This window comes from Tamandua tetradactyla, chromosome 13 (assembly GCF_023851605.1).
Source record: "Tamandua tetradactyla isolate mTamTet1 chromosome 13, mTamTet1.pri, whole genome shotgun sequence".
Lineage (NCBI taxonomy): Eukaryota > Metazoa > Chordata > Mammalia > Pilosa > Myrmecophagidae > Tamandua > Tamandua tetradactyla.
Window position 1 is genome coordinate 16,815,751 of NC_135339.1, and position 71,730 is coordinate 16,887,480.

Consider the following 71,730-nt stretch of genomic DNA (forward strand, 5'->3'; position numbering starts at 1 on the left):
TGGTTCGTAAGTTTATCTTGTCTTAAAGCTGCATAATATTCCATCGTATGTATATACCACAGCTTGTTTAGCCACTCTTCTGTTGATGGAGATTTTGGCTGTTTCCATCTCTTTGCAATTGTAAATAACGCTGCTATAAACATTGGTGTGCAAATGTCCGTTTGTGTCTTTGCCCTTAAGTCCTTTGAGTAGATACCTAGCAATGGTATTGCTGGGTCGTATGGCAATTCTATATTCAGCTTTTTGAGGAACCGCCAAACTGCCTTCCACAGTGGTTGCACCCTTTGACATTCCCACCAACAGTGTATAAGTGTGCCTCTTTCTCCGCATCCTCTCCAGCACTTTCATTTTCTGTTTTGTTGATAATGGCCATTCTGGTGGGTGTTAGATGATATCTCATTGTGGTTTTGATTTGCATTTCTCTAATGGCCAGGGACATTGAGCATCTCTTCATGTGCCTCTTGGCCATCCGTATTTCTTCTTCTGGTAGGTGTCTGTTTAAGTCTTTTTCCCATTTTGTAATTGGGTTGGCTGTCTTTTTGTTGTTGAGTTGAACAATCTCTTTATAAATTCTGGATACTAGACCTTTATCTGATATGTCGTTTCCAAATATTGTCTCCCATTGTGTAGGCTGTCTTTCTACTTTCTTGATGAAGTTCTTTGATGCACAAAAGTGTTTAATTTTGAGGAGCTCCCATTTATTTATTTCCTTCTTCAGTGCTCTTGCTTTAGGTTTAAGGTCCATAAACCCACCTCCAGTTGTAAGATCCATAAGATATCTCCCTACATTTTCCTCTAACTGTTTTATGGTCTTAGACCTAATGTTTAGATCTTTGATCCATTTTGAGTTAACTTTTGTATAGGGTGTGGGAGATGGGTCTTCTTTCATTCTTTTGCATATGGATATCCAGTTCTCTAGGCACCATTTATTGAAGAGACTGTTCTGTCCCAGGTGAGTTGGCTTGACTGCCTTATCAAAGATCAAATGTCCATAGATGAGAGGGTCTATATCTGAGCACTCTATTCGATTCCATTGGTCGATATATCTATCTTTATGCCAATACCATGCTGTTTTGACCACTGTGGCTTCATAATATGCCTTAAAGTCCGGCATCGCTAGACCTCCAGCTTCGTTTTTTTTCCTCAAGATGTTTTTAGCAATTCGGGGCACCCTGCCCTTCCAGATAAATTTGCTTATTGGTTTTTCTATTTCTGAAAAATAAGTTGTTGGGATTTTGATTGGTATTGCATTGAATCTGTAAATCAATTTAGGTAGGATTGACATCTTGACTATATTTAGTCTTCCAATCCATGAACACGGTATGCCCTTCCATCTATTTAGGTCTTCTGTGATTTCTTTTAACAGTTTTTTGTAGTTTTCTTTATATAGGTTTTTTGTCTCTTTGGTTAAATTTATTCCTAGGTATTTTATTCTTTTAGTTGCGATTGTAAATGGGATTCGTTTCTTGATTTCCGCCTCAGCTTGTTCATTACTAGTGTATAGAAAAGCTACAGATTTTTGAATGTTGATCTTGTAGCCTGCTACTTTGCTGTACTCATTTATTAGCTCTAGTAATTTTGTTGTGGATTTTTCTGGGTTTTCTACATATAGTATCATATCATCTGCAAACAGTGATAGTTTTACTTCTTCCTTTCCAATTTTGATGCCTTGTATTTCTTTTTCTTGCCTAATTGCTCTGGCTAGAACTTCCAACACAATGTTGAATAATAGTGGTGATAGTGGACATCCTTGTCTTGTTCCTGATCTTAGGGGGAAAGTTTTCAATTTTTCCCCATTGAGGATGATATTAGCTGTGGGTTTTTCATATATTCCCTCTATCATTTTAAGGAAGTTCCCTTGTATTCCTATCTTTTGAAGTGTTTTCAGCAGGAAAGGATGTTGAATCTTGTCAAATGCCTTCTCTGCATCAATTGAGATGATCATGTGATTTTTCTGCTTTGATTTGTTGATATGGTGTATTACATTAATTGATTTTCTTATGTTGAACCATCCTTGCATACCTGGGATGAATCCTACTTGGTCATGATGTATAATTCTTTTAATGTGTTGTTGGATACGATTTGCTAGAATTTTATTGAGAATTTTTGCATCTGTATTCATTAGAGAGATTGGTCTGTAGTTTTCTTTTTTTGTAATATCTTTGCCTGGTTTTGGTATGAGGGTGATGTTGGCTTCATAGAATGAATTAGGTAGTTTTCCCTCCACTTCGATTATGTTGAACAGTTTGAGGAGAGTAGGTACTAATTCTTTCTGAAATGTTTGATAGAATTCACATGTGAAGCCGCAGACTATGTCTTTTGATTGGAGAGTTTAATCCATTAACATTCAGTGTTATTACTGCATGGGTAGTACTTTCTTCTACTATTTTGCCTTCTGGATTTTATATGTCATATCTAATTTTCCTTCTTTTTACCTTTACTCATAGTCTTCCTTTCTACACTGTTCTCCACACCTCTCTCTTCTGTCTTCATATCTGTCTCTAGTGTTCCCTTTAGTATTTCTTGCAGACCTGGTCTCTTGGTCACAAATTCTCTCAGTGATTTTTTGTCTGAAAATGTTTTAATTTCTCCCTCATTTTTGAAGGACAATTTTGCTGGATATAGAATTCTTGGTTGGCAGTTTTTCTCTTTTAATAATTTAAATATATTATCCCACTGTCTTCTCGCCTCCATGGTTTCTGCTGAGAAATCTGCGCATAGTCTTATTGGGCTTCCCTCGTATGTGATGGATTGCTTTTCTCTTGCTGCTTTCAAGAGCCTCTCTTTCTCTTTGACCTCTGACATTCTGATTATTAAATGTCTTGGAGTATATCTATTTGGATCTATTCTCTTTGGGGTACGCTGCACTTCTTGGATCTATAATTTTAAGTCTTTCATAAGAGTTGGGAAATTTTCAGTGATAATTTCCTCCGTTAGTTTTTCTCCTCCTTTTCCCTTCTCTTCTCCTTCTGGGACACCCACAACACATATATTCATGCGCTTCATATTGTCTTTCAATTCCCTGAGTCCCTGCTCATATTTTTCCATTTTTTTCCTATAGTTTCTGTTTCCTGTCGGATTTCAGATGTTCCATCCTCCAGTTTTGAAATCTTATGTTCTGTCTCTCGAAATCTACCATTGTAAGTTTCCATTGTTTTTTTCATCTCTTCTCCTGTGTCTTTCATTCCCATAAGTTCTGTGATTTGTTTTTTCAGACTTTCAGTTTCTTCTTTTTGTTCATTCCTTGCCTTCTTCATGTCCTCCCTCAATTCATTGATTTGGTTTTTGATGAGGTTTTCCATGTCTGTTCGTATATTCTGAATTAATTGTTTCAGCTCCTGTATGTCATTTGAATTGTTGGTTAGTTCCTTTGACTGGGCCATATCTTCAATTTTCTTAGTGTGATTTATTGTTTTTTGCTGGCGTCTAGGCATTTAATTACCTTAATTAGTTTATTCTGGAGATTGCTTTCACTTCTTTTATCTAGGGTTTTCTTGCTGGATGAATTTGTTGTCTATCTGTTCTTTGACATTCCGTTCAGCTTTATCTGGACCTTTAACTTAAGTTTTGTTTAACAGAGGAGAATTTTTCAGTTCTTGTTTTCTTGTTTCTTGCCCTGCTTGTGTGGTGCCTTTCCCCACACACACACTTAGGAGGGTCTACTTAGATATTATAGACCCCAGCCAGATTTTCCCAGACCAAACTGGCCTCCTATCAGGAGGAAAGAGTCACCTGCGTCGGTTTTCCCTGAGGGTGAGACCCAGCAGGTTGAAAGACTTTTCTGTGAAGTCTCTGGACTCTGTTTTTCTTATCCTGCCCAGTATGTGGTGCTTGTCTGACTGCAGGTCCCACCAGCATAAGATGATGCGGTACATTTAACTTTGGCTGGGGGGGTTGTTGGAGACAGAGGAGAGGTTGTAGGCTGGTTTTAATGGCTTCAAATTACCAAGCCCTGGGGTCTGAATTCCTTGATGGAGGGATTCCACCTGAGTTGGGCTTCACCCCTCCCCTGGGGAAGGCACAGGCTCCAGACAATCCCCCAAAAGAGCTCACTTCTGCCTATGCCTGGGGCAGTTGCAGCCTGAAAAGTCCTGCCGCTGTATCCAGAGGCAGTCAAGCCTTTGTAGATACACAGCCACAAAAACCTCCGTTTCCTTCTTTTTTTCCCCCCCCTTTTTCTGTCAGTCCTGCCTCCTTGGCGCTGGGGCAAAAATGAGCAACCTCCACTTTGATCAGGTTCACCTAAGCTGGGGGCCTATTTTTAGTAGTCAGAATTTGTTAATTAATTCCACAATTGGCGTTTGATTGTGCCCAGTCCCTGCTGCTGGTAAAGTACCTTTCTTTTCCCCTCTGGGAAGCGGCCTGTTGGGGAGGGGCACTGGCAGCCACAGCTTTGGGAATTCACGGTTCTGGGGGGTGCTCACAGCCTGTCCAGCTGGTCCAGACTGGGGTATGCTGTGTGTCTGGTCACTGACGTGGCCCCAGGAGCTGTTCTGTACTGTTTCTGGTTATTTAGTAGTTGTTCTGGAGGACAAACTAAAATGCGCATGTTGTTAAGCCGCTATCTTGACCTACCATGCTGTTTTGACCACTGTACCTTCATAATATGCCTTAAAGTCAGGTAGCGTGAGACCTCCGACTTCATTTTTTTTCTCAGGATATTTTTAGCTATTCGGGGCACCCTGCCCTTCCAGATAAATTTGGTTATTGGTTTTTCTATTTCTGAAAAGTAAGTTTTGGGATTTTAATTGGTATTGTATTGAATCTGTAAATCAATTTAGGTAGAACTGACATTGAAAAGGAGATTTAAAAAAACCTGTGTCACAGAGAAGACCATCCTTAAGAATATGTGTCGGGAAAGGAAGCTTTGTGCCCGATCTTGTTTCTTATGCTTGAATGGAAGAGGCTGAGTCCAGGTGGGGTTGGGATGAGAGCATCTGGGGCCAGGCAGCTCTGCGGGTGAGTTCTGGGTGGCCGGGTGGCTGCAGTGGGGACAGAGGTCAAGATGTCTAGGGTCCAGCCATCACTAGCTGTGTGGCCCTGGGCAAGTCACCCAACCTCTCAGAATTACATGTTCATCACCATTAAAATGGGCCACCATCTTCCTCCTCACCTCAAGTCCTGCCCACCTTCTAGGCAACTTTACATGTTTCCCATGGGCAACCCATTCAGTACTGAGACCTAGGAGAGACAAGAATTTTGTTCCTGGAGAGATCTGTGGCTTCAACCATGATATTGTCACTGTCTGTAGCGCCTTGATTTTGAAAGGCTAAAATTCCCGTGTCCCTTACCACTTGTCCCCGTTATTCCCATGACCTCATTTGGACTTCTGGTGCCTTCCTCCCCTCCCGTTCTCCCAATTTATAGGTCCCCTAATTAGCCTCCTTGCCTTCCTTATCCGAACTAGACTCTGGAACTCAGCCCCTTAATCCCTCGTGGTGGAATTCTCGAATCTTGGTTCTCCTGCTCTTCCAGCACCTGCTTCCTGAGGGAAAACCCCGTTCCACCCCACCCCATCTGCTTTAGCTAATCTACACTCAGATGCTGAGCTCCGCTAAGGAAGTTCCTCACTGAGGCCAGCTCATTCAGCAATGGCCTCTTGTACTCCTTCCCCCACTCTCTACTTCTCCTTCTTTTATTTATGCCCCCTCCTCCACTGGGAGCTGATAAATCAGCTCTTCAAAAAATACTCTGACCATAATTTCCATTTTAATGGCTTTATTTAGCAAACTACTCTCAAAATTCGTGAAAATTTAACAACTTGCTCCCCTTCTTTCTAACTCTAGGCTAATTTTCAGCAGATGGCCACCTTATTTTAGAGTGATAAGAAGCCATCGAGTGGGAACTCACTCAACTTTTGAGCCTTCTAACTAGGAACTTATCCGTACTCATTTTTGCTGCCTTCCTTTTCCGTTCCTTCCAGGTGATGCCACCATTTCTGGATTCCATTACTTCCCATCTCTATAGGGAGTACATTCTTTCAGTTCTACCTCTTTCCTGACTGGAAGCATATTTGTGTTTCTCCAAAGCTTAAAAAAAATCTACAACAATAAACACATTTCTAGACTCTGTGATCTGCTCTTTCTACCTTCATAGCCAAGCTTCAGGAAGTTTTCCAGGATCAATCCTGACCTCCTCTTCTCTTCACACTGCAATCTAATTTTCTTTGCCTCCACTGCTCCACTAAAAGTGCAGGGGTGGAATTTAGCAGTGACTTTAGGTCCTTATTTCGCTAGACCTCTCTACTACATTAGTCTATGCTGACCACTTCATCTTTAATAAAGCTCTTCTCTCAATTTCCATTACCTTCCTTCCAGAATGACTGCATTCTCCAAGGCTCCAGCCAACTCTGATGCTGGTAGGCATCTCAGAACCACCTACCCTGGAACCTGAGCTCTTTATCAGGCCTGTAAGACTTCTGTGTACTGGTAGGTGGTACTACCTGATGAGGAAGGAGGAAGCAATGTTGGGGTGAAATGACAAGTGTTTAAATTTGCCAATGCTGCTGGAATGCAATATACCAGAAATGGGGTGGCTTTAATAAAGGGGATTTATTAAGTCACAAGTTTATAGTCCTAAGACCATAAAAATGTCCAAACTAAGGCATCCAGAGAAAGATACCTTGACTCAAGAAAGGCCAATGATGTCTGGAACACCTCTGTCAGCTGGGAAGGCATGTGGCTGGCGTCTGCTGGTCTTTAGTTTCCGGTTTCAAACAGCTTCCCCAGGGGCATTTTTTCCCTGCATCTCCAAACATCTCTGTCTGTGTAGGTGCTGAGCTTTTCCCCAAATAGTTCCCTCTTAAAGGACTTCAGTAAGCAAATTAAGATCCACCTTAAAATGGGCAGAGAAACATTTCCATGTGTGCTGGTTTGAAAGGAAGTATGCCCCCTAAGAAAAGCCATGTTTTAATATAAATCTCATTTCTTAAAGGTAGAATAATCCCTATTCGATACTGTATATTTGAAACTGTAATGAGATCATCTCCCTGGTTGATGTGATTTAGTTAAGAATGGTTGTTAAACTGGATTAGGGGATGACATGTCTCCACCCATTTGAGTGGGTCTTGATTAGTTTCTGAAGTCCTATAAAAGAGGAAACATTTTGGAGATTCAGAGAGATTCAGAGAGAGCAACACTACAAAGCAGAGAGTCCACCAGTCAGCGACCTTTAGAGATGAAGAAGGAAGACACCTCCCGGGGAGCTTCATGAAATAGGAAGCCAGGAGACAAAGCTAGCAGATGATGCCATATTCGCCATGTGCCCTTCCAGCCGAGAGAGAAGCCCTGACTGTGTTCGCCATGTGCCGTCTCACTTGAGAGAGAAACCCTGAACTTCATCGGCCTTCTTGAACCAAGGTATCTTTTCCCTGGATGCCTTTGATTGGATATTTCTATAGACTTGTTTTAATTGGGACATTTTCTCGGCCTTAGAACTGTAAACTAGTAACTCATTAAATTCCCCTTGTTAAAAGCCATTCCGTTTCTGGTATATTGCATTCTGGCAGCTAGCTAACTAGAACACCATGGAAACCACTTAGTGGTCCCATCCAATTGTGGGATACATCTCCACAGAAACAACGTAAATAAAAATATTGCATGTGAATTCCTAATATTCTTGCAAGCAGTGGGGACGACCAATTCAGTATACTGAGCCCTTGATCTTGCAGTTAACCCCTGTGAAGTTTATTCCTGCAAAGGAAAAGCTAAACCTACTTATAATTAGGCCTAAAACTCACCCCCACAGAACCTTTTTTGTTGTTCAGAAGTGGCCTCTCTCTAAGCCAATTCAGCAGGTGAACTCGCTGCCCTCTCTACTACAAGGAACATGACTCCCAGGGGCAAAAACCTCCCTGACAATGTGGGACAGAAATCCCAGGACAAACCGGGACGTGGCATCATGGGATTGAGAAAGCCTTCTTGACCAAAAAGGAAAGAGAGAAATGAGACGCAATAAAGTTTCAGTGGCTTCGGAATTTCAAACGAATGGAGAAGTTATCCTGGAGGTTATTCTTACACATTGTGTAGCTATCCCTTTATAGTTTATGGTGTATTTGGAGTGGCTGGAGGAAGTACCTAACTGTAGAGCTGTGTTCCAATAGTATTGTTTCTTGAAGATGATTGTATAATGATACGGTTTTTACAATGTGACTGTGTGATTGTGAAAACCTTGTGTCTGATGCTCCTTTTAACTAGGGTATGGACAGATGAGCAAAAAATATGGATAAAAATAAACAAATAATGGGGGGGGACAAAGGTTAAAATAAATTGGGTAGGTGGAACTACTAGTGGTCAATGAGAGGGTGGGGTGAGGGGTACAGTATGTATGAGTTTTTTCTTTTTTCTTCTTTTTTTCTTTCTCTGGAGTGATGCACATGTTCTAAAAAATGATCATGGTGATGAATACACAAGTATGTGATGATATTTGTGTGTGTATGTGTGTGTGTGTTTGTGATGATATTGTGGGCCATTGATTGTACATCATGTTTGGAATGTATGTGTATGAAGATCTGTCAATAAAAATATTTTTAAAAAATTGGGATAAAAAATAAATAATAGGGGGATAAAGGGTAAAAAAACGGGTAGATTGAAAAATGGGTAGATAGTGGTCAATGAGAGGGAGGAGAAGGGGGTATGGGTGTATGTTTTCTTTTCTTTTTCTTTTTTTGGAGTGATGCAGATGTTCTAAAAAGGATTATGGTGATGAATACACAACTATGTAATGGTATTGTGAGCCACTGATTGTACACCATTTATGGACCCTGTGTGCGTGCAGATTTCTCAATAGACATTTTTTTTAAATAAAGGTCCTACCCTAAACAGTAGGTTTGCCCTCACAAGGCTGGATTTGGAAGAATATGGCTTTTCTGAGGTACATAATAGTTTCCAACCGACAAATCACACCAAGAGTTGAATAGGTTGAATCCCAGATCTACCATTTACTAGCTGTGTGACTTTGGACATTAATTTCCTTATGTGTAAACTGGGGCTAATAATAGGTTGTTGTGGAAGTTGAATGAATTAACACATATATGCTTAGCACACTACTTGATACATGGAAAACACTCATCAACTATCAGCTATTAGTAACTGGTCATCAGTGTCAGTGCTATTACCAAAGTATCTCCACTCTTTTCTTTTCTTCCTCTTTCTCTCTTTACCTATAATTACTGCCTCCATTCAGCCTTCATCACATCTTACCCTGATTATTGGAGTTATCTCCTGTCTTCAAAGACACATCCCTCCAATCCAGTCTCTGTATTTAAAACATTCCTATATGACTCTGTGACTCTTCTGTTAAGGCAAACTCCAAAACAAACTTCATAATTGGTTTACTAAGGCCTCTGGGATAAAGTTCAACCCTCTTAGCTTTGTATTTACCATGTTGCTACTTCTCCAGCCTCACCTTCCACCCCACACTGTAAGTTCCAGCCACACCAAGCCCCCGTGAGGCTTTGTACAATGAGCCATGCAATTTCATGCGTCTCTCTCTTCGCATGTGCGATTCTCCATGGCTGAGCACTGATAAGGGCTGATACACACAAATTCCCTCACTGATGCAGTTCTCCGTCTCCGCCTTCTCTTACTTGGCTCACCCTTACTACTTCATGAGCCTGTTCAGGCATCACTCCTTGAGGAAGCTCCCCTGTGACTCTAGGTGGCTGTGGCCTAAGAGAAAAGCGAGTGATTGGGGCAGTGACCCGCTGGCACTAGGGGTCACCACAAGCATTCCTGTGCCCCTCTTTGTAGCTGTCTCCAGAACCCACCTCATTTGAGCCCACATCTTCCAGGAATCTCTGGTGTTGCAGGAAAGCTGAGGGCCCCACTGTAATAAGATGTGTTTCTCTGCAGCCGATGAACCCTTCAGCACCTCCCGAGGAGACCCAGCCTGGAGCACAGGGTGTGACGGACACATGGCTGTCCAAGGCCGTTTAGATGTCCTGGAGGAGGTAATGAGGTGCCCTGGGGGTGAGGGTGGGGAGTTGGAGGGTCCACACCCACCTGCCAGGTGGGTGGCTTTAGGGCCCACACCCCACCTGGCTTTGGAAAGTCAGGAAATCCAAGCCAATCCTGCCCCGGCCACCGTGTGAGACACCTCCTCGCCCCACCTGGGCTGTGAGGCTGACCAGCCCCCAGCCGACCAGGCCTCCCCTGGGGCTTTGACAGGAAGGTGAAGATGGAGTGGCTGCTTTAGACAGCCATGGTTCTTAACCCGGGGTCCCTAACTCATGTGGGGGAAATTTGCATCTTTATTTTCATAAAATACAGCCTACCAACGGGGTCCATGGCACAAAAAATGTTGAGAAACCTGAATAGAGGGTTTCAAAATCTCAACCAGCTATTTAGCAGAGACGCCACCAGGGGGCGAGAAAGCAAAAGGAATGTGAGCTGGAGGCGCCAAGGCCATGAAAAGGAAAAAGGTATCCCAGAGACCCAGGCCAAACCTGGCACGGTAAACATGGGGTGCCAGAGCAGGCACAGCTTTAGTGAGTGAGCCCGTAGGATGTTGTCATCTGGGGAAACTGAGGCACAGGTAGGGCAGAGCCTGGACGAGCAGGAGCACCTGGCACCCAGGCTCCCCCCGCCCCGCCCCTTGTTGGGATGTGGCTGGCTAAGTGGAAGCGAGAGCTCGGTCTTGCGCCAAGGCCCTGGGTTAACTTGCCACCACTCTTGTCCCCCCCCCAACGTTGGTGTGTCAGACGGTGGAGAAGACCGTGGAGCACCTGGAGGCAGAGATGAAGAGCCTGCTGGGCCTGCTGGAGGAACTGGCCTGGAACCTGCCGGCCAGGCCCCTGAGCCCAGCCCCTGACCTCCTCGGAGACGGTGAGGCCGGGCAGTGGGACAGAAGCTGGGAGCACGTGCAGCCCAGCTGTGAGGTCGGGGCTCCTGGAAGAGCTGGCCCCTGACATTTGGGGCTCCTGGAAGAGCTGGCCCCTTACATTCGACTTCTGCTGTCAGGACACCCCTGACCTAGAAAAGCTGCCTCCCTCACTGGCCATTTTCATGCCTCAAAGCTCCTGGGCTTCTCTCACCTCCGTTCCAGTAGCCACAAAACCTTCTGGGGGGAAACCGACATTCCCACTGATGGAATGGGCAGTTTGCCACCCTGCCCCCTCCTTGAGTTCCTGGGGGCTGGCGGGGAGGGAAGGAAGCTGCAGCACGGGGGCACGGGGGCCCTTCAGCACCCACTTTGTTCACTCCGAGCCGTCCCCCTCCACCCCAGATCCCTTCTGAACACAGGAGCTGGCGGAGCTTGCTGGACAGCCCGCCGAGCGCAGAGCCGTGTCTTCTCGCCTTTCTCTTCCAGCTTCGTGGGAAATGAAGCTGACTCCTCCAGTGCCCTCTGCCTCTGCTCACGCAAGGACTCCCATGCCACAGCCACTCCCCCTACTCGGGATCCCCGAGGTCCGCACACACCCCGCAGGCCCAGCCCTGGGAGTCCCCAGCAGTCTCTGCTTCAGCCCTCGTGTACAGCAGCAGACCGGGGGTGGGGGCAGTGCAGGGGCGAGGGACCAGCCCAGAATCCCGATGGGACACAAGAAGGCCTTTCCGGAACTTTGCTACTCAGGAGCCGGGCATCAGCTGAGGGCCTGAGGCAGAGCCCAGGGTCAGGAATCAGAATTTACATTTTAACAAGACCCCCCAGGGCATCTGTGTACATATTAAAGGATTGGCTTTTTTTAAACAAAATTTGCATATTATAAAATTCACCATTTTAACTATTTTAAACTAGAAATCAGTGTTTCCCACTACATTCCCAATGTTGTACAATTATCACTAGTATCTAATTCCAGAACTTTTTCATCCCTCCCAACACAAACTCTGACCATCGACCGGTCACGTTCCCTCCCACCAGCCCCAGGGAAACAAATCTGTTTTCCACTGGCATTTGCCTATTCTGGTTAAAATGCCATCGCATATGTGTCTGTTTTTTTGGGGGGGAGGGGGGTCTGGATTCCTTCACTTGTAATGTTTTCAAGATTCATCTATGTTGTAGTATGTAGCAATACTTTTAATTTGCATGCCTAATTTTTTGTTGAAAACTAAATTTTGAATATTGTATGTAATGCGGCAACTGTGGAATTCAGGTTCTCCCCTTCCAAGGTTGGCTGTTACTGTTTGTTGTATTTGTTGTCTGTTTGGTGACTTTTCTAAACTAATCTTGTTAAGTCTGTATTCTTTGTTGTGTGTGGTCACTGAAGTTTTTGTTCAGTCTGCTTCAGTGTTTCAAGGGAGGTTCTTAAATGCCTGGAACCCAAAATCAAATGAAAAAAAAAAATCCACTCCCAGTCCTGCCAGATGGGCTGTGTGCATACCTGGGCATGCTTTCAACACTCACCTGGGCAGGTCACACTTCCGCCTTCGCCTTCCTGCTTACACACAGCCTGCAGGTGAGGAGTGAGGGCCTTCCAGATCCCAGGAACACTGGGGGAGCTTTTCAACACTCCATCTCCCCCAAAGCATCTCATTCCCCTAAAGTTCCCAGTTAGGGAAAATAAAAGCTTTGAGGCAGTCCCTGAGGGAGCTACCAAACAGGTCAAAACAGCCACAGATTTTTAGAGATTAAAGTCCATTCCAGTATTGGGAACTTACAGTGGGAGTGTGGGCACTTGTCCTCAAGGCCACCACTGAGCTGAGGAGCAGGTGAGACCAGGGTTAAAGCACCACAAAGCTCTAACCGAGATTGGCTGTTATTTTTATCATAAGCATTTGCCTGTTTGCTCTAAACTTTTGATTAGTTTCCAGAGTTTACGTTGATTCTGACAGTGTTTACCAGTTTTATCTACTGCTTTTGTGGAGGGATAGGCTGCTGGAGTTCCCTACTCCACCATTTGTGCCGACCCCATTAAAGTTTAAGAAGCTCTGCCCTAACCTACCCCTCATTTTACCAAGGGGTAACAGAAACCCAGAGAGGGGAAGTGACTTATGCAGGGTCACACAGCAAATCAGTGTCTGAGCTGAGATCAGAATACAGAGATGACTGTCCCCCAGACCAGGGCTCTTTCTGGCTCAGGATGACATCAGCTCTCACTGTGGGGAATGACCCTGGCTCAGGGTGGACTCTAGGATAAGGTCAAGGGGCTGCTTGCCAAGAGGCTCAGGGTAAGACCCCCTCGTAGAGCTGGGGGTGGGGGAGACCAACTGATCCCTTTACTGAGAATTTCATTTGGGAACAAATGAGGGACTAAGTAATGATGCCGCATCCTTTAGAGGAGCACAAGTAAAGACAGCTTCAGGGTTTGGTGGTGTGAACCACCAAGTTACTTGCCTAGAAAGAAATTCCTATTTCTAGGCCCAACTCCACTCTGGAGCCCTATCAGCTGGGGCAGTAAACAGCTGACAGCAGAGCTGAGGGGCCAAAGCCTAGGCTGGGCTTGGAGAACAGCTGCCAGGGCTGAAAGGAAAGGCAGCGCGATCAGTCAGCTGCTGCTGACAGAGGTACTGGCCAAGTCCACCTTTCAGCCCCGCCTCCCAAACCTGGTCCCTCTCCTCTCACTTGACCGAACTCCAAATCCACCCTGCCCTCTGCATGCACACCTCTAGTCTCAGGGAGCTCTCTGCCTCAGCAGAGGGGCATTGAGACAAGCATCAGCATCATGTGGCTGGCTGGTTACAGACGCCGTTTCCCAAGCGCCACTTCTGGACAAGGATGGGGAGGGCGGGGCCCAGGGGCCTCCATCTGTAACAGGTGCCCCAGGCAACCATGATGAACGCGAGGGTTTGGGACGCACCACTTAGGGCCCATATACACACCCACAAAGGGAGCGCTCTCAGGTTCCTCTCTTAAAATTTTGCACCCAAGTCCTGGTGCTGCCCCTTACAGCATGCTGATGCCCCCACACTTGCTAAAAATTTATTCAGAACTGAATTAATCTCATGCCTCGTTCCCTAGTTGCAATTTTGGAGGTGAGATTAGTTGGGAGCCACGGACTAGCTTCGATTAATACCTCGAGGAAGCAGAAAGAGACCCAGTGTAATTCTTTCTCAGAAAGGAGACCTGTAAGGCCACATCCCTTCATCCCCATCTTTTTCGCCCTTAGCAAAATCAGCTGGGGTTTGACCCCCACCTCCCACTGACCTTGGAGAGAGCAGGTGCCTCTAAGGAGATCTCAGTGAGCAGCCCGTTCAGTCCTCTCGCCCAAACTCGCCATGGCCCGAACCCAGCTGGCAAGGCCAAGAGAGGACAAGACGACAGAACCAGGACTGAGATTAACCCAGGTACTCCCTAAATGTATAGACCAGGTGCTCAAAGGCCTGCAGGGGCCAGATCAGTAACTTGGGCTTGGTGCAGTACAATAGGGAATGGCGGGGCCTATGGCAAAATGGAAAGGGGGCAGGTGGAACCCAGCTCCAGTAGTCCTTGGCATGCAGGCCTAGAGACGCCAGAATTTCTGGGTTTTGAAGAGAAGCCAGAATTCCAAAATTTTTAAAATATAAAATTATTCAATGTTTAAATCTAGGCAACAAATTCAAATTTCTGAAAAGACCAAAGTAAACACATCTTCAGACTAGAGGCTGCCTACTGGGCACCAGACTACAAGGCTGAGACTTCTGGTGTCGACAACAGGGTCATATCAAGCAGGCTGGATCTAGGCCCTGGCCCAATGTATTTGCCAGGGGCAGCGTCAGCATTGCCAAGCAATGCATCCACTGGGCAGGTCCGTGGTAAGGGGCCAAGAGCAAGGGGCCTGCTGTATGGGAGGGGGTTCTCAGAAGACCAGTTTTTTCGGGGGGAAGGAGGGGGTTCAGCCTGCCAGGGTCTTGGCCATGACTACTCCTGCTCAAGAGGCTGCAGGAGTGGAAACTGAGGCTGAGCTGAAGGAGGGAGGACGAGGCTCTGTAAGCAGAGGTGAGCCAGACCTGCTGTCGAGTCCAGTGTCCATGTGAGCCTTCTGTGACTCGGAAGGCAGGTCTAGGTTGAGCAGGATGGTGACTGGCTCAAAGCTCCTCCCTTCTTCTGGGTGTCGGCCCTTTCTCGCTGCACTTGGGAGGCAGGTGTCAGCAAGCAGACATCTACTACAGACAAGCCACTCCTAGGGCCCCTGCCAGGTCCCAGCAGCAAGAGCTCCCAACCCTTGTCACTTTGGATTCTCCCCACTTTTCAAACAAGCCTTGGACAGACCAGTAGGGAGTAAGTGGAGACATGTGACCAGAGAGGAAAGCTCTGGGCTTCTGGACATGGCAATGGATACCAGAAACTCTCTTCTGGATTCCCCCTTGCAAAGACCACCAACCAAGGGGCAGAGGTCAGCCTTCTTCCAGGCTAAGCTCCCAGTGGGTGCGCACTGCTCCTGTGCTCCTCTGGCCCAATCTGTAAGGCCTACCCGGGAGCAAGGTCCACCCCAACAACCCCCTTCTTTAGGATACCATTCCTACCGTATCCTCATGCTGTACCTGCCTGGGACCAAGAACCCTGCAGCTTTCGGCGTCTGGGCACCCAGCATGCACTTCAGGAGCCTCCCTTCCATGTCCTCACCGCCAGGCCCCTGTGGGTTAGCTGATGCCCAGGGCTCCTGGCCCCTTAGCTGATGCCCAGGGCTCCTGAGCACACATTTCTACTTAAGGTTATGTGAGTTTTCACTGGCTAATCGGCTGGAACCCCTAAGCCACAGGGCAGAATCACGAAGGAGAAGAAAACAAGCTGGCACCAGGAAAACGTTTCCAGAATGTTCCAAAGCTGGCTGGCTTTAATTTGGAAACAGCTTTTGGCTACAGACATTCAGGTTTAAGGCACATTCCAAAGTACATGGAGCCCTGTCACTGGCAGGGACTGGCTTTGTTCTGGTTTTGCAAGGAAGATGGAATAGATGACTTTCTGGCCCCTCCCCCCTTTTTTTCTTCTAAAAAGGATTTTGGCAACAACAAAGCTCATGACACATTCTTCCCAGAGGCAAAGATTACCCTTTAAGAGCTTCCCTTTTTACTCCTCAGTAAGGACATGGCACGCTCCACCCATCCCATCTCTCTCACAGAAATGCGTAGTATGCAGCCACAGACTTCTCTACAGAGCCTGTGTGACAAGGAGTGTAAAGAAAAAAATGCCTCCAAATAAAAATATAAAATAACATGACTAAAGCAAAGCCAAGAGGCTCAGCCGCAAGCAGAGGGAAAGGACTGCAGAAGACGGGAAATAAAACATCTACTTTAGCAGCAGGGGGCTGTGAGGGACGGGAGGGGAGATGTGTCCTGAGAGAGCTCTATAAAAGGACTCAGGTCCTGGATGGGGGGTGGGGGTCAGAGGCTCTACAGACGACACGCCCTGGACACCGCAGGGGCTACGGGTGGACTTCTAAGAGGCAGACATTCTTGGGCCTTTTCCCGGCATCGCCTCTGCGGGCAGGCGGGTGGACAAGAGCCACCGGTTCCCACCGCTCAGTCATTGCTGCCGCAGAGTTTCAGCAGAATCTTCCGGTAATCCCCCGAAGTGTCTCCCTGGCCACAGAAGTACGCAAGATGGCAGTTAAAAGAGGCACAGCTGTTTGCGCTTTGGCCGGCCACCCTAGGGACATTTCCCACGCGCTGGTCCCAGAGTGGGTAAGAGGCTGATGCACTCAACATCACAGATGGTACAGACAACAAAAAGCTGCCCTCCTGATTCCACATCAGATAAGCCCCACCCCACCCCAAATTGTTAATCAGCCAAAAACTACTACCCAGGGCTAACCAATGCTGGCCTTTTCACAGTGCATTAAGTTGAGGGCCTGCTTGGGATATGCAGCTTTCTACTCCACAAACCCAAGCCACCACGGTGTGGGGCGCCCTTACCCCTTAGGCCCCCAGTTCCCACACTCTCTCCTCTGTCCCAGCCGCTGCACCGATGCTCCATGTGTAACAGAAGTGTAATTGTTCCCCCCACCCTGAGCTCCTGCAGGGCCAGGCCTGTGGCTTCTGCCGGATGCAGCCCACTGGCACACAGGGGCAGTTACAAATTCCCTGCAATCTCTCAGCAACCTGGCCGACATCAAAGCAGGTGAAGCTGAAGCTAGGACCCGTTCCTCTGGGTTTCAGTTTTAAGGCTAGTACAAGTTCTGAATTTTACGTGCAGGCGCTGGCACACAGTGCCAATGTCGCAGCCGGTGTTTATTAGGCACTTACAGGTACACACAGAACGCTTTACGTGGGCCACGCCCAGCAACACAGCACCAGGAAGGAGGAGCCGCTATCCCCCCCCATCTTAAAGACAGTAGGAGGGTTCGTGGGATTTAAGGAACTGGTCTCCAAGCAGCATGACTGCAGAGCCCGTGCTCAGAACCGCCTCTGCCACACAGCTGAGCGGAGGAAGCAATGCACCAATGAGCCAGAGCCGGGCTCCACCGAGCTGCTGGCACTTGAGTGCTCATGGCCGGCCGACTGCAGAACTGCAGGGCCACTGGGACCCGGAAAGCTGGGTGCCAAGGTGGGTGGGTGGGTGGGGCCCCCACTTACAGAACAGTGGCTATTACAGGGCTCTGGGGGGTGTCCGTGAGGTCAATGGCAGGGTGCCAGACCCAGCCCACCCTCCAGAAGTTCACAGTTTGTTTGGGGGCTCCTGGATAAACAAGTGAAAAGCTGAAAATGACAAGTGTGAGGGCCGCAGACAAGGTGCCAGCGGGGGCCGGGAGACCAAGGGCCAGGGAGGATGGAGGAAGGAGAGGTGGAAGGGGGGGTCGGGGGCAGCTGGGAGGGCCACAGGCCCCCGAGGGCACTTACCGTGATGTCGTGGTACAGAGACTTGCCGTACATCCGCTTGTACTCCGATCTGATGTCCAGAAGGTCGAGCTCGCTGCGGCTCACCATAATGCGTATAAGGGTCCGGTCCTTGGTTCCGGCTCCCTAAAGAGAGGGTGCCCCGGGGGGCTGAGCCGCAGGCCTCACCCGCCCACCCCCGGGCCCTCAGCAGCAGCCGCAGGGGAGGCCGAGACCCCGCCCCCCGCAGGTGGGAGCTACATACCCGCATGGCCTTGTTGAGCCGTTCAGCAAAGAAGGCTGGGGTGTTCTTGAGACACTTCACTAGAAGAGAGACAGGGCACAGCTGGGTCGGCAGAGGCCCAGGGCGGGCAGGGACCAACGTCCTTGCGGGAGGCCTGGACGTCTCACTCACACACACACACACACACACACACTCCACTGCATCCCTCCCCCTTGCCCCAGCCTCAATCGGGCAGGGACCAACGTCCTTGCGGGAGGCCTGGACATTTCACACACACACACACACACACACACACTCACACACACACACTCCACTGCATCCCTCCCCCTTGCCCCAGCCTCAATCACCCATGACCTTGGCTCCAGCTCTTTGGAATAAATTAAAACCACTCACAGCCTGGACACCAACCCAGCCTCTTTCCTGGCAACCAACACGGCGAAAGGAGCACTCCTCAGGAAGAGGCTGGGTTTTCAAATGATACAGGGAGCCGAGCAGGAAAGGAACGGGGATGGCAACATGGGAACCACCTTGCTGTTCAGTAGGGAGCGGGCAATTGGAGACGCCACGACCCTCACACAGAGAGAGGTCACATGGAATGGGTGTCACCCTTGAGCCAAAACCTACTACGAGGGACACAGAGGGTAACGAGGAGGATTTACCATCTGTCCTACTCAGAAACCATCAAGAAAAACAAAGCAAAGAATGAGAAAGTGGTGACTTTTCCCCTAGGAGGAACAAGAGGGGCCGGAAGGTGGTGGTGGTGGGGGCGCTCCTGGGTGGGGTGGGAGGTACAGGGGCGGGGAGGGCAGTGACATTGCAGGAGGCAGGCCATGGTCCTGGGCACTAGGCCAGCTCTCCTCAGCATGAGCCTATTCTGCTGCTGCAAGTAAAAATCTTTCCACGTGTTCCCCTCACAAACATCTGACAACGGCCTGCAGGGATATATTTTTAGAGGAAACTTGGCAGGATATGAGTCATCTTCCTCTGGGAAAGAAGCTGGAAGCTCTCCCAATAACACGCACTGCAGCTCCCTTCCCCTGCACCACGCCTGAAACACATACAAGCCGCACCTGGGGGTGGGCACGCGGGGGCTCCGCTGCACTGTGATCCTGGAAGCAGCGCTGCTTCCCACCAAGAGGACATGCTGGTTTTCGCAATCTCGGATCCCGTGGGTGTTCACTGCACCATCCCCCAGCCAGAGGGTGGCTAAGAACCCTGAAAACTTACAACCACAGGCCCAAGACACCTACCCACAGCCAGCATGCCCTGCTCCAGGTCCCCAGACATCTCCCGGCAGATGCTCTTCTCAATGTCACGGCCCGTCATCCGCTGATACTCGTTGAAAACTAGCGGGGAGACAGAAAGGACACCCGGTGAAGGGTGCCACCTTAACCCCCTCCCCACCCAGGACAGTGTCCCCCTCTTCCCTCACACCAGTTCTTCTCTGTAGTGCGTGTGTCAGGCTTGTCTTTCTCAATCTCAGCAACCTACTTCCAACCCCAGCTTAACTGAGGGCAGGCCGAGTTCCCAGGGGAAGTGGGCTCTCAGTCCCTGCAAAGGCAAGCAGCTCGAGAGAGGACCGTCTAACTCTGGAGAGAGCCTGGATGAATCCCTTCTTCCCTGGTCTGGGTCTCAGTTTCCCTCAGTGTTCTCCATGCTTCTGTCACTTGCACATCTGTTTCACGATTTATGCTGTCTTTGCATTGTATCCATCTCAATGACTTCATATTTTCTTCAAATTAGCGGCCCCTTCCCCCTAAGTAATAAGGCTTGTGAAACTGCAAGTCTGCGTCCTACTTACAAGTTCTATACTCATTAAAACAAGTATATAAAGACTAAGATAGAAACACATTCGTGGGCAGAGTTCTCGCCTGCCATGCCAGAGACCTGGGTTCGATTTCCAGTGCCTGCCCGTGCAACAAACAAACAAAACACATCCGTGGGGGGTGGGAGCACATTTGCTTGTCCTCCACCACAACCAAGTGCAGAGGTTAAAAGTGCGTTCTGGAGCCACTGGCCCAAGGTTCAGATCTGTTGCATTACTAGCTGTGTGGCCTTAACTGTTCATGTCACCCTACACCTGCCCTCTCACAACTGTGACATGGGGAGAAGAGCATGGCACAGAGCCAGTGCTTAGGTTGTTACCCACACTGCCCACCAGAATAGCCGTGCTGGCTAGGGTCCCTCTGTTGCTACATGTGCTTGGCCATCCATTCCCAGGCTCCACCCAGTAATGTACAAGCTAGCAGTTCTATACCAGTTGGTTTCCAGGATGCTCTCCATGCCCCCCCCCACCACCTCGCTGGCTGCTTCTTCTCTATCTCCTGCAAGGCCCAGGGCTCTGTCCTCAGACGCTGACCTCTCTCCAGTCTCCTGCAGCCCCAGAACCTCAAGCATCTCTAACCCACTGATGGCTCCCAAACTTCTCTCCCCAGCCCAGAGCCTTCACTTCTGCTGACTTCCAGACTCAGGAGACCAACTGCCTTTCTGTTGTCTCAATCTGAGCTCCTGATTTTTCCCTCCAAAACCTGCTTCAATCTCTTTGTTGAGGGCACTCCATTCTGCCACTTACTCAGCCAAAAGAAACCCGTGTGTTACCCCTTGATGCCACTCTGCCTCCCACTCCCTACACCCAGTCCATCCACAAATAGCTGAAGCCGACCCCCTCACACCCCTTCCTTCTGGCACCTGGCCTGAGCCACTAGTATTTTCCCCTGTACTGCTGCAGGGGATACCAGAGATAACTGGTATCCCTGCCCTGCCATTGACCGCTTCACTCTACTCTCAACAGGCCGCCAAGTGCATTTACAAAATCTAAGTCAAATCACATCTATCCACTGCTCAGAGCCGCCAATGATTTCCTGACTTACCAAGGCTAGAAACTTAAGTCCATGCCTTCTACAGTTTCTGATGTTGCCTCCTCCTGCCCACTCATGCCACCCCGCTCCACTGTTTCTCAATCATCCTGGGAGTGGACCCTTGCACCTGAATCTCTTTCAGGTTTTTAACGCAAATGTCATTGCTCAGTGCGGTTGGCTAGAGCAACCCCGACTGCGCCCCAATCTCCATTTCCAGCTTGACAAGTTTTTTCTAAAAGATTCACCATCTGCTATATAATAGGTTGAACTGATTTTTGGTCACTGCTTGTATCCCCCAACTACAAGGCAAGCCCCCCAAGAGCAAAGACTGTCGTGCTATGGTCCCTGCTGCTTCCCTGCACCTACTATATGACTAACACACAGCAGGGGCTCCATTTACATTAGCGTAGTGAATGAATAAAGAATACCTAGTATTAGTAATCACTATGTTTATTTCTTATCCCACACTTTGGAAAACACTGGATTGGTTGTTCCTCAAGGGCCTTCCCAACTCTACCCTTCCATATTCAAGCACCAAAAGACACCAACCCACGGGGGGCTCCCACTTCACTCATCCCTTGCTTTCCTCCAGGAGAAACTCAGAAAATCACCACCAGGGGGCGCTTTTGAGGAAGTGAAAACTCTGGGCGTTGCAGACATCAAAAGTTCCTGGCAAAACAGGACAAGCAAACTCACCGCCCTCCCCCTCTCTATTTAAGGACATGACTCCCAGGGGTGTGGACCTTCCTGGCAACATGGGACAGAAATCCTAGAATATGCTGGGACTCAGCATCAAGGGATTGAGAAAACCTTCTCAACCAAAAGAGGGAAGAGCAAAGTGAGACAAAAACAAGTGTCAGAGGCTGAGAGATTCCAGAGTCGAGAGGTTATTCTGGAGGTTATTCTTACATATTAAATAGACATCACCTTTTTAGTTAAGGTGTAATGGAAAGGCTGGAGGGAAGTGCCTGAAAATGTAAAGCTGTGCTCCAGTAGCCATGTTTCCTGAAGATGATTGTATAATGATATAGTTTTTCAGTGTGACTGTGTGATTGTGAAAACCTTGTGTCTGATGCTCCTTTTATCTATCAACAGATGAATAAAACATATGGATTAAAAATAAATAAATAATAAGGGGAACAAATGTTAAAATTAATTTGGTAGATTGAAATGTTAGTGATCAGTGAAAGGGAGGTTAAGGGGTATAGTATGTATGAGTTTTTTTCTTTTTCTGAATTGATGCAAATGTTCTAAGAAATGATTACTTTATGATGAATATACAACTATGCGATGATATTGTGAGTTACTGATTATATACCAAGAATGGAATGAGCATATGGTAAGAATGTTCATGTTTGTATGTTATGTTTAAAAAGAATTTTTTAATCAAAAAAAAATTTAAGGATGATGATAAAATACACTATTAGGAGTACTTAGGGAAAGCCATACATTTGAGAAAACGTAGAGAACTGTATTAAGTTCATCATTGTTTTAGTGTTATTGAATTCCTCAAAGTTAAAAGGCACTTTTTTTTTAATTTAATAAAGTGTTTTGGTCCATCCATTAAAAAAAAATTTCCTGGCAAGCTTTGTTTCCCAAAATACCTTTGACTGGCCTCATCTAACTGCGCCCAATCAAGACTGCTTTACCTGCCACCAGGTGGGCTCGGCTCCGGGCGCACAGAATTGCATTGAACTTGGACTCATCTGTTCCCAGGCGGTTCTCCCCAGCCGCATACAACTCCTGAAAGGAAAGGAAGACATGCATGCAGTGAGGGCTTCACCTCAAATCCCATGGGCAGGTCATCTGGAAAGTAGGCCTGGGGGAGGGAATGGGAGGCCACACCCAGGCAGGAGACTTGTTCGCTGAGCCCCTGCCACGCCCCATTTGCTGTGCTGACCGGGAACATCAGCTGCACACTCGTACCTGAGCGGCAGGATTTAGAGGCTGGGAAGGAACTCAGGGCCAGGAGAACTGAGGCATGATGGGAGGCCAGGCAAGGGACAGCCTTAACCTGACAAGGGAGCAGCAGCAATGCAGAAAAGAAACTGGAACAGGCCCAAAGCTGTCAGATCCATTTGTCAGGAGAAGCCAGAAATCCAGGTTAAAATGTCAGGTCTCTCAATCTTTAAAACCAGTATTTAAAGACAGCAAATATTACAACAGCTGATAGGTCACTGTTAGGGATGTGGGATTCCATGTGACTTAGCACATTTCCTGTGTTTAGCTGTGTATATCATTATGTTTGCAAAGGGGTAAAATCTGTACTTGCCTGTTAAGTTTTCGAAGCCTTGTGCCCCAAATATTTGCCAGTGTGCAACCCCTGCACCAGGGGTCTCTAATGTGCCTTCCAGGCCTTAGTTCTTGGTTCTACGAGCACTAATACCCAAGGGCAGATGGCAGCAATCAGAGCTAGAGATACCAAGAGTCAAGGGGAGGCCAGAGCAGGCCTGAAACTAAGGCAGAGCAGAAGGTACAAGGCCTTCAAACTGCAGCAACCTCAACCTCAGCTAGGAAAGGCCTCCTAGCTAGGAAAAGGACCAATGCCCAGGAGCTCGGGGATGTCTCACCCTGAGTCCACAAACAGGAATAGATGTTTCAGGTAGAAACATCTGGAAAAGCCTCTCTGGGACTAGCACTGCCTGGGAGTAAAACCAGAGCTGGAAGTCTTGGGCCCTTGTCCAGGCTCTACCTCCAGGTTTAGCTGGACACAATGTTCAACCTCTCTGAGCCCCAGTTTCCTCATCTGGAAAGCAAATGGCCTGGGCCAGAAGAGTGATTCTCTTCCAGCCTCCAGCAAAGGACAGTCCGCACAGCCCTTGCTCAACAAGACAGATGGCAGAGACGGGGCCACTGGCAGTTCTTGGGGAACACCCAGCTGCGGGTGGCAGGAACAATGAAGAGGAAAGACACGCTGGTTGCTACACCAGCTCCATTCCACCAGGAAGCTGTGGGTCTCTCCAAGCAAAACATTCTGGCCTGAACTCACTTCTGGGAAACTCAAACTCCTCCAGAGAGGGCCACACCCAGCTGCCTGGACCAGAAGGAAATGGGAGAGGGACTTTTCCCCTCCTGTCTGTCTCCGCTCATCTAAGACTGCCCAACTTCTGTGACAGCTGGTTTCTGGACTCAAATCTTCAAAACCTTTCTAAACATAATGGTTATTATTTGGGAAAGAAACAAGTAACATGAAATCCCACATCCATAACCGACCTACCAACTGCTTTAACATTTGTTATCTCATATGTTCCCTCTTATAGATGGGGAAACTTGCTCCAGGCCACACGGTTGATAAGCAGCAGAGAAGGTCTGGGATCCACAGCATCTGGAACTTCTTATCCATTGTCTTTTCCTCCCCTGAGTGTCTGCTTGGTGGAGCAGGGGGAGCAGGTGGCGCCTACTGTTTGGGGAAGCCCAGGCAGGGTCCGGCCATCACACTCACCTGGACGTCTCTCTGGACGAGGGACATGTCCACATTTGTGCTCTCATCCCGGTTTCCCTGAAAGGAGGCAGGGTGTAGGTCAAGCCTCCTCCTTGGAGTTGCAGACCCTTGACCTCCCCACTCTTCTTCCTCATTTCTCAAAGAACCTCCCGGGCTCTGATCACACCTTTCTCTGTGCTGAGCCCCAAGCCCTGCTGTGGGAAAGGCACCTGTGACAGAGAGATGAGCAGCCGCTGGAAATGTCCTGAGGTATCACTTCGAATGGCCTCCTCCAGGGTCTTTTTGAATTCTGAAAGGGAGAGACACAGGTGGGCTGTCCAGTGGACACATGGACGGACCTGCCTGCTGCAGATACAGTTAATGCTGGGCACTGGGTGAGGAGGGAGGCAAGAAAGGGCCTAAGTACCGGGGATGCTGAGTCTGGGGAGACAGGGGACCCAGACAGCCTTCTGGGACATATAATGCAGCTCCAGAAGAGCCAGTGATCTCTAGGAGAGCTGGCCTCTGGGCAGGCTGAGCCCAAACCACACTGGAGAGGTCTTCCCTAGCTCTCCCTTCCCTTCGATGCCTGCTCCGTGTACAAACAGCAGGCAGGGCTGGTCTTGGATCAGAACCCTATGCGTCAGGGGTGGCAGGAGGTGGGATCACAAGAAGGCCAAGAGGGAATAAGAAACCCCCGAGAGGGCGTGGGCAAGGCCTGGAGAGCGGAGGGACCTGCAGTGCTCAGGGCCTGGGGCAGAGGCCCTGGAGCCGGGAGGACCTGTTTTGTAGGCTCTGTTCAGCTCCCGGATGTGCTCGTTGTTGCGGGAGGCGAGGATCTCAATCAGGCAGGCCTCGTCGGTGCCAGCCCCCTGAGGCCGTGGAGAACACAACAAACCACACGTGGTTAGAGCCTTCCTTACAGCCCCAGGAGGGACAGCAGGTGCCGAGTCGCTGCCCGGGTACCCAGGGCACAGAACCCAGCCAGAGACACGCCCCTCCCTCCTGCTCTGCCACCACCAGCCCGCCCCCAGGAGTGGGGCAAGGTCCCCTCTGCAGCCTTAGGCCAGTGCCAGACTGTGAATAACAACTGAGATGAGAGGAGGTGCTAGGAAGGATTGCCCCCAACACACCGCGAGGAGAGTAAGGCCCAGAGAGGAGCAGTGACTTGTCTGAGGTCACACAGTACACGGTTAAGGTGAAAAGTGGATGCAAGGCTGGTTTATTCTTAGTCCAGCCTGTGACCAGGATGAGAAATGGCTGAGAAAATGGGTTTAAAGTAAAGACAGCCCAGAGTACCCCTGTAGAAAAACTCACAGCCACATGGACAAACGAGAGTCCTGGTGGGGATTCTGAGTGTCTGTAACATCTGGGAAAAGCCAGTGACGGTGACGAAGGCACGAGGGATGGCAACACCAGGGATGTGACAAGGCAGCAGCTGGGTTTTTACGTCAGTGTGACTCTTGGCTTTGCTGCTTACTAGCTGTGTGACCTTGGGCATGTTCCACAACCTCTCTGTGCCTCAGTTTCCTTGCATGCAAAGTGAGGGAGATTCTGGAAACTACTGCCTAGGGGAGTCACGAGGATGAAATGAGCTGACAGATGTCAGTGCTCAGAACAGTAAGCACTGTGATGTTTGCTACCATGGTGATACCACTAGGGCTACCGCAAAATTATTCAGTTTACTAACAGCTTTCGCTAACCACCCTACTCAGCACTCACCATCCATCACCAGCGAGCACTACCATTCCCATTTCACAGATGCTCGAGGACATCCCCTAGGCTCTGATCTCAAACCTGTGTCGTTTCCAGCCCTCTACAACTACCACCCCCCTAAGAAGGTGGGGGCGGGCAAGGGCCCTCTCCTGCTTTCCCCAGACTGTGGGCTACTCCCTGGGACCCAGGCCATAGTCGCCCCCGCTGCACACCCTGCAATCGCCTCCTGGACCCCCTGGAAGAAAGCATGGACATACGTTTCTCTCCCTCCCAGGCCACCATACTGAATTCTCCGTTTTTCGTCTTGGGGACAGGAAATGCCACCATGCCCTATCAGGGCAACCTCTGTGGGGGTTGCCTCCTCCCACCCACAGGACACCTGCTATGGGCCCAGGAGCTGTGTGGGCTGGAGGGGGTGGCCATGGCTCTCCCCATGATCAGAGCTGAGCAGGACTGAAGGGAGAACGCACACCCATCCAAGCCCATCAGCCTCTGCCCTCCAGGATCTGCCCTTTCTTTGGGATTCGGGTTGAGGGTCCACTGGTCTCTCCTGTGGACTCTGAGGAGCAGACAGAGAGGGGATGACAGGTCTCCTCCACCAGCAGACACGGCAGGAGAAGCACAGAAACGAAGAGCCAGGAGGACACTCAGGAAGGAGCAGAGGCGAGAGAGAAGCACTGCCCAGGCCCTGCCATTTAGGGCTCCTGGTCTGGTCACTCTTCCTGTCTTTGGTTCCTCAAGAGCCGATTCCCTTCCCCTGTCTCACTTAGGCTGTTCGAGTGTGTTTCTGTTACTTGTTACCAGAGATTCCTGATGAAGGAGCATGAAACCCACCGTGGCCTCATCGCCTCACTGCCAGCTTTCTCTGCAATTCCAGCCCCTGCCATCTTTATTTTTAGATGGAGAGAAATGTAAATGCCGTCATGCTGGATGCCATGCCTTCTGCCTTGTGGGGAAACCTCCGGAAGTTCAGCACCCTACAGCACTTGGGCACCAGCCAAGAGTGTCCAAGGAGCCACAGTGACAACGGCGGCACTCCTCCGGACTGTGAGCACACAGATGCACGTACCTTGATGGCTTCCTTTATCTCATAAACGTCAAAGAGAACTGGGGTCTTCATCAAAGCCAAGATTGTCTTCTCAAAGTTTCCCGAGAGTTCGGACTTCAGATCTTTGATCAAATCCTGAATGGATATTAAGCCAAACAACAAAAAAATCTAAAATCTACTTTGAGAATCCATTGAAGGTGACTAATAAGAATTCCCCAGATCCCAGCCACTGGGAGAACAGTCTGAGGACCAGTGGCCTTGGGCATCCCCCACTGTGGGGTGGGGCTGGTGCTAAAAAAGCAGAATCTCAGGCCTGCCCCACACCTACCAAAACAAGACCCCATGGCACATTAACGTTTCAGAGGGATGGGGCTGGAGCACCAAGCTATTTGACATTTACCCTATTTCACCTTCCTAAGACTCAATCCCCCAACAGTTCAAAACAACCCCCCTTGCATTTGTTCCTTCAAAGCTCTTCTATCGGCAGGACAGGGAGAGGGTTATGTGTAAATGACTTGTCCACAGTCCCAGGCGAGCTGTGGCAAAGCTGGGGCTGGAACCCAAAGCCTCCTGGGGCCTCTTTCCCCAAACTTCAGCTCTACAGAGGGGATTTCTCCCTTGGGTGAAATCCTTCACTTCTAAGAAGGTGCCACTGCATGGGAGGCCAGTGCTCGGTGGGCAGCAGGAAATGCCCTCAAGCATGCGGGAGATGCGGCCCACTCAGCCCCAGGCCCCACCCTCAGCCCTGGCTCCAGGCTGGCCGAGCACAGCCTTCCCTGCCCCCACACACCTTCCCGTAAGCCGTCTTGAAGGACAAGAGGATCTGCTGCCGCTGTTTATTGGAGCGACTCCCCAGGCAGTCAATGATGGCCTGCTCGTCGGTCCCTGAGGAAGAGACGGGAGCAGGCGGGACGCACGGGTCATGGAGACGCCCCGGGTTCTCCAATTCTCCAGCCATCCCCCGACGTCCCCCTGCTCTCCCACCACCAGCAGGTCCAGGTCTGCCCCACCCAACAATCCCCGCGTATGGAGCCACTGTGCAGGGCTAAGGAGCAGGGGCAGTGGGGGCAGGGGGGTGGGAGGTGGAGGGGGCAGGAGGCTCTGAGTCCCCCAAGTCTCTCACCAAAGCCCTTCATGGCCTTTCGCAGGACCTCGGCATCTCGCAAGGGGTCAAAGCCAGGAGCGTCGGTTATGGTGCCTCGGTTTCCAAACTACTCAGACAAACACATACAGGTAAGAAGAGCCGCACCCCGGCACCCCCCAGATCCTGAGAACAAGCCTTCCTCTCAGAGCTGGGGTCCCTGAAGCAGCCTACAATCTGAACAGCCCAAGACTCTATGTTGAGTGACCCTACCTAGCGTGACTGTCCTCTGTCCTCACGTTCTGGTACTGGGGCTCCTGCCTGGCTCCTGGGACCAGGACCCACCTGCAGTCAACCCCTGACCCCGTAAACCTACCCCAAGCCTGGGTCCTCCGGGGCACGGCCAGCCTTAGAGCCACAAAGACTAGAGCTCTGGGGCTGGGGTCCCGGAGGAGGGGTCATTAGGTCTCCCTGAGGCCTTTACCACCCTGGGGTCCCCCCAAGAGGGTCTGAGGTCCCATGCAGCACCTTTCTGCAGCCCACGTCAGGTACCCCACCTCCGCGACAGCACATGGCCTCACTGACCCTTAGGGCCAACACCCCCCATGGACCGTCACCAGGCTCCTGGCACTGCTTTCTAGATGCTGGGACCTGCCTGAGGGCTGGACTTCCTCCTGACAGCTACAGCCACACAACCCCAGAAATTAAAATTTTCCACTGCCCCCGATAGGATTATCTTCGTTGGCCAGTGCAGGCCAGTTATAATACCGTCAGGAGATAAGTTCAGAAAAAAGATGAGGAAGGGAGGATGGATGGCAGGTTGGGGGACAGGGAGGAGAGGGCCTCCTCCCCCTAAAAATAGTGGTCAAGCACATACCACGGGCCCGAACTTGGTTGGGCTGGCCGTGTCACCATGACAATGAATTCTGGGCTCTGTAAACATGCACTGTTCTCCGAAACGAGTCAACATCAACCCCAGAGGAGTTGCCAAAAATTATGCCTACCCAAAGGAGGCTTTAGGAATTCTCCAAAACCTGCCAGGAAGGGTCTTATCAAGGGGACTGAAGACTTGAAAGAGCCGCTGGACATAATCCTGAGAGCAGCACCTCTGCGGTTCTCACAAAACACAAGGCCAGGCAGTGAATAACTCAAGAGGGGCAGAGGGGGTCCACCGGGGGCACTGGGGCCCACCCTATGCATGCAACAGCTAGCTGAGCTAGGAGGGAACCACCCGAACCAGGGGCTGGCAGGCGGAGAAACTGACACCACTGAAACACGAAGCTGCAGCTGGAGGGATTCACTGCAAATCCTGCCCACAGGCCTTACCGATGAGGACACCGGGCCACTTGTCTTGCACCTGAGCCGAGAGCTGGCACTCACCTGGGCTGGGGGCACGGCAGGGGTGACGGGCCCAGAACCCGAGTATGCTGGGTAGCTTGGCACTGGCTGCTGCTGTTGCATAGGGGGTGGCACTGGCGACTGACCCGGGTAGGTCATCGGTGGCTGGCCAGGGTAGGTCCCCGGGGGCTGCTGGCCGGGGGGTGGCATGGGCTGGCCTGGCACAGGACCCCCTGGGTACGGTGGATATGAAGGCATCCCAGAGGGGGGATTTCCCCCAGGAGGTGGGTACATTCCATATGGAGGAACAGGCTGCTGGGTGGGAGGGGGCTGCCCAAAGCCCCCAGGGGGCACTGGAGGGTAACCAGCCCCAGGGGCTCCAGGGAACAGGTTTGATAGGTTGGCGCCTCCAAACGTCCCCGAAATGTTGGCGGCCTGAAAGTGCAGAAAGCAGGGTGTGAGACCGGTGGTCCCAAAGGGCTACAGCCGTGCTGAGCCAACAGTCATTCCCAGACCAGACCCCCGAGGCGGGCAGGCTCCCCAGAGTCAAGCCGCCACGTGTACCGAGCACCCACTGTGCACTCAGCCCATGTACATTCCCACAGCGCCTCCGTTTGTGAAAGTCTTTCACACCCAACTGATGGAGGAGAAAAGGGTTCAGAGAGGTGAGCTCATGGCTTCAAAGCTAGAAAAGCTGGGAGTGGGGCGGCATTTGGGAACTCAGTGCTTTTATATGATTTTTCTGCAAACCTACAACTGCTGTTTAAAAAGTAAAATAAAAAGGCAGCACAGCCAGTACAGCAGAGCTGGGGTTTTTGATTTAGCTCTCTCTGGATCCAAACCAGAGATCCTCAACCCCTTTAGTAGGAAACTGGCTTTCCCTTCCCAGACGGCTGCTCTACCCCAGACCAACTGGTCAAAGGTGAGAGCTCACCGTCCAAAGCGGCCAGGAGCCCGTCGTACAGATGTGGGGGTGTCACCATCGTGCCCCACCTGTTAACTGCAGACACCCCCAGGAGGGGAGGGGAGGCTGGGCTAGTACTTGGACTTTTTACGCTGTCCTTATCACACCCAGAGAAAAAGTCAAAACCCCCAGCCCAGCCTTCTCCACCTGATGAGAGCTGGACTGCTGGTCTTACGGCTCATCTTTTCTCTGGCTCCTGGCTGCTTCCTGGGCACATCAGCCCGCTCCCACCTGAGGGTGCTGGTGCCTCTCTACCCAGAGCCCCCCCCCCCCATATGTATGCCTCACCACCCCCACCTACTTCCAGGCTGTGCCCCAATCAACGTCCCCTTTTCAGCAAGGCCAGCCTGACCACTCAACTTAACAGCACTGCCCACATCACCAACCCCCTCACTTCAGACCCGCCGCCTCCTGCACGCTCTTCCTTTATACAGCACCAACCCGTTTTCAAACAAGGCACAGTTCAAATGTTCCTTGTCTGTCTCTCCCAGGTAGATGGCATATGCAGGAGGGTTGAGATGTCTCCTTGATTTATTCCCATATCCCCAGGGCCTAGAGCTGGGCCTGGTACCAATTAGGCTGCATGTTGGCTACACTGCTTACATTGAGCACACACGCGTTTTCAGATTATAAAATACATCATTTTAAAAGCAAAACAACAAATTAAAGCAGCATGTCTGTCTATGCTACTTGCCACCGCCTCTTCCTTAGGCTCCATCAGAATAGCCATCCTTTGTCCAAACTCACTCGCACATACAAATGCGTATGTGTGTACATAACCTGCTTCCCGCCCTGCCCCAGCCCTTAGGCTGAGCTCATACAGAAGGTGCTCAATAAATGTTCCATGAAGGCACCGCGCATTATACAAACCCCCAAGAAGAAAGGGACCTGAGAGACCACAGGGCCCTGTACCTTCCCTTCCCTTCAGTTTACCAAAAGGACACAAGTGAGACCCACACAGGAACAGCGAGTAGGCAGGGGGCCCTGAGGACAGTTCTATGTCCCAGGATGGAGCCCGGCATACCCAGGTGGACCCATACAGACACCTTGAGGCCATGGGAAGCCAGCCACAGGGGCAGCCTTGGTGGGAGGCTGGACTCACCATTCCTGAGAGGTACTCCGGGTTGAACTGCCCTGCGTAGCTGGCCACGTTATCCAGCCCAATGGGGGGCATGTTGGGTGGGGGGTAGCCAGCACCCCCCCAGGCACCACCACCTGAAAGCAACACCAGGCCCGTGAGCCCTGTCCCGAGTGGCCCCAAAAGGGAAAAAGCAAAGACACTGAGCTCCCAGGAGGTCAGGAGACAAGGCCCAGCAGAGGGGACAGGGCTGCGTCCCACACCCCACAGAAAAGCCTGACTTGATCCTGCTGCCAAAGCAAGAAGGAGAAACCTGCTCCTCCTTCCAGGGAGGGAAGTGGAGCTCAACGGACACTCCTGAGAACAACCCCCCACCCCCACCCCCACCCCCACCCCCTGCGCAGTCACCCTCCCACAGCGGGCAGGGCGGGCACAGGAGGTGACTGCTCGAGAATCCAGAGGGGACACAGAAGCACAGGGGGTGGGGTGGGTTCCTGCCAGTTCGGCTGTTTGCTAGGACACATTTGGGAGAGGCAGGATGAGAGGATGGAGAGACACCACTGGACCACGGAAAACACACAATATGGGGAGATACCAGGAAAAGCTCTAGCTCTGAACAGACAGGGACAGGGGACTCGGCTTGGGGCCGGCACTGCACCACCATGGGCTCAGGCTCCTCCGCTGACAAATGGGATAATTAGCCTAATTAGCCTCCCTGGAAGAGCTGTGAGGAGGGCTGAGAGCCTGGGGAACGTGCACTGGTTAGATGCAGGGACAAGGCCCCCCAAGGACCTGGTTTTGGCTTCTCAGCTCTTGGGCTCTGGGAAGTTCAGGGCAGTGGATCCTTCCCTGTGTCACCAGCCCACTCCCTCTCTGGCTGCTCAGAGGCTAAGCAGCTGTGCTGACAAATGGCGGCAGCGGTGGGACACAGAGGGCTGGACTCCTACCAGGGTGGGGGCTGAGGCCGTGGGAGCAAATCGGAGGCAGGAGCTCGGGTCAGAGAAATGGCTCAGCTAGACCCCTGCTGGGCTGTGAGCCTGGGGCTGAGCCGCCTCCCTGCTCTGGGCCTGTCCCTTCACCTGTCAGTGGGAGGGCGATCCAAGTGACCCACGGGGCCCATCGTGCTTGGGCCCGAGGACCTCGCCAGGTGCAGCCCGGAGTGAGGGGCTCCCTCTTGTCCCAGGAGCCCCGACATTTCCTTTCTGATTGTGGGGACCAAATCTCACTTTAGGAAAACAGGAGGCAACAGGGCCAGAGAAGACGGCTCCTCAGTGTGGTGGAAAGTGGTGAAGTTAGGGCCATGCCTGGATCCCTGACCAGGTGGGTTCACCTCGGTGCTACCTGTGGCCACAGCTTCTGGGCAGCTGCAGCGAGGAAGGCCTCGTTTCCTCCCGCTGTAGGGGGACTGGGCTGCAAAACCATGCACCTGTCACCTAACAGAGCTTCAGGACGCTTTGCTTGGTGACCTCAGTAACAAGCATCCACGCAGCACAGGGAGGGACCCAGGAAGCCATCTTGCAAAGATGAAAATGGAAGAAGGGGCAGCGTTTGCTCAGTGCCATCAGCTAATAAGGCAAGAGAGTGGGTCGGTCCCTGCCTTTGGAAGCAGATTCAAACCCAGGCCTCTTCAGGCCTTGGGGTCCATGCCCTTTTTCTAGCCCCAGCCCCCCAATTGGTGGTTCCTTCCCCTCCCTATGTGGGTGTGCTGTGGAGGAAGATGGGGAGGGAGGAAACTGCCCCAAAACACTATTATTCCCCAGTCCACCCCAGTCCCTCTTACCTGGTGCAGCTGGGGGGTAGCCGCCTGCGGGCGGGGGATAGCCGGGGTAGCTCATGGGGAGATCTGAAAGAGAAGAGGAAAGCACACTCGGGCTCTGCCCCCACCAGCCACACGCACAGCGCTTGGCTTCTTAGACGCGACAGAAACAAACCACAACCAGGACCCTCTCCTCTGACAGCTCTTTTTCTTCCTGAAGCCCTCCCTCCCTCCCCATCGCAACAGCTCTCCTCCTCCCTGTTTTTTGGGCTGCTGGGTTTTCTGGACAACGCTAGGTCTTACGTGGAGGCCTGCTGAAGTTCTCCCTTAGGTCCATCACCGCGGCCTGCAGGGAGCCTCTCAAGTGCCAGCTGACATCACACGCTTTAGCTCAGCTATGTTCCGATAGCTACCGATCTGGTCCACATGGCATTGTGACTCTTCCAAGTAATGGGTACGAAAAGGGCCCAGGACTGACCCCCGAGCCGTCGTCAGGGGTGAACTGTCACATTTAAGAGGAATTTCCCTAAGAAGCATGTGGTGGCTGAGGGACCGCTGGCCCTCCCCCAGTGGCCGGGCAGTAGGCAGCACAGAGTCCTCTGAGGTCCTGCCCAAGTCCTCAGACCTCACTGGTGAGGAGGTGGCGTGGCGGGTTTGAATGATGGACTAGGAACCTTCTGAAGGCAGAAAGAAGAACTGCTCCAAAGGAGAGCAGGGGGAGCTGCTCCCATGTCCTGACACCTTGCCCTTGGGAGACCCATCACCAGGGACGGCCTTTGGGAATCAAAGCCCATTCCCTACTCCTGGTCTCCTCTTAGAAGAATGACGCCAAACGGCCCCTCCATAGCCAGGTCAGAGTTAAAAGACAAGAACAGCACAGTTGGGTTACTACCCTAATTCCTTACGCCAAAATCAATTTTAGCCAGATTAGATTTAAGTGTAAGAAATGGCTCCAAAGCCCAAGAATATAAAATCAAAGCTCTAAAACACAATATAAAGTTGGAGAAATGACAAAGGTAGAAAAAATGTTTTACAGGCCTTGTTTTAAAATAAAAAGCTCTTTAAAGATGAAATCAAAGATACAAGTGCTGGAGAAAATGTAGAGAGAGGGTTATACCTATTCACCGCTGTTAGGGAAGTAAAACGGTGCAGCCCACCTGGATGGCAGTGCAGTGGCCCCACAGGAGGTTAGGTATAGAGCTGCCACATGATGCTGCAATCCTATTATTAGGTATATGCTTGGAAGAGCTGAAGGCAGGGACACCACTGGACATTTGCACACTGGTGTTTACGGCGGCAATTCTCAATGGATGGAGGTGGCCCAAGGGTACCTCAACTGACAAGCAACTAGGTGAATGGACCTTGAGGACAAGGGTGAACATTAGGTGAATATGGACTAGCTATAAGGTGCAAACACTGAGAATTGTAAAGATTCCTAGATTGTAAGTAAGCTCTTACAGCAATCACATCTACTCCTGAGTGTAACACTTATTTCTAAACTCTAAGATGCTGAGCTCTTTGTGTATAACTTCATCGTTTCCCGTAATTTCGATAAATGTTTGACATCTGAGACTCAGAGCTAGAGCGCTGCAGCTCTGAAAATCAGCATTATTCCATACAGCAAGTGTTAAAAAAGCTGAGAAAGAGATCTGACTTCAACTAGAGGAATGAATGACGCTGGTCTGGTTAGGAGTAAGGTGAACCAGATTGAAAGGTAAAGGATGACACTGACTGTGTTATAAAACGTCAACTTCTGTGTGAGACCAGGGAAGAGATGTTTATTTGGTGCAAAATTTATATTTTTTGTAACACACTATCTAATTTAACTTGTACGGTCAGTTTATTTGAACACTATGATTACAGGGAACCTTGAATAGGAAGTGAGGTCCTGTGGGTTTGTACTGGTTAGTGTGATGCCCCAATACATTCAAGAGTAATTTGGGCAGAGAATAAAAAATATTCACAAAGCCCCCTTGAGGGACTGGGGAAAAACTGGAAATATTAAACTTTCTGACCTGAGAAATTCCTGATGTTCTCACAAGCACTGGGAACTACCAATTTAATGGGCTGAGCCCTTGATCTTGGGGTTTGCCCTTATGAAACTTATTCCTGCAAAGGAGAAGCTAAGCCTACTTATAATTATGCCTAAGAGTCACCCCCAAAGAACCCCTTTTGTGGCCTCTCTCTAAGCCAACTTGGCAAGTGAACTCACTGCCCTCCCTCCTACGTGGGACATGACTCCCAGGGGTGAGCCTGGACCTGGCATCGTGGGATCTAAGGGTGACTTCTTGACCAAAATAGGGAAATGAACCAAAAAGTGTCAGCGGCTGAGGGATTTCAAATAGAGTTGAGAGGTCATTCTGTAGGTTATTCTCATGCATTATATAGATATCCCTCCCTTTTTAGTTTTTAAATATTAGAATAGCTAGAAGGAAACACCTGAAACTGTTGAACTGTAATCCAATATCCTTGATTTTTGAGAAGATGATTGTAAAAACTACATAGCTTTTACACTGTGACTGTGAAAACTCCGTGGCTGACAGTATCTTATCCAGTGTATGGATGAGATGAATAAAAAATAGGACAAAAATAAGTAAATAAATAAATAATAGAGGGAAATAAGGAGTATGGTATGTTTTGAGTGTTCTTTTTCATTTTTTATTTTCATTCTTATATGTATTTTTTTGGAGAAATGAAAATGTTCAAAATTGATTGTGGTGATGAATGTACAAACTATAGGATGATTCTGTGAACCACTGATTGTACACTTTGGACAATTCTATAGTATGTGAATATAGCTCAGTAAAATTGCATAATAAAAAAACAGATGAAATCAGTAAGAAAAAGACCAACAACCAGTAAAGAAACTGTTCAAATGATGTGACCAGGCAATTACAGAAAAGGAAACACAGGTGTGCACCTTCACTAGCATACCAAGAGAACTGTCAATTAAAAACCTATCAGATTTAAGAATGGAATGATAATATGGTAAGAATGTTCGTTTTCTTATGTTGTTACATTAAAAAAATTTCGATAAAAAATTTAATTAAAATTTACATTAAAAAATTTTAATTAAAAAAATCTATCAGATTGGAAAACAAACTTTAATTAGATAATTCACCATACTGGCAAGTCTGTGGAAAAGCAGGACCTCAAACACTTGGTGAAATATAAATAAGAACAGCCTCACTGGAAAGCACTTTGGAAAGGCTTATCAAAATTTAAAGTGCACACATACCCTTGGACCCAGGAATTCTAATTTGCAAATTTATTTCCCAAACACGCTTACACATCGGGGTGAAACGACCTAAGGCCATGGAATTTACTGCACCATTAATCTTAATAATAGCAAAGAACTCTATATAAATACCATTGTTAAATAAATTACAGTAGACACCTACAACGGATATTATATAGCTATTTTTAAAGAGGAGATATGAAATGATCATCACGGTTATTAATTAAGGTACAGGACTATGTGTCTATCAAGCTAACTTTTAAAAAAGGAAAACATACAAACACACATTTGTATATGCACACATACGTACACGAGAGCACCTATGTTACGAAAACCTGAGTAACAGTGGTTGCCTTTGGCAGGGAAAATGGCACAGGAACGCACAGGAAAGTGGCTTACTGTTTACATCCATACCCTCTGCCTTTCTGCCACATGCATTACTGCCTGTTAAAAGCACGACTTTTAAAAGGGCCCAACTCCTTTCTTTCTCTCTCAGCCAACATGACACGTAAACTCACCGCCCTTCCCCTCCCTGTGTGGGACATGACTCCCAGGGGTGTGGACCTTCCTGGCAACGTGGGACAGAAATCCTAGAATGAGATGAGACTCACCATCAAGGGACTGAGAAAACCTTCTCGACCAAAAAGGGGAAGAGCAAAATGAGACAAAACAAAGAGTCAATGGCTGAGAGAGTCCAAGCAGAGTCAAGAGGTTATCCTGGAGGTTATTCTTACACATTATATAGATATCACCTTTTTAGTTAAGGTGTAATGGAGAGGCTGAGGGAAGTGCCTGAAAACGTAGAGCTGTGTTTCAGTAGCCATGTTTCTTGAAGATGACTGTATAATGATAAAGCTTTCACAGTGTGACTGAGCGATTGTGAAAACCTTGTGTCTGATGCTCCTTTTATCTATAATATGGACAGATGAATAAAATATATGGATTAAAAATAAATAAATAATAGGGGGAACAAATGTTAAAATAAATTTAGTAGACTGAAATGCTAATGAAAGGGAGTGGTAAGGGGTATAGAAAAAAAATAGGAGAAAGAAAGGCTAAAATATATTGGGTAGATGGAAATACTAGCAATCAACGAGAGGGAGGGGTAAGGGGTATAGTATGTATGAGTTTTTTGTTTTCTTTTTCTGAATTGATGCAAAAGTTCTAAGAAATGATCATGGTGATGAATATACAACTATGTGATGATGATATGAGTTATTGATGGATAATATACCAAGAATGGAATGATCATATGGTAAGAATGTTCATGTTTGCTATGTTAAAAAAAAAAAAGGTCCAACTGAGGTAGGGATTTCTGAACTCACTTGAGGCCAGCCCTTCCTGCCTCCCAGAGTCAGGGCTGCTCTTCCAAGATTAAAATAGCCCACACATTCCCCGTGCCTGCTTATGCAAAGAAAAAAAAATAGCCCACACAGGGTCCATTCAGTCTGCTAGTGGCCCTGCTTGGAGCCAGCCCAGGGTTAGGTGGGGGATTTGGACCTGGAGCAGCCACTGGCTACTAAGGCCCGTGGCAGTTAGCGGGCACTGTCCTTGCTTGCACGCAAACAGGGGCTGCGGGCGCTCGCTCCCGGCAGGGCTTACAAGAAAACTACTCCCCACCCCCACCCCAATAGTCGGAATCTGCCTCCTGGCAACCGGCTCAGCCCTGGGGGGCCCTACAGGGCAGGTCTAACCCCACTCGGAGCAGCTGGGTCGTCTTCTCTTCCCCACTGAAGATCTCTCGAGTCTTCCCCTTCCCAGAACAACAGCCATTTCCAGCCCACTATTTTCCATCTGAAAGAGTTTCAAGCCTGCTTCCCACTCGAATCTTTCTCCACGCTCCCTTCAGAACCAAAGACCCCAGGGACCGTCTGCGGAGTGCAGGAGGGGCCGTCCCCAGAGCAGCACTCCCTACGGCCCTGTACGGGTGCAGGCGGATTTTCTGGACGAGGTCGCCATGTGTGGATTCCTGTTACGTCTCTCTCAGGGTCTGCCTTTAGCTGCAGCCTAGGAGAGCTCCTGAGGTTTTGATTGACACCAAGTGTCTTAACTCCTGGTTTTTAAAAACCACTTTTTATTTTGAAGGACATTCAACCTTATGACACACCAATACCAAAACCAAAGACACTAGAAGAAAAGGAAATTACAGACGAGTTTCTTTAATGAGTTCAGATGCAAAAATCCTCAACAAAATACTTACAAATCAAATCCAGCAGCACATTAAAAGAATTATACACCATGACCAAGTGGGTTTTATTCCAGTATGCAAGGGTGGGTCAACACGAGAAAATCAACTAATGCAATACACTACATCAATAAATCAAAGGAGAAAAACCACATGATCATCTCGATTGATGCAGAAAAGGCATTTGACAAAATTCAGCATTTTTTCTTGATGAAAAACACTTCAAATGAGAGGAATAGAAGGAAACTTCCTCAATATCATAAAGGGCATATATGAAAAGCCCATGGCTAACATCGTATTCCATGGGGAGAGACTGAAAGCTTTCCTTGTGAGATCGGGAACGAGATAAGGAAGGCCCCTGTCACCACTGTTATTCAACATTGTGCTGGAAGTTCTAGCCAGAGAAATTAGGCAAGAAAAAGAAATAAAACGCATCCAGATTGGAAAGGAAGTAAAACTTCTGCTGTTTATAGACGACACGATCCTACAAGTAGAAAATCCTGAAAACTCTACAGCAAAGAGGCAGGATACAAGACGAACATACAAAAATCTGTAGAGTTTCTACACACTAGTAATGAGCAATCTGATGAGGAAATCAACCTTACAGGAAAGTTTAAAAATAATATAGAAAAAATACATAGAAACCCAAGGTAGTTCCCACCCAGACACCCAGATTTACCAACTACTGGCATTTGCCATACTTGTTATTTTCCTCTCTAATCATCTCTCTCCCCACTTTCTAAACACAGGTAGGCTGCATACACCATGCTCCTCTAACAAGACTACCGTGTGCAGTTCCTGCGAACAAGGACACCCACTTATGTAGCCACTGTAAGCACAGCTATCAAGTTCCAGAAATTTAGCACTGATACAAATCAGCTTTATCTCCACTGAAGTGGTAAGCGTGGCATTTGTGTTCTTCCAAGCAAACAGTTAAAAAAAGAACCAAGGGACTGACACCCCCGCCGTGTCATTATAGATGAGGCCCCTACCCCATAGTCCGCCCCCACAGCAGTGCTTCCAACCCACTGCGCATCCACCTAGCTCCAGCTCCCACCACCAGCTCCCACTCCCAGCTTGTTCACGGGAGGCTCAGGGGGCCTCTACAGGGCGCTTCTAACACATGCCTAATCACCCTGTGCAGAATAGCCAACAGTCAGCCTGGAGAGCCTGGGCCCCTGCCGGCTCCCCTCCCTGGTTCCCCATGCCCTCCTCTTCCCCTCCCTGAAAGCTCACAAGCCAACACCAAGAGATGTGTCCTAGGAGACTCGTGGGACCAATATCCAACTCGCTGGCTGGGGGAGTCGACAGTTTTGAAAATTAAGAAATCTGTTTCCCTTCAGTCTTCCAGTACCTTTGGCTCTGGCTTTTCCTCCCAAAAGGCCAAACATAAGGCCTGCCTTCCTTGGCAAAGCTGCTCTAGGCACCCTATATCCTGGGGCTGCATATCTGGACAGGAAGGGGAGCCCAAGCAGAGGTTCTAAGGCCTTTCACAGCCCACTCCAACTCCTGTCCAGCCCTCGCCTTCCCCGATGGAAGGGGACACGAGCTGCTTTCTTTTCCATCTGGGAGTATCAAACCCTCTGGCCTGACCTTTCTATTTCTGTCCTTTGACAAAGAAAAAAGACCCATGGGTGGGGGCTTCCCACCGCTGATGTGATTCCAGCCATGGTTCCATGCCACACTTCCAACCACCACACCTTGGCCAAGATCCCCTGGGAAACTCCTGCACGTGGCGGTCAGCTGCCTTCGGAGGGTTGGATTCTTGGAAACCTACCCCTCTCTCAGGAGGCTGCAGCACAAACATGCCCTTCCTTTCCCCAGGGAATACTGACACTTACCTACCGCTGATTCCACCCAGCTGTGGCTCTCTCTGGCTAAACTGGTGCTGCTCAAACTTTGGTCTGCAAGACCGTCACCTGTTGAGTTTGTTAAAATGCAGGTCACCGGGTGGTACCCTAAGAGTCTCTGAACCAGTGGGTCTGGGGTGGGGCCTGGGAGTCTGCATTTCCAACAAGCTCCCAGATGGTGCTGAGGGTGCTTGACCAGGGGTCACACTTTCTGCAGCGGTGCTTCATCACGCCTAAGAATCACCTGGAGAGCCTGCTAAAAATGCCGGTACCTCGGTCCCAATCATTCTGGGCCCTTTAACCTAGGAGGAGGCCAGGAATCTGAAACACAAAACAGTAGCCCTAGGTGATCTGACTTAGCTGATTTCACGGTCCAAACACTGCAGGAAACACTCGTTTATTTAAAGTACTTGCACACCTTCCAGCCCTTCTTCCCAGCAGCACACACAAAAGAAAGCCTGCGGTAGTTAGTGAAAGAATAGGGCAGGTGCCTCGGGAGCCTCGCAGGGACTGAAAAAGCTCCTAGAGTTGTGTATTTGTGTACACTGCCACATTTTAAGGCCCCAGAAGGGCACCTGCCAGAGTCCCCAAACACAGGAATCCTGGGCCAGGAGCAAAACCGCCCAGGACTAGAAGCGGCTCCCTCTTCCTCGCCCTACCTCTAGTGGGCTCCTGACAGCTTCCCTGCCCAACAATGGGGGATGGAGATGCAGGCTTCCAGCCGTGGGCTGGGCTGTGAACACCTTCTAGGGGCCTGCCCAATTCCAGGGTCACAGGAGGGAAAAGAGGAGAGGTGGCAGTGCCACAAGGACACAGAAGTGTCCTTCTCAGAGGGTCGACACAGGGCTCAGACAGGGATGGAATGGCTGCAGCAGCTAATGTGGAGAGGAGGCAGAGGCTGGGAAGTACCAGCTGGGACCAGAAGCTCGGACTGTGAAACCTCCTGTCTCTTGGGACCCAAAAGAGCAGGCCTGCTGCTGGGATAGTCATTTGTGTATCCTTTTCAAAATGTTTTTACACACACACACACACACACACACACACACACACATATGTATATACACACACACACTTCTAACTTTTATTATGATAACATTTACAATACAACATTTCCCACTGTAAACACTATCATGTGTGCACTTCACTGGCATTTATCACATTTCCATCAGCCACTACCAGAACTTTTTCATCACCACAAACAGAAACTCTGAACCCATCAAGGAATAAATCTCTGTTTCCTGGAAACCTGTAATCTACTCTCTGTCTCTATGAATTTGCCTATTCTTTGTATTTCATATAAGTGGAATCATAGAATATTCGTTACTTTTACTGCCTGGCTTATTTCATGCAACATGTCAGCCAGGCCTATCCAGGCTATAGCACACATCAGGACTTCATTCTTTTTTGTGTATTAGTTTGAAAGTAGTAAATGCTTAATTTGTTTTTATACAAAAATTTTAATACATCCTGTAAGCCACACAGCTCAGATGATGCATGATGATGTATTTTTTTTTAAAAAATAAAATGAATGCAAGTACACTATAGAGAAAAAAATATAACAGGAGGGTACAAAACGAAAAGCCAAAGTCTCTTACCCCCATACCCCCCTTTCCCAGAAGTCAATACTGGGCACTTCTTAATGTAAAATTCAAGACTAAAATTATACACACACACACATAAAAGCATATTCAGCTAGATATAGTTTGTGAGTTCATACATAAGTATAATTTTTTTAAAAACAGGGAAGAGATTTATTTCCTTATCTAAAAACTCTTTTCACTCTGGCACAAAGCTAGCTTTGAACTGGCTCGGGTTTAATGGTCTGCATTCCTACCTGGTGAAGCAACGGGCACTGATTAGGAGATTAAAAGCTATGGAGTTCTCACCAGTGTGAGTGGCTCCAGCCTCCTTCCGCCGCCCTGGGAGGGCTGGGTATCTCTCCCTGGGTCACTGAGCAGGACAGTGGGAGGCAACACCCTCTAAGCAAGGTGCAAACAGGGGTCCACTCTGGTCACCAGGTCAGGAGGTCCCAAGAGAGACAGCAATGTCTGCTTGAGGTGGCCCAGATGCAGCCTACCTAGAAAAGAATCTCACCCGGCCTGGAGCCAGCCCCTCACAGCCCAGGCTGAGCTGCCCCATCAGCATGACCCGGGGCCTGAACTGCGTCTCCTCTCAGGGTTCATCTTCCCTCTTGTACTTTAGGACCGCAGAAGGGGACACCTCTTTAGCGTCTCACTCCAAATCCTAGAGTTAGAGACTTACAAAACGTCCACACGGAGATTATCTAGTTGCCACCACCCTTGCGTTTGTTATCTAAAATAGTCCAGGGTCACACACGCATTAGGGAAAGGGCTCTCAGGGGAACCAGACCTGCAGCCACAAGGCCTCCCCTACCCTCCTTGCCCTAACTGTGCCCAAACTTGGGAGTGCGTCCACCTGGGCCAGGCATTCCCAGCTGTTCCTGCTGTTGGAGCTGCACATACGCCTCCAAGAGCAGAGGGAGACAGTGCAGTCAGCGGGACTGGAACAGGGGTCTGCAGGAGCCATTCCTTGTGTCCGTCCAGGAGGGCCCAGAAACCCTGAGGCACCTCAGCTCACACCACTTCCCGGAAACTACCCAAGCTCTGCCACAGCACTCACTCACAGTCGGCCGCAGAAGCTGGGCCACTTTCTTTTTTCTTTTTAAATCTACAAGACTAAAAATTCATTAAAAATTATTGGTAATGTCTAGTTGTGTTTTTTAAAACTTTTTTTTATTGTATAATATAACATATATACAAAGCAAAGAAAGAAAAAAGCAAGTTTTCAGAGCCCTCTTTAACATGAAGTTACTGGACAGATCCCAGAGTTTGTCACAGGCTACCATTCCATCAGCTCAGATTTTTCCTTCTAGTTGCTCCAGAACATAGGAGGCTAGAAGGAATAACTATTCTTTTTTCATTATAATAGACTTTTTTTTTGTGAAAAATAACATATAAACAAAAAAGCAGTAAATTTCAAAGCACAGCACAACAATTAGTTATAGAACAGATTTCAGAGTTTGGTATGGGTTACAATTCCACAATTTGAAGAATGGTTTTTACTTCTAGCTGCTCTAAGATACTGGAGACTAAAAGAAATACCAATTTAATGATTCAGCAATCATATCCATTTGTTTAAACCCTATCTTCTCCGTATAATTCCACCATCACCTTTGATCTTTCTATACCATTCTTTAGGGGTATTTGGGCTACAGCCATTCTAACTTTTTCATGTTGGAAGAGGCTGTCAATAACATGGGGTAGGGAGATGGAACTAGCTGATGTTCTGGAGAGAGGCTGGACACTCTAAGTTTCAGAAGTTATCGGTCCATGGACTCATCTGGAAGTTGTAGTTTTCTGGAAAGTTACACTTGTGCATGGAACCTTTGTAGAATCTTATATATTGCTCTAGGTGTTCCTTAGGATCGGGTGGAATGGTTTTGGTTGGGGGTTAGCAAGTTAAGATATGTAGCAATATCTAACTGAAGCCTGCGTACGAGTGACCTCCAGAGTAGCCTCGCAACTCTATCTGAATTCTCTCTGCCACTGGTACCTTATTTGTTACACTTCTTTCCCCCCTTTTAGTCAGGATGGCATTGTTGATCCCACGGTACAAGGGAGACTCATCCTGGAGGTCATCTCCCATGCTACCAGGGAGACTTTCACCCCTGGATGTGGGATACCTATTAAAGGCCCCACAGACCCACGTAAGTAACCGTGGCTTTGGAATTCCTAAGACTGAACTATGGTACGGGGCACTGCCTGATAATGATTGACATTAAAAAAAAAAGCTTTTTATTATAGAGAATATATGCAAAATAGAACAGTATACTAAATTGTTTACTCTCAGCTTGAACAATCATCACCTCAAGCCAATCTTGATTCATCCCACCCCCACCTATGCCCCCATAGTATTTGGAAGCAAGTCACAGGCATGGTATGATTTCATAATAATAAAAAAGTAATTTCCATATTTCTAATATTAGGTTCTCAGAAAAAACACATAACTACAACACAGTTGGAACTCTACATTGAGATCTGGCCTCTATACCAGGAGAGGACTCAGGGCTGATTCATCTTAATTGAGAAGGGAGACACCCAAAGCACAAGCAACCACGGAGAAAGCAGATCAATAGGAACTCCTCAAAATAAAAACCTTCGTGCCTCCAAATACTTATCACCAAAGTACTACACCACCACAATGAGAGAAGATATTTGGAAACCACACATCCAATAAACGTTTAATATCCAGAATATAAAAAGGAATCCTTCAAGGAAACAACAAAAAGCCCAATTTAAAAATGGGCAAAAGAAAAATAAATAAATATTTTTAAGAATGGACAAAAGACTTAAATAGATATCTCTCCAAAGAAGATATGCAAATGGCCAGAAAGCACATGAAAAGATCCTCCACTTCACTAGCCATCAGGGAAATGCAGATCAAAACCATAATGAGATATCATTTCACACCCATGAAAATGGCTCCTATTAAAAAATGGAAAGGAACAAATCCTGAAGAAAACCTGGCACAGGTCTAACCTGGATGCCCATCCCCAGACCAGGCTGGCCAACCAGAAAGAGGCAGTGTGATGTGCAGCTCTGTGCTTCCTTAACTGTGTTCTCTGGCACTAATTGTATCGCAAGTTGCAAATTTAGTACCCAGGGAAAAAATCCGCTACCCAAAAAGGCTGGAAAATGCTGCCTGCTATATCCTCTTCCAAGAAAAGAACCAAGTCACAAGAGCATAAAGGAGCCTGACAACTTTATTCCCAAACTTTCCAAACATATTAGACTGTAACAATAGCTAACATTTATTGAACACTTATTATTATGGCAGGTACTATGTTAAGTGCTTCCCGTGAGAGTTAACTTTAAAGCCCAATGAGATACATGCTAACGTTATTCCCTTATTAGAACGAGAAAACTGAGGCCATAGATGATACAACTTGCCCAGGGTCACAGCCAGTGGGCAGCCAAGCCAGGATTCAAACCCAAACAGTCAGGCTCCAAAGACCAGTCCTTTCATCACCAGGCTAATTTTCTTCACAGAGCCCACTGGCCCCAGGAAGCAGTATTTCAAGAAAGGAAGCTTGAGAAATAAGGGTGTGTAGAATAGTATGGGGTTAGGTCTCAGGACATCTGATTTCTAAGCCTGGTGTTCCCTGTGTGATCCCAGGTACTTCATTAAGGGCAGTGTGCGGTGGTGGGGCGAGAGTGGGCTCTGAAGCCACACAGCACAGGTTCCAATCCCGGTTCTGCTTCTCACCAACTTGGGCAGGTTACTTAACCTTTGTAGGCTTCAGTCTCCTCCATCGGTAAGATGGGGGCAGTAATAGTTTAATACCAATCCCACAGGTTTGTTGTAAGGGTTAAATGAGTGAATGTATGTAAAGTACTTAAAAGAACACCAGACATATATTTCCCTGGAACTCTGAGTAACGCTCTGACACTCTAGACCCAAAAATGAGTGCTGTAGCACTGAAAATTAGCATAGCTATATATAATTACAGGTAAAGTAACCAAGAAAAGAGATCAGGCCTCAATTAAGAGTTTAAAATGAAGCCAATTTCGGTTTCTCAAAAAGCTAATATAGAATTGCCATATGACCCGGTAATACCATTGCTAGGTATCTACTCAGAGGACATGAGGGCAAGGACACAAACGGACATCTGTACACCAACGTTTATAGCAGCATTATTTACAACTGCAAAGAGATGGAAACAGTCTAAATGTCCATCAACAGACGAGTGGCTAAACAAACTGCGGTATATACATATGATGGAATATTATGCAGCTCTAAGACAGAATAAAGTTATGAAGTATGTAACAACATGGATGGACCTTAAGGACATTATACTGAGTGAGATTAGCCAGAAACAAAAGGACAAATACTGAATGGTCTCACTGATATGAACTGACATTAGTGAATAAACTTGGAAAATTCTGTTGGTAACAGAGACAATTAGGAGATAGAAATAGGGTAAGATATTGGGTAACTGGAGTTGAAGGGATACAGATTGTGCAACAGGACTGAATGTAAAAACTCAGAAACGGACAGCACAATACTACCTAACTGTAATACAATTATGTTAAAACACTGAATGAAGCTGAATGTGAGAATGATAGAGGGAGGAGGGCTGGGGGCACAAATGAAATCAGAAAGAAAGATAGACGATAAAGATTGAAATGGTATAATCTAGGAATGCCTAGAGTGTATAATGATAGTGACTAAATGTACAAATTTAAAAAATATAAATTTGTATTTATATTTTTTTTGCATGAGGAAGAACAAAGGAATGTCATTACTGCAGGGTGCTGAAAACAGATGGTAATTAATATTTAAAATTTTCAACTTATGTGTGAGACTAAAGCAAAAAATGTTTATTTGGTGTAAAATTTATATTTTGACTAGTGCATTTCCTAATATAACTTATGTAGACAGCTTAATTGAACACCATAAGTACATGGAACCTTGAGTAGGACATGAGATTTTGTTGCTTTGTCCAGAGTGATGCCCCAATAAATCCTAGAGTGATTTGAACATTGAATAAAAAAGTATTTGCAAAGTCTCCTTCCGAGAATGGTGAGAAAGGGGGAAAATCAACTTTCCCAAGTTGAATTCTTGATATTCTCACAAGCAGTGTGGACAACCAAAGCTATAGGCTGAGCCCCCAGTCCTGGGGTTTGTTCATATGAAACTTAACCCCACAAAGGATAGGTCAAGCCTACTCAAAATTAGGCCTACAAGTCACCCCCAAGAGAACTTCTTTTGTTGCTCAGATGTGGCCTCTCTCTCCAACCAACACAACAAGCAAACTTACCACCCTCCTCCTCTCTATGTGGGACATGACTTCCAGGGGTGTGGACCTTCCTGGCAACGTGGGACAGAAATTCTAGAATAAGCTGAGACTCAGCATCAAGGGACTGAGAAAACCTTCTCCACCAAAAGGGGGGAAGAGTGAAATGAGACAAAGTGTTAATGGCTAAGAGATTCCAAACAGTCGAGAGGTTATCCTGGAGGTTATTCTTATGCATTAAGTAGATATCACCTTTTTAGTCAAGCCGTAATGGAGAGGGTAGAGGGAACTGCCTGAAAATGTAGAGCTGTGTTCCAGTAGCCATGTTCCTTGAAGATGATTGTATAGTGATATAGCTTTCACAATGTGACTGTGTGATTGTGAAAACTTTGTGTCTGAGGCTCCTTTTATCTACCATGCCAACAGATGAGTAGAACATATGGAATAAAAATAAATAATAGGGGGAACAAATGTTAAAAAATAAATTTAGTTTGAAATGCTAGTGATCAATGAAAGGGAGGGTTTAAGGGGTATGGTATGCATAAATTTTTTTGCTGTTTTCATTTTATTTCTTTTTCTGAATAGATGCAAATGTTCCAAGGAATGATCATGATGATGAATATGAAACTATGTGATGATATCGTGAATTACTGATGATATATGTAGAATGGAATGATCAAAATAGGAATGTTTGTGTTTGGTGTTTTATGGCATTTAAAATAAAATAAAATAAAATAATTCTATATATACATAAAAAAGAAGCCAATCTGACTACATCTAAAGTAAATCAGAATGCAGGGTAGAAGATAATAGTGTATGAACTCTACACCTTCACCTACTGTATGAGACCAAAGGTAGAAAAGTTTATTATGTCCAGAACCTAAACTTTCTGTAACACACAGTCTAAATCAACCTCTGTGAACAGGTCATTTAATCAACCCAAATTCCTGGAGTCCAGAATAGGAATGAGGTCCTGTATAGCTTAACATACACATTGCCAGGATACATCTCAGAGGGTCTAAATGGAAAAGAAATATATATGTATCTACGGAACTATTAAACTCTTAATCTGAGAAACTCCAGTTACCCTTTTCAACCATTGGGGCTCCCAAGAAAATAGGCCAAGCCCTGAATTTTGAGGCTTCCCTTACGAAACTTATTTCTGCAGAGGTGAAGCTAAGACTACCTATAACGAAGCCTAAGAGTTGCTTCCAGGAGCGTCTTTGTTGCTCCAATGTGGCTTCTCTCTCTAAACCGGACTCTGCAAGAAAAATCGTTGCCCTTCCCCCTAGGTGGGATGAGCCATTCAGAGGTGAGAATCTCCCTGACAATGTGGGGCATGACTCCTGGGAATGAGGCTGGCCCTGGTACCTTGGAATTGGCAATGCCTTCCAGACAAAGGGGGAAAAGAAGAGTAATCCATCAGTGGCCGAGGTCAAATGGACAGGACGCAAGAGGCTACTGTGCAGGATACTCTTATGCAAGCTTCAGTAAGATGGTGCTAATTGCCACGGTTTGCTAAAGCCCAATCAACATCAATCTTGCTGACTCTTAAGAACACCTAGGGTTTGAACCGAGACTCTGTAAAGATTTCAAATATTAGGTTTGCCTTCTCCAAACCTATAATTCCCAGAGGACCCTATTCCTGGGTCAAATAAATCCTGAAACTCAGAGGGACCAGCTTCTCCAAGATTATCATTAATTACATCCTCCTATCCTTTAGTGTCAACACCCTTTCTCAACACGAAAAAGTCAGAGGGGGCATTGTCCAAAGATCCCTACAGATTTGGAGAAGGGTTAAAGGAGGAGTTATAACAGAGAAAATGGGATTTAACTAATGAGTCTGACTGCTGGATCACTATATTAACATTCCTTCTTGCCTCCAGTTTTCTGGAGAAGCTAGAAGGAAAAATCTGTGATGGTGGAATAACCCATGACAAACTCTGGCATCTGTTCTGTAACTTGCGTGCCTTGAAAATTACTGCTGTTTTCCTTCTTTGCTTTGTATATATATTTTACAATAAAAAAGTTAAAAAAAAGAACACCAGACAACTTATAATTTCTATATAAAGGTTTGCTCTCATTTAACCTGTATACATCAGTTTCCCAATATATAAAACAGCAAACAAGATTAGAGGGTCCCTAGGCACCCTGAGCCATCTAACCAACAAAATATAGGATGAGGAATGTGGGGATGAGAAGGGAGTGGGAGTGCGGGGTAATGTGGAAGGAAGCGTCAGGACAGCGTGCTGGCCAGTGATGGGGGCGGGGCAGAGTGCCATCTGCCACTTCCTTCCTCCACCCACCGCCGGCCTTGTGGCCGCGGGTCCCGGGTTGGACTTTCCAGGCTCCCAGTGGAGGAATCCACCAACAGGAAACTGGCAGTGTTTTCCTCCATTCCCTCCACACACCTGGGTGCCTGGTCCAAGCTGGGGGTAGGGACAGGGGACAGGGGATGGGGGCAGCAGAAGCAAGTAGCTGGTGGGGGGGGAGGTCATGGAAGGTGGGGGTAGGGTGTGCGGGAAGCACCTGGAAAAGGCCTTGGAGAGGAGACCTGCCCACAGCACGGAGGGAAACCCCTTGTCACGGCTGCCTTCCCAGGCCTTTCTAGGCTTCCCTAGCCCCTGCTGCGGAGAGGGGGAGACACTGAATGGGCAGGAACACTACAGCTCTGGCAGCCCTAATGCGGCGGCTCAGCCCCCCTTGGAGACCAGCCCACACCACAAGCTCCCAGCAGAGCTCACACTTAGTCAAATGCCAGCCCCAATCCAGGATTCCTAGACTTGGAGCACACGTGCCTGAGGGCGAGGGGGAACACAAGGTCCGGGCCGACAGCAGGCTCCAAACGTGACAGGCTCCAGTAATCCTTGCAGCCGCTGAGGGTCTTGGGACGGACACAGCTGCAGCGACCGAAGCAGCACCCCCCAACCAAATCCTAACTCTGAGGTGTGGTCAGGACCCAAGAAAACACACACGCACACACACACACGCCACAAAGAGGAAGCTGTACGTTGTGTTTCAAAGCGCAGTTCAGCCTGGAGGGAGACAGGCTGTGTCCTCACTCTAGTACTTCTCCAGGAGGGGCCCTGCTCCCAGGCATACCAACTGGTCAGAAGGGGTTTCTCCCGGGACCGGCAGAAGCACCCTGGAGGGCCAATGACCATCTTATCTTAGCACAAGTCCGAGAGGGGTTTTGAGCCATCCTTGTCCTGCCTCTGGGAGCTTCCAAATCCCCCATTCCCAGCAAAGCCACACTTCCCCCAGGTCACCTTGGTCCCCAGGCACTGCCCCACAACAGTTAGGTTACAGCCGATGAGGCACTGCCCCACAACAGTTAGGTTACAGCCGATGAGGCACTGCCCCACAACAGTTAGGTTACAGCCGGTGCAACACAAGCCTTCACACGGCCCTGTAGGCAGCTCCTTCTCCACCTCCCCCAGCCCAACTGGGGAGGAAATGGGAAGCGGAATGGCTCATTGCAGGTCCCACCGTCCGAGTCCCACCGACACAGTTTCACAATGTCTAACCCCAGATTCTTCTACCACCCCCAGTTACTCTCTCTCCCACAGGCTAAGCCAGTTCCACCATCTCCCACAATCTGAACCACAGATGTCACAGGACAGTCACAAGAGACTTCTCGGCTCTGCTGCATCCACAGCCCACACAGCTCTAAGGTCATATGCTAACTGCTGGGGGGAAGCAGGGTAACAGATGGCAGAGGGTTTGCAGTCTGATGACAATGATTCCAATTTTAGTTCAACCAATTAGCTGAATGACCTTCGAGATACTGCTTGACCTCTCTGAGCCTTTCTCCTCACAATATACTGGGGAAAAGACTTCGATCACATTGTACGGTGTGAGGATTGGATGTGCTGATATACATATATCTGCCCTGTAGCTTATTAGCATATAGTAGGTGTTCTGTTAATTTTAACTCCAAAGAAGAAGCATTAGCCTGGGGGCCAGGGTCTGGGTCCTAACTGCACCACTTGCTGTGTGATCTTCTATAGGCAATGTAACCTCTCTGAGCCTCTCTGCTGACTATAAAGACACAACTTGCTCTAACTTCCACTGAGTTACCAAGAGGATGGAATGAGAGAATGAACAGAAAACAGCTCTGTAAATTATGACAGTTATCCTCACTCTCTGACCAAATGACCCAGTGTTGCTCTCACAAACAGCCAAACTGGACAGGTTCTGACGTTTGATGAGGGGAAAAAAGAGTTAGAGATTCCGAGCACACAACGTGACTTGCTCGGTGCTCAGTTTCCAACTCCTGGTGTCCAGCCCACAGGGTAAGGGCAGTGCCTCCTACTGTCACTTTGGGCCTCAGGATAAGCCTTTTTAAATAATAAAAACACCCCAAGCAGACAGTACGATCAGTTGCCTTATCCTCTGCGGCTTCCCAAAGATGCCCACATCCCAGCCCCCAGAGCCTGAGATGGGAAGAAAGCAGCCTGGACTGCCCAGGTGGACCCAATCTACTTGGGCAAGTCCTCCCAACAGTGAGACTTTCCCAGCTGGGTTAAAAACGCAATGGAGGGTGCATGGGTGGCTCAGTGGTAGAATGCTCACCCTTCAGGTGGGAGACCTGGGTTCGATTTCCGGACCGTGCACCCGGCCCCTGCAAAAAATGCAACGGAAGAGTAAGGGGGAGAGGGAGAGACCCGAAGCGAGAGGACCTCACCTGTGGAGGAAGGGGGGCGCAAGCCAAGCCAGTCAGTCAGCCTTTACAAGCCAGAAAAGGCAAGGAAACAAACAGGCTTTCCCTAGAGCCCCCAGGAAGGAACCAAGCCCTGCCAACACCTTGATTTTAACCGTGTCAGACTTCTGCCTATAGCACTATAAAACAAAAAGGCTGTGTTGTTTTAAGCCATGACGTTTGTGGTAATTTGTCATAGCAACAAATTTTCTCCTTCCCGCCAGAACCTTCCGTGGATTTCTCTTTGGAAAGGCTTCTGTGGTCTGTGTTCGAGTTCCTCATACAAGCCCACCTAGCTCAGCAAGCTTTCCTGGACAAGGAAAGACAATAAACTGCCAAGACCATGAACTGGGATGTGGGCATCTTCGGGAAGCCGCAGAGGATAAGGCAACTGATCGTACTGTCTGCTTGGGGTGTTTTTATTATTTAAAAAGGCTTATCCTGAGGCCCAAAGTGACCATGAACAATGAAAGGAGGGGCTGTGTTCACCTCTCCTGTATGTCTGGGTAAAAGAGCTCAAAAAAGGAGTGTTTGCTTGTGTTATCAGTCACCATGAGTCACCATGGTGACTCGGTGGGTCTGTGAGGCCAGGAGGGACACGCCCAGCCAGCCAGCTGGCTTTGCAGATGTAAATCTTAGAGGGCGAGAGAAGGTCAGCAGACGGACAATTTGCACAGTATGGCAATCACACCCCAAGGGGCCAGGAATCATGTATCTGGACGCCAATTTACTCAGCCCCCTAGAGAGGATCTGGTTCGTTCCCACCCACCGCCCACCCTACCTCATCTCACAAACGGGGAAACGGACAACCAGAGAAGGGGAAGTGACAAGTCAAAACCATAACAAGGATGGCCCCAAAACCCATCTCCTGCCCCACCCCACACCGCCCCCAGCCAAGAGGGCAGCTGGGCAGGGCAGGAGCACAAGTTTATTATTCTCAGCATGTCTCAAGGACTTAGCATGTCTCAAGGACTCAGACCCCTTTCTCTACATGTTTCTTTTTGCAACTTGTATCACAGGGCCCGGCAGCCGGTGGGAGGTCAAACAACACTTGCTGAATGAGGCAGGTCAAGGGGAAAGGCAGGGCTGAGGAGTATTTCAGGTGATCCAGGCTTTGGGGAAAGACATGGGCCTTTCAGAAAGCACACTGACGGGTGTTGAGATTTTATAAAAATCATCACCACCACCTCCAGGTACTGACAGCTTTCATTCAGCATTTGAGTGTCTTTAATATAAACAGAAAACAAAGGTTCACAGAACATCTGAGCAAAGTCTCCAACAAGAAAAGGAGAAATCAAACCCACAAAAGAAAATAAGCCAGAGGAAACAGAGACAATGCTGAGAACTGGAAGAAAAAAATGTAATTAATTAATATCATCAGAGACCTAAGAGAAGATATCACATCCTCAAATTAAGATATTCTAAAAATGGACAGTTACAGAATATGAAAGTATCTTTAGAAATTGAAAACAGAATGGGGTTGAAATTAAAAGTTAAACAGAAAGGTCAGAGGATCAAATCAAGAAAATCCAGAGAAGGAATGAGCGGAGACTCAGCATCAAGGGATTGAGAAAACCTTCTCGAACAAAAGGGGGAAGAGTGAAATGAGACACAGTGTCAATGGCTGAGAGATTCCAAACAGAGTCAAGAGGCTATCCTGGAGGTTATTCTTATGCATTAAGTAGATATCACCTTGTTATTCAAGATGTAATGGAGAGGCTGGAGGGAACTGCCTGAAAATGTAGAGCTGTGTTCCAGTAGCCATGTTTCTTGATGATGATTATATAATGATATAGCTTTCACAATGTGACTGTGTAATTGTGAAAACCTTGTGTCTGATGCTCCTTTTATCTACCATATCAACAAAAGAGTAGAACATATGGAATAAAAACAAATAACAGGGGGAACAAATGTTAAATTTAGTTTGAAATGCTAGTGATCAACGAAAGGGAGGGGTAAGGGGTATGGTATGTCTAACTTTTTTTTTCTCTATTATCATTTTATTTCTTTTTCTGTTGTCTTTTTATTTCTTTTTCTAAATCGATGCAAATGTTCTAAGAAATGAGGAATACGCAACTATGTGACGATATTAAGAATTACTGATTATATATGTAGAATGGAATGATATCTTATTGTTTTGTTTGTTGATTTTTAATTAATAAAAAAAAGAAAAAAAAAAAGAAAAGAAAATCCAGAGAAGAGAAGGGAAGGAGAAAAGATAAGAAAATGAAAGGATGGAAGTAGGGAATAGGGAGTTAAAGTTTACCGAGTACAGAGTTTCTGTTTGGGGTGATGGAAAAGTTTTGGCAATAAATGCTGGTGATAGCATGTAACCAACACCACTGAATTGTGCACTGGAAAGTCTCAAAATGGCCAAAGTTACGTTATATATATGTCACCCAAAATTTTTTTAAAAAAATGAAAAGATGTGCGCGGGCCACGGTGGCTCAGTAGGCAAGAATGCTTGCCTTAAATGCCAGAGGACCAGGGTTCAATTCCCGGTACCTGCCCATGTAAAAAAAAAAAAGAAAAGACGTAGAGTCTTAATGTCCAACTAAAAGGAATTTCAGGAAGAAATAAAAGAGGCAAGAAAATTATCAGTTATACAGGAACATTTCCCAACACAGAAAAAAAAATAAGTCTCTATGTCGAAAGGGCTACCTACAGGCAATCTAATGACTGAAAAAGGATCAATAGTAAAGTGTTTCATTGTGAGATTTCAGAATGCACGGGCAAAGAAAAGACACTAGACGCTTTCAGAAAAAAAGGAAACAAGGTCATGTAAAAAGGACCGGGAACTGGAATGATGCTGCACACAAGAGCCACACTGGAAACTATAAGACAACAGACTTAGGCTTTCAAAATTATGGATGAAAATTATCTTCAGCTTATCGTTTTATAACAAGCTAAATTATCTATTGATTGAGAGGAAGGAATGAAGGTTTCATACAAAGACTCAAAAACAGGAAAAAACCTTACCTCGCATGCATTTTTCCTAGGAAGCTTTTGGAGGATTCCAGCAGAATGAGAAAATCAAGAAATTAATGGTCAAATGGTACTTAAGCTAGTGTTTAATATTTAGAATTTAAGAACTTTGCTATCTGAATTTGTAGATTCTTTTCTTGTTGCCTTAATTTTCAGATTTGATTTTTTAAATATGCCTGTGGTTAAGCTAATTAAGATATCCATTTTGGGTGGTTCGAAGTGTATTGTTTGTTTTCTTAAATACAAATATTAAAAAAAGAAAGAAAGAAATGGGATCCTGCAGCAGGGAAAATCTAACACAAAAGAATGTGAAAAGTTGCCCCTGAATGACAGCTGAGCAGCAGACCTGGGGAGTGACCAGTCCAGTTTGGAGCAACAGATACACAGAAAAACAGGCCAAAAAAAGAGGAATTTTATGAATGCCAGGCATAATGGAACATGAGGCCATGTTTTCCTGAACATGGGACCAGGGTGCTTTACTTGTCATGGCAATGAGCGATATTATTATGGTCATAATAACACAAGCATTTGCTATTAGTACATTTATTAATTCTTAACAGGGCAGATCAACATATAATGCCTAAATTGATGAATTAAGAAACAGAAAAATATAAACCTATTATTTAAAGGTGGTAGTTTAAAAACAGTTAACTCTAGAACCAAAAGAGCAGGGGTGCTTCAAGGGCTGCTGGTTTCATTATAAGCTTTTTAGATCAATATATTTAATTTTTCCCATTTTTTATTATGAAATATTTTCATAATAATGTAGCAATAAATATGACATATCTGAGTTATAAAGCATAACAATAAAACAAACACCCATACACCTATCATTTAACTTGAGAGTACATCAGCACAGTAGATAAAACTTTCATTTTATTTAGAAAGCATTCAACTACTTTCTAAATAAAATGAGTACATATTTCTTGGATAAAAATTAAAATGAGGTAAAAAAAAAAAATCCTTTGCTTCCAGAGTTGCTTTTCCCCAGCCAGTCACTGGGTTTTTACCTGCATATATAAATAAGGGTAGGTCCAAATTTTGTGGGGTCTGAAGCTAACACAATTTTAGGGATCCTCTGTAAGAAAGGATATAAAAGCTATTCCTAGTATAAATTAAAACGGAGAAGGTACAGTCTAACAAATGAGTATGACTGCTGAATCATTAAACTGATAAGTGTTTAGTTCCCTGTATCTTAGAGCAGCTACAAGTAAAAACCTAAAATTGGGGAATTATAACCCATATCAAAGTCTGAATCATTTCTACAATTAATTGTTGTGCTGTGCTTTGTATATATGTTATTTTTCACACACAAAAAAAGTCGATTGTGATGATAAAAAAATATTTATTTCTTCTAGCTTCTGGAGCAGTTAGAAGGAAAAATCTAAGATGATGGTATGGTAACTCATGACAAACTCCAGGATCTATCCTGTAACTACCTGTTGAAAAGTGCTTTGAAAACTATTGCTTTTTTCTTTCCTTGCTTTACATATATGTTATATTATATAATTTAAAAAGTAAAAAAAAGGCAATATGTGAATGAAAGGGGTCCTAAAAAAATCAGTAGAGATTTTTAAATCATAGCGCAAAAACAAATCTTAATAAAGCTGATTAAAAAATATATATATATGTTCCTAGTATAATAAAAAACTTGGCGGGTCTTTGTTCCCAGTTCCTGAATCTCTGGAATTTCCCTTGATAGGAGTCTTTTATTATGCATTGTTATTCAAGGTGAGCCCAGGACCACCCACGATAGCTCCCATGCCAACAGCGCTACAGGGTGGGCCGGCCACACCTGCAGTTTTAGGGGAGGTGCTGGCCACGCCAGAAAGACCAGACATGGGATTAGGGGTCAGGTGGGGTTTTGAGCCTCATCTTTTCAGCCCACCTCTCGTGCCTCCAGGGAGAAGGGCTCAAGACAGTTCAATCACGTGGCCACGGACAGCGTGTTGGGAGGGAGGCACCCTGGCTGCACGTGCAGAGGAAAAGCTTGAATCTGAGACTCCCCCAGGCCTTGCCCTAAGCATATTTTCTTTGAGCGTCTTACTTATATCCCTTTACTATAATAAAGCCATAAACAGGACAATGGTCAGTGAATTCTGTGAGTCGTTCTAGTGAATTACTGAGTCCCAGGGGGTGGTGAGAACCTCGGAATTTGTAGCCAGTTGGTCAGGTGTGAGGGTGCCCTGGGCCCCCAAACTTGTGAATGGTGCCTGAAGGACAATCCTGCAGGGGATCACCCTGAAACTGTGGGGCCTGGCCCAACTCCGTGTGGTGAGAGTCAGAACCGAAGTGATTCAATAATGCAGTTGGTGTCAGAAGTGGCTGTGGATGTTGAAGAAGTTGTTGGTACTTTTGTGTCTCCTTTTTTTGCAAATTTTACAAAACTCCAAGACTTTGCGGACTTATCACTAGGACCTCTGGGGCCTTGGAAGGGCTGTGAGCAGGGGGCTTGGAGCTTAAGTTACATTTGCCTCAGGGGATTGCCATCTTGGGGCTCACTGAGGCACCCGAAGCTGGGCAGGATCCCCATGAGGAGGGAAATCACAGCTCCTATGACATTCCCTTGAGCTGGGAAGATAATCACAATAGGGCAATTATAGGGAAATACACACGATTTTTAAGAGCCAACCAGAAAAAGTGGGGTTGAAGACTGAGAATTCGGGAAACTCATTCCCTGTGTGGGTCAAGGGGTGGAGTGTCCAGAAAACTGGCCCCTCTCTCCGATGGGCTGGGCACACCTCCCATCTGCACCCCCCACTATCTCACCTATTAAATGAGTGAACCTGCCAGGGGCCAGCGGTTTCCAACTTGTGCTTCCCAGAACAGGGGTGCCGTGAAAGTTTTGAAGTTTACATACATTTATTTCACGGGGTGGGGGGTTGCTACAAAACATACACTCTCGGCCTGACTATAATTTTCCTTTGTGAATGGAGAAATAGAACCGGCAATACGGATGCTGCATTTTAGCATGGTGACACTGAGCTAGGGCCCTGGGCTGTCCTGCAGGCATCTGCATTTGAAATGACAGGAATAGGCGCTCAGCAGGGACCATCCGGGTCGGAGGTGAGTCGCCATCTCACCTGCTATGAAAGTATGTCAAACGCTTCTCTCACAACAGATTGGGGGGAGGCGGCTAAAAACTAAGTCTAAAGGCGGCAGGGAGCCCCTGACATTCCCACCTCCCAGGCCTATTAAACCACTTGGGGACTGGATACAGTTTCTGTTTGGGGTGATGAAAAAGTTTTGGTAATGGATGGTGACCACGAGAATACAATACTGTAAATCAGTGCCACTGAGCGGAACATTTGAAAGAATTAAATTTTGTGTTGTATGTTACTACAATTAAAAAAAAAAAAGTTTTTTTAAAGTTTTGGGAAGGCCCAGCCCCTTCAAACCTGAAAGACTTAAGAAGGTGTCTATTCCAGCTCCAAATGCCCGAGGCACTTCTGTCCTGCTCAGAAGCCTCAGGAAACCTCTCCTTCAGAAAGCAGTTTTCAAGGGCTGACAGAGTCCCCACCCAGCCACGTCGGCCTCAGTAGGAAGAAAAGAAATTCCTTTTACCAGAAGCTACAGCTCATACTGGAGATGACTTCTCCTGTGGACCTCTGGGATGGGGCTGACCCCTGGGCCACAGGAGCGCCGAGCTCCAAGGGGCGCTGGGCCCAGACTGACCCTGCGTCACTGAGGAAGAGCGAGGCGATGCAAAGCGCTCCCAGGTAGACATGGAATGGAAAGGCCCACGGGAAATGCACATCCAGAGCTGAGCCAAGCCTTTCTTTCCCTCAGCACTTCTGCTCAGAGCCTCCCTCTGCCTGGTTATGCCCTCTTATCTTCTTTCTGCCTTCGAGAAGCCTATATAGTACTGGCCATCCTTTGAGACAGATGGGAGACCCATCCCTTCCAGGAGGCCATGCTGCATGCGTGGACAGGGGCAGGCACATCTGTCAATCCTGACCACTGCTTCCACATCCTGTGCAGCACCTGCTCCAACCACCCCATTGGTACAGAGGCTCCGGGAATTCTGGTGGCAGAGAGGGCGTATCTAGGACATTGCCCTCTTCCTCCTCCCACCCCAAGACAGGACCTTCAGAGTTCAGGGTAAGACAAGAGCCCCTGTGTCCTGCCCTCGCAGGGCGCCAGCTCACCTTGGAAGTCTGGGTCACAGGGGCCATTAAGTCATAGAAGCAAGCCTGAGCCCCAGGGCAGCCCTCCACCAGCCCCAAACTTATTTTCCCAGGCCTTAAACAAAAAGCCTACAGAAGGTGCACGTTAAATATTCAACTCTCCACCCATATGCCATGAATTAAAAATAGCTGGAGCCCGTGTCAAATATTAGCCAGGCTGGGCCTCAGAGTCTGCCCTCCAAGGGTTGGCACCTGGGGCTGCCCGGCCTGGAGAAATTCCAGGAAAAGCAGGCTGCAGGGTGGCAAGAGGGGCAGGATGTAGGACCACGTCCAGAGGCTGAACTCAAGTTCGGTGAATCGGTTCTAAAAGACACCTCTCTTTGAGAGCAGAGGGGCCTCGCCTGAGGTCTCGAGCCTGGCAGGTGGCCCAGGCTGGCTCACCAGACACTCAGCATACTTCTGGCTAGAGACTGAACTTGGGAAATGTAAAGATTGGCCTGGGAAAGACAGAATGAAAACGTGACTGCTGCCTCCCAAATAATTTCCTATATTATCAACTCATGCAGAAGATGGCTTTTTCTGCTCCTGGGGAGCGTCTGTGCCGTTGTTTCTCTCGGGATTCACTTCCCTGTGAGATGACAACAACCGCAGAGAACAAAGTTGTTGGCAGCAGCTGCTGTGACCCCTCTCTGGGGTATTAGAAACCACAAAGAGCCTCAGGCCTTGGTGAGCTCAGGGTTCAAATGGCTTCTGCCTCCAAACTCTCCTGGAAATAGTCACCAGTGTGTAATTCTTCATGGTGGAGAAGGTGAGTTGGGAGAAGGTAATATTGCAAGATACTCCCCGTCCCAGAGTAGGGTCTTGGAAGGGCCACCCAATCCCAGCCCCAGGGGGCCTGGAAGATCGGGAGGTGGCTCCAGTGGCAGAGTGCAGCGCTCCCAGCCCTACCAGGAACAGTCTAGAAGCAGTTTGCAGCTTATGCACCAACCCACAGGAACAGAGGCTGCCTTCCTTGCACGTAAACAAAAATGTTTCTCTTTTAAGTCAGCACTTAAAAGAGTGGGTACGTAGAAAGAGATGGCAGAAGTCGGCGATAGCAATGAGTCCCTTTGGTGGTTCCTCTCTTTTGATAGAATTCAGCTGTGCTCATACTACACCTACCTGATTTTACTCCTTGCACCTTTTCTGTTTATTATTTATTATCTTTTGATTTTCTTTCCTGTTGTTATTTTTGCTGATTTGGTTAAGCTGGTTTTGCCACTGTCATTCTCACTTCCTAAACTGGGAATACTGGATTAGCTAAGGGGAATAGCCAGTGGCAAAACTGGTAAGCAAAATAGCAGTTTCCAATTAAGAAAAGCAGTAGGTGGTGTTCCAGAAATTTGTTTTCCCCCCTGTATCCATCTGTCCCCTCTTGCTTTAGTAACAGAAAAATCACTGTACGTGGTTCCTGGCAGCCACAAATCAAGACCATGCTTCCCAGCCTCCCTAGCACCTAGGGACAGCCCTGTCTTGTGGATGCAAAAGCAAGCTGCCGTGGACCACACAGGTAAGGAGAAGCCCCTAGAGATGTGCTGCCCAAAGTGTGGCCCCAACACGGGCAGCAAGAGTACAAGCTGGACATTTATTAGAAATTAAATTCTCAGGCCCCACCACAGATCTCCTGTATCACAATCTTCAAGGCTAGGGTCCAGGAATCTGTGTGTTAACAAGCCTTCCAGGTTATTCTTATACTTGCTGAAGTCTGAGAACCACAGTTCTAGAGAAGGCTGGAAGGGAAGCAACATTACAGGAGCCTGGGTGCCTGGACGACTCCGTGCAACAAACTATGAACCTGGGATTCCTATTTCTGGAAAGAGAGAGAAGCGACTCTTGATTTCGTGCCCAAGCCTGTATCCTGACGGTGGGGGTGAGGAAGGGAAAGGAGAAGCTTAACCAAATCAGCAAAAATAACAACAGGAAAGAAAATCAAAAGATAATAAATAATAAACAGAAAAGGTGCAAGGAGTAAAATCAGGTATGTCCATTATGAGCACAGCTGAATTCCTCTATCAAAAGAGAGGAACCACCAAAGGGGCTCACTGCTATCGCCGACTTCTGCTGTCTCTTTCTACATACCCACTCTTGCAAGTGCTGACTTAAAAGAGAAACATTCTTGTTTATGTGAGAGAGAAAGGTTAAAAATTAAGGACTGGGCAAAAACACACCACGTAAATGCAAAGAAAAATCAAAAGTGGAAATATCAGTATTAAAGATATATTGTTTTGGTGCGATGGTGGCTCAGTGGTGGAATTCTTGCCTGCCATACTGGAGACCCGGGTTCGTTTCTTGGTGCTTGTTTATGTTTATGAAACATAAAAACACAAAGAAAAGGGCATAAGAGGGTCCCAAGTCATTATACCTCACATTTGGGCCCGGGATGTCTCTGTGGGCGAATCCCCTGTAATATCCCCATTGGAGAAGAGAGAAAGCAGTTAATGCCGCAAATGAGGAAGGAAAATGTGTAATTACAAGTCACCACCAACTTGAAGCTAGAGGAAGGGGACAGTAACTGCAAAGGGGGAGAAGCAGTGTCTCAGCCACCTCTCTGGAGTTTGCAGGCCAATCTCATTCAGCCAGCACCTGGTCCTAAGCTCCTGGCTCTCAGGGACTAGTCAAGCCAGGGGAGGAAGCCACCTATGCCGGAGCTTGGAAACAGGAGGGGACATCAGAGCACTAGCAGTGCAGGGTGAACTTGAAGCGAAAATAAAAGGGCTTGGCTTAAACGTTTTTCTGACTGATGCCTGTATTTAAATTTCTGAGCCTTTCATGTACATTCTAATAAATGCACTTATTTAATTTAGGACTGTAAAGGAGAAGAGATTCTCCCTGATCTTTGGCCATTCATTCCCCTGAAACATAGATAATATGGGATTTAAGTCCAAAAGCATGAAATAAGAATAACAAATTGCAAAAGGGATGATTCCTAAAGATAAGCTTGATGAACCAGTATACACCAAAGATGAGAGTCAAATGCATAAAGCTAAAACTCCTACAAATTATAGTGGGAGTTTTTAATACAGCTCTCAGAATCTGACAGTGCAATTAGCAAGGATACAGAGGGAAGGCTCAATTTGAGCTATATCTAGAGTCTATGTCCACAAAAATATACAGATTCTTTTTCCATGTCCATAAAGTATAATACTGATCATAATAATATTGATCATACAGCTGGTTACAAAGAATATCTGTTATATAAGCAGAGATTCTGCAGATCCCATTTGCTAATCATACACCAGTAAGACCTGTCAGTCAATGATAAAATATGCCCCTCCCCCCAGAAAAAAACAAAACTACCTGCTCAGTAATTCAGAACCCCAACCTCTAAATAATCCTTGGATCAAAAAACAAAACTGATTTATACAGTGACTAGAAAATAATGGAAAAGTGAGCAACCTATACCAGGAAAAAAGGAAGCCTGAGCTGCACTTCAAGAAAAATGTTGTGTTTAATATATTTTTATTAATTTTACAAGGACCAAAACTAAATTAAATCAATTTAGAAATTTAAAAAACAACAAAATAAACCAAGAGGGAATGAATAAAGAAAAAAGCTGAAATTAATTAATGATGAAAAATTAAAAAATTAAAGGGATACAAACAACTTTTTCTAATCAAGCATTATTCAGTTAGGATCCCATTCATAATATGTAATAAAAAGCATGAGACCATAATCTGATTATGGTCTCGTGATTTAAAACATCAACTCTTTCTAAACAAATACACTTAAAGACATTTCAATCAGGGTCCACATAGGTTATTTCCTCCAACACTGTTTGAAGTCACTAAAAATGATCATTTCCATCCCCATTATTATAAGGGAAAAGGTGGATAAATTATGGTACAGTGGTACTCCTGAACATTCCAAAGCTGTTGTGACCTGGAGAGACGTCTGTGATAAATGAAGTTGAAAAGCAGAAGTTGCAGGGTAAGGAGTGCAGCATGAATCCCTTTCAGTGAAAGGAGTAAACCTTAGCACGGAGTGGAGTGAGAGGGATGTCCCAGCTGTGGCTCATGGACACTGTGAACCTCTGGGAAGAACAGACCTAGGAAGGTGGGGATGAGGTAAACAGACCAAACTCTCCATCAGTGTCCTCCTAGAGCTACATTCCTGTGTTTCTCCTCCCCTTCAAGGCCCTGTTCATTCCTGGTGTCCCCAGATCCTCACCTCCCTTACTTCTCTACCCATCCATTTCAATCTGACTTCTGCTGTCATCATTTCACCAGCTAAGGCAGCTGAGCCTCCTCTGCATCACGGCCACTCCTTCCTACCGAAGCACCTCTCCTGGCTTCGGTGATGCAGGAACTTGCATTTAAATTCCATCTCTCAGGATGCTCTTCTTCTGACTCCTTGGCAGACGCATCATTTTTGACTCAGCTGTTCCAGGCATGTTCCTCGATCTCACCATGCCTCTGACCTCAAATACAACCTAGACAAAAATGCTTCTCTTGCCCAGACCTCTCCGCAGCTCTGGGCTCACCCGCCAACTGGATATCTCCAAAGGCCCTCAAACGCATATCCAAAACGGAATCCATGATCTTCCCCCACCCTCAACCCGGATCCCGTCCGATGTCCCATGTCTCAGGGACATCCGGGGAGACAGGCCTAGGGGTGGAGGGGGAGGCCTCTCCTTCTGTGCACACAGCACAGGGCTAGGCAAACTGTGCAGACTCACAAACGCTGACTTCAAAAGAAACATGCATCGTCACTAACTTCCTAAAAATAGTCATGACCTTTTCGGTGGACACGCCTGCTATCCGGCCCCTCCTCCATCTACCCCCCCCCCCAGGGATGCCACTTCCTCAGCTTAATCAGCCACATGCTCCCTCTGCCTCCCTGTTAGCAGTTTCTCCTCTCTACTGTCACCCAGATTCCTCTCATCTCACTGTCCCCCAAGCCAGCCTCTCCCAATACCCCATGTGGGAGAGGCCAGGGCCCCTGATTTCCTTCTTCACTTCAGAAGCAATTTCTGCTCTCTGAGGCCTTGGGACCTTCAGGAGCCCAGCCCCTGGAAAACTAGACACAGAGATCATGGAACCTGGTTTCAAACTCACTGCACACCCCACCTCCACTCCAGACCCTCATGGGAACACACCACGATATGGACACTATCAACACCAGGTCCCAAGCTGGTCTCAAACCCTCCTTGCAAACGTCTCATCTGACTCTCCAAAGCACCACCTGAGATGGGTGTGTTACTGTCCAGAACGCTAGGGCCCTGCACAGCTCAAGGGCTTGTCCCTGGCTGCACGGCATGGACCAGAACCGGGTCCGGTTCCGATAACTTCTTCCTATTAGTGTAAGCAGCGCCTGCTGTGGCTGAGTTGCTGTACAGGTTGTACGCTTAGGGTCCTCCCAAAGAGCGACAACCCTGACTGCCAGGCCTTGATTTCATGGGTTCCAGGGATGAGGACCAGTATGCCCGATGTGGCACAATTTTAATGGGTATAAGGACGCACCACTGAATTTCAAAAATTCCTTTTCTAAAATGCAAGTTTCTGCCAGAGAAACATTACCATCTTCATTTCCTCTAAGAGCTTTCTTATTCAGTGGATCACTCAAATTCATGAAATTCTAGAGGCACTGGGATCAGAAGGTGCTGTAAAACAAACAATTCCAGAGAAACCGGAGAGTTTGTCTGCTGGCTGTGGCTCTGAACGACACCCATGCACACTCTTGCCCCAGCCCCCAGGGGACCAAGTGCTAGGGACTGCGTCAGGCTGTAGCAGTGACAAGATGGAAATAACTCCAAAAAGGTCTTGAGCTATCTGAACATCTCGTACCCAGCACAGAGAGCTCCAAAATTGTATTTCCACATTTATCTCCTGTCCACATTGAGTTCCTTATCCTCTTTTCTGCTTTGAGTTCCCAAGAACCCTAACTAACCTATTCTGGCTCCCCTCTCATTCCAGACATCCCAAACTGCCCATCCCTTCTAAACCAGCTCAGGGCAGGCTTCTATAATGACTTTGCCCTTCAAATACCGCAATTCAGGAGAGATCCTCTCACCCCCATCCTGCCTAAGTAAAAATGTCAAAATGGACTCCTATTCGTCCTCGGAACCAGTGGCCTAGTCCCACCTCCGGCCTGGACTCATTTTACTCCCACCCACCCCATTTTTTCCCAAGTATCCAAACCCATCCTTCAAAGGCTGGTATTTTAACGACCAGCTTTCTACACAAACTTCCTTCCCTGGCCTGCCTCTTTTGTACAACTAACATTTGCCAAGCTTCCATGTTCAGCAAAGCCCATTCTGGGTACTGTGAGAGACCAAGGGATGAAAAAGGAACAGTCCCTACCCTCTAGAGACAGAAGGCAGGGCAGACAAGACACGTGGCCATACAAATATAACACAAGGCAGAACTGTCAGTGATCACGTGACGAATACATAACTAGGTGATGATATTGTGAGCCACTGACGGTATACTACGGATGGATTCTATGTGTGTGAAGATTTCTTAAGAAAAACAAAAGAAATGGGTCAGTGCCTCAGGAGTGGAGGGGCAGGGCTGCAGAGCTGGAAGCCACGTCCCCTTCCTTCCTGCTGGGGAGCGAGCACTGGTAGGGCTCCCAGGAGGACGGTGTCTTCCAGCTGGGCCCTGAACAACGGTGAGACCAGAAACACTTCAGGAGAGAGAACAGATGAGCTAAGACAGAGGGGGTGGTCCTCAGGAGAAAAGCAGTCCAAGTCAGCAGGACTTTCAGGGAATAATTAGCTATTATAATTATATTATTATCATTCACACTTACAGGTGAATATTTTTGAGTCAGTCCTTGCTATATTTTACACTTAATCTGAGTGACATCTCTCTGGACACACAGGTATAATCACACCTGTTCTAAGAGTCAGTGCCTGAGCTGTATGGTTGCTAAAAATCTATTAACTAATTTAACCCTCACAATACACTTATCAGTTAGGTGGCATCATCATCATCATCATCATCAATCATCATCATCATCCCATTTTTCAGATGAGGAGGCCAAGGCACAAGAGATAAGAAGCAGCAAGAGATAAGGGAGGTATGTGGGTATGAGCAACCAATGCCAACACAACGAAATCCCCTGGCACCTTGCCCTGCCTCTCCTGTCTGTTCCACAGACAACCTTTCAGTAGAGTGCCTTGAAGTAAGAGGCCAGGTAAGTTCCTGGCCTGACAGGGGACTAAAGGAATGAAGGAATGAAGGAATACAATGAGAGCAAGGTAACAGTCCCTGCCCATCCAGCTCCCGGCCCTGCCCTGCCCTGCCCCGCCCTGCAAGCCTTGTGTTCCTGCTGTTTGGGAAGGGCAGGGCAGAGGCCCACTCCTCACAGGTCAACGCAGCCAGAAATCCCAGAAGGAGCAGTGTAGCTCGGTTACCAGGGATGCAGAGATTTGTCCTATCTTCCCTGGGAAGGCCACTGATAGAGGGGCAGGGCAGACTGTTCCTGGCTTGGGCCAGTCTTGGCTAGCTTGCCTCCTTCCCTCCAGACTCTCTAGGTGACAAACCACTAGATGATTTGTTCCTTTAAGCCAACAGCCTGGTTTCCACCTTTTGGGGCCTTCAGGGGGCTGAGCTGAACTGGACAACAGCAGCCCACTGGGAGACACAGATCCAAGAATCCTTCCCCGAAACTGGGGATCAGGGTTGGAGAAGGGAAAAAGAAAGGAAAGGTGAGCACACAGGTGAACAAAGCACCTGGGATGGATTCTGTCTTCTCTCAAATATTTGGTAGAGTGCAGTTCTGGAACCTGCACACTCCCTGCACCAAAGGAAAGTTCCTGAAGGCAGCCTTTTCCGCCTGCTCTCAGCACATACTGGCCTGGAAGGGCACACATTCTCGAGAACTTCGCAGGATCGGAGGACCTGGGGCCACCGGCTCTCCCTCGCACGACCCAGTTGCCATCAGCTCGCAGCTTCACCCCGCCGCAGTCCGAGCCCCCCGACCCCGATCCTTCCCAAAAACGAACTGAGCCCCTACTGGGACCGGATCCGGGACTTCCGCAGCGCAACAACATCACGCGGCCTGAGCCACCACGGGCCCAGACTGTGCACGCCCGATCCAACAGAACACCAGCCCCCAACTCTGCCGCTGATCGAGCAGGGGCAGCCAGGCCGGGACAGCGCGCCCGAGACCAGCGCCTCACCCCCGGAGCTACCGCCAACCCTGAGTCTCTACCCCCAACCCTGAGTCCCTACCCCACCCCCATCCCCCGCACCAAGCAAACCAGGAAGTCGCAGGGCCAGGCCTGGGAGGGACGCGGGCAGCTCCCGGCCTCGCCCGCGGGACCCGCGGTGAGCCGCCGCCGCCAGGTCCCGGGACCCAGTGCAGCCGGAGACCCTCACTCACCTGGCCAGGGCTACGTGGGTAGCAAGCGCGAACGCGCACAGGAGCGGCTCTGTCCGCGGACGTCCCGGGCGCGGCGTCTCGGATTTGTCCTCCGGTCTGTCCCACTCCCGCTCTGGAACACTCGGGGCGCTCTGGGGTGCTCGGCAAGCTCTGGGGCGCTGCGGGTGGCGAGCGCCGCAGCACTCAGGGCGAGGAAGAAGGAGGAGCAGCGCGGAAAAGTCCGCGGGCGCGTCCGCTCCAGCACGCCCTGGGGCGGAGCCGCGTGCGCCGGGGGCGGGGCCTGAGGCGGCCCCACCCCCAGGTGAGGGCCGACCTTGACCTAGGACAGGAGCTTCTTTAGCTACCCCGGAGCAGGCAGTCCCCGCCTTACCCGTGCTGGCGGACGCGGCCAGAACCCGGCGGGTTCCGGGAGGTCTATACCGCGCAGCTCCCCAGTCGCCAGCGCTCGGTCCTGTTCCGCTCCCCGCCAGCCCTCCTGGAGGGGACGAGAATCACTAAACCCCCTTCATCCACTTGTCCATCTTAATGACTCTCTTTAATGTAAAGAAACCTTTTTACATTAAAAAGGTCACCCAACACTATGGAGCAAAACTCCCCACTTCTAAAGTCTAGCCTGTGCCTAGTGATTTGCTTCCTAAGAGTCCACTGCCGGGAATAGTGGAAAGTAACTTTACAGTGGAAAAGCCTTAACCATCTCAACCTGTGATCAAGGTCAACATCAATGGTGATAAGCTAAATTGTACATACCCTTGAGATAAAGGTGATGAGTACGGCTATTTGCCTCTGCGGTCTTCCCAAGAACACAGAACTCCACTCTTAATTGTGAGCAAAACAACAAATCTAAACAGAAGGACATCCTATAAAATACCTGACCAGTACTTCTCAAACTATCAAGGCTATCAAGAAAAAGAAAGGTCGGACAAACTGTCACAACCAATATGACCTTGGCAGGGGGGTGGGGAGGTGGGGGATCACGACTGCTAAAAAGTGTTATGGAATCCTGAAATGCAAGAAGGACATTAGGTAAGAGCTCAGGAGATCTTGATATTGAGTATGTAATCAGTTGATTGTTAATGTATTACTGCTGATTCATTGATTATAACAAATAACTATACTAACTTAAGATATTAATGGGGAAACCTGGGTTTATGGGAACTCTGTCCTACCTTGGCAAGTCAAAACTGTTGTAAAAAACAAAAATTTAAAAACTAAAAAAAGTCAGGCATGTAATATACGAATATGTAGTAGTTGTAATATACTCATAAAGGAGCAAAAAATATATAAAAACTGATATTCTCTCTTCATTTAACACTCGGTGCCCCCGGCCCACTTTTAGGCGTGTCCTTCGAGATCTCTCCTTATCCTAACACACGTGTGCATACGTTCAGGTGGATGTACTGTTTACAAAACGGGCTGCAGCATTTTTCCGAAGGTGATTTTTTACTCGTATAGCGGACCATCTTTCCTTGCGGGTACACCGGGACCCGCCTGATTCTTCTTAACAACTGCACGTTATGCATCATTGTACGCGTGACGAATCTTTGATTACTTTAGCTCCTTTCAGATGGATATTTAGATTGCTTCCTATTTTTGTCTGTTGCAAATGATGCCGGTTCTATTTGCATTTTAACAGCGCACGGAACTGCCAGCACCCCTGGCAAGTCCTGGCTGCTGGTGCTGGGCTGGAGCAGCGCGCGGGGGCAGCCTGGGAACGCCCCTACAGCGGCCTAGACGTCGCGATCACCTCCTGCGTCTCCACCCGCCCCCTCTCCCTCTGCGCCCAGGCTCAGCTCTCTTTCGCTGCTGAGCTGCATTTTTTAGTGATGAGTGAGAGGGTGAAGGTGTAACTCCGGCCAAAGACTGGAGAGCCGTGGGGAGAAAACGCCCCCTGCGGCATTAGAAGAGCGGGGTGGGGTGGGGGGGGGGTGGGGGGCGGAGAGGGCCAGAGAGGCACCAGGGAAGACTTCCTGGGTTGGTTATTACTCTTTGGGGGCGCCCGCCACGCGCGGAAGTGGGCGGGAGTTCGGGCGCCAGTGTGAAGCCCCCACGGAGACGGCTGGGCGGTTCCGGGTTGGGGGGAAGGGGATAGTTTCCCTGAGCCCTCCTCCAGCCGTGGGAGTCCTCCGGGAAGGTCACCTGATGTCGACCCCTCCCCTCTGCCTGGACGACATGTCCCACCTCCCCTTTGAATGGTCCACTTTTCTCCGTGGCTGAGCTCATGCTTATTTAAATATCACGTTAAAAAAATAATAAACGAGTCACGTGGAGTGGGTTTCTTTCTGAATGTTTCCTGCCTCGGAACTGAACGCTTCAAGGCCAGATAGTGACTGGTCACCATTGTGCTTGGCTTTTTAAAAGATGATTTTCAGTCATTTATTTTTAACAAATATGTCTCGAGCCCTACTCTGTGCTAGCACGGTGCTGGTGCGAGGGAAGATGCTGGCACAGTGTTACCGGACAAAGGCCGCGAATTCTTTTGCCCTCTGTGCTCGATAATCAATTCCTGAGACACTGAGGTTTCAGAGAGAGAAAGGGTTTATTACTAGGGGCATAGTAGGAGAGCGGATGGCTTATCCGCCCAAAATCTGTCTCCCCCAGTTGCAATAATTTGTATAGTTATATTAGAGAACAGACAGGGTTTAGGATAAGGAGCACAGTGGCGCCAGCTGATGAAGAGATGATCTGATTATTGAGCATGTGCAGACTGATTACAGGCTTAGTCACAGAATGTATGACAGAAAATGGTGGAATGAGGTGTAGGTGACTTGTAGGTTAAAATCTAAGCGACTGCCCATGTCAGGTGGGCTCACTTAGGTTAGATTCAGTCTCGGTTATCAAGGTAATTTTGGACTTGGGGTGGGTTAGTTCTGGGCTGACCCAACACCCTTCATGAATAACATTAGGGGCTGTCTTTAGTGGTTACAAGTCTCTAAAGTTGAAAAACCGGATAACTGAGTCCAAGTGAGGGTCAGTCACCAGGTTTTTACAAACACAGGGACAGAAGATAAGGGCTATACAATCATTATCAGAGATCAAGGCAGCTGGATTACAATTTAGAGATTTCAGGTATTTCCCTCTGTCCTCTCCAAAATACAAAAAGCAAAAAAGGAGTATCTATATAATAATTCAATAATCAAAATCATCCCTTAAATCCTAATTTCTCCGTTGCAAGATTGCAGCCCTCGCGCTCCCAGGGGAAACCTGTTACAATGGGAGGGAAGGCGGGACTTAGCCCTTCAAGCTGGTCAATAAAAATCCATAAAACAGCCCTTGCTTCATGGCTTCTCAGGATTGATTCAAACATCAAATGAGATAGGTAAAGTAAGTGCTTTGGGAAAAAAAAGGTCACGTGCTGTAGAGCTCTGAGGGAGCAAGTTTATTGGCTCTTTCTCCTTGCTGCCTCATTCAAGGACAGTTAAGTACCACCAGTGTGGTCACCTACGCTTGTCCCTGCAGACAGATAAAGGAACAATCCCATGCTGTTAATTAATTCACTTCCTAACCTAATGAAACAAATAAGGCTTCTGATCAGTGTTGTCAAAAACTTATCTCTTTGATCAGAATTCGCAAAAAACCAGCTTTTAATTTTTTTAATCATGTCAATTCTTTTTTAAAAAAGTGTCTACTGCTTTAATTTCTGCTTATATCTTTTGCAGGGCTGTTCTTTATACTTTCTTTGGGTTTGCCCTCATGTTAGTTTTCTTATTTTTAGAGTTGAATGTCAGAGTTGTTTATTTTCAAAATCTCTTGTTGTTTTCTAACAAATGTATACAAAACTATAAATTTCCCTCTAAATCCTGCTTTAGCTGCATATCAGAGGTTTCAATGCACCATGATCTCGTAAACTTTTATACATATTTTATTTTTTCTTACAGAATTTCATCTTTAATACATGGATTATTCAGATATGTGTTTTCCATTTTTTGTATTCAAATTTGCAGCTTTTTACAAGACAATATTTTTGTCATTGATTTCTAACTTTAATGCTTGGAGACCAGAAAATGTGTTCTTTTAGCACTTGTTGAGACTTCCTTTGTGGCCTAATATGCCTATATATTTGGAAGTTTTTGTGAATGAATAGTCTCTCTTTGCCACATGCAAGGTTCTCTCACTATATCTCTCCATCTAGCTTGCTAATCAGATTATTTAAGTCTTTTATATCCTGGTGGGGATTTTTCCTGCTCAGTCCATTGATTTCTGGGAGAGTGGTTTAACATTTCCCACTTTTATTGAAGATTTCTCTATTTCTCCTTATAATTTTGTCTGTGCAAATGCCTATTTGTGTCACT

The 71,730-nt window shown here is 47.7% G+C and overlaps 1 protein-coding gene across 1 annotated transcript; it reads right to left on the reverse strand.

Moving 5' to 3' along the window:
* Positions 1-15,655: 15,655 nt before the first annotated feature.
* ANXA11 (annexin A11) lies at positions 15,656-33,373 on the reverse strand. Its single transcript, XM_077124772.1, has 14 exons — positions 33,195-33,373; positions 31,439-31,551; positions 29,415-29,807; positions 28,077-28,164; positions 27,744-27,838; positions 26,975-27,088; positions 24,971-25,061; positions 24,420-24,499; positions 24,211-24,267; positions 22,418-22,511; positions 19,161-19,256; positions 17,932-17,990; positions 17,691-17,813; positions 15,656-16,433 (listed from the first exon to the last, which is right to left on the reverse strand). Exons 1-14 carry the CDS (start codon positions 33,247-33,249, stop codon positions 16,374-16,376), a joined length of 1,518 nt encoding a protein of 505 aa, XP_076980887.1. The 5' UTR covers positions 33,250-33,373; the 3' UTR covers positions 15,656-16,373.
* Between the last annotated feature and the right edge of the window lie 38,357 nt (positions 33,374-71,730).

Bases quoted from the DNA above. Each gene is read 5' to 3' on its own strand.
- ANXA11 (XM_077124772.1), bottom strand. From the start codon at position 33,249: ATGAGCTACCCCGGCTATCCCCCGCCCGCAGGCGGCTACCCCCCAGCT. The intron at 24,500-24,970 runs GTCCTCCCGGCT...TCTCCCTTTCAG, and splicing joins GAACAGAGCCTACAAAACAG to AATTCAAAAAGACCCTGGAG. The intron at 19,257-22,417 runs GTAAAGCAGTCT...TCTCCCCGCTAG, and splicing joins CCGAGCCCACCTGGTGGCAG to TTTTCAACGAGTATCAGCGG.